This window comes from Aulonocara sp. 'chitande type north' Nkhata Bay, linkage group LG16 (assembly GCF_057382095.1).
Source record: "Aulonocara sp. 'chitande type north' Nkhata Bay isolate Kocher_YH1m ecotype deep benthic linkage group LG16, A_spYH_male_GT1.1, whole genome shotgun sequence".
Lineage (NCBI taxonomy): Eukaryota > Metazoa > Chordata > Actinopteri > Cichliformes > Cichlidae > Aulonocara > Aulonocara sp. 'chitande type north' Nkhata Bay.
In genome coordinates, this window is record NC_141359.1 from 3,299,436 (window position 1) to 3,371,213 (window position 71,778).

Below are 71,778 nucleotides of genomic sequence, written 5' to 3' on the forward strand. Positions count from 1 at the left end.
GACAGTGCTCAAATTAGAGGTGTTAATTGTTAATGTCAGTCAAAGCAAGGTGGAATATCAAAGGATGATGCAACTCTTGCTAAGTTGTCCAATGAAGTTAAGATTATTTAAGTTTTAAGTTTTTTGTTTGTTTGTTTGTTTGTTTGTTTGTTTGTTTGTTTGTTTGTTTGTTTGTTTGTTTGTTTGTTTGTTTGTTTTTGTGTCTGTGACCCAGCATTTGTGTTGGAATTTTTCAAATTTTGTTAATTCTTGACTGTTTTGGTTTTTTGAGAAATGGTTAATTAGTTCCCTTGAGTGTTGCCTTCCTGTTGCCCAGGAAGGCAACACTTGTCTCTGGTTTTCCTAGTGTCTTCTATGTTCTCTAAGTCACATCTTTATGTGTGTTTAGTTTTCTTTATTTGTAAAGTTCATCTGTTTGAGTCCTTTTTTTTAGTGTCCCCTTTGGAATCCTGACCGATTCTCAGGCTGATGGGTGGCCATAACGATATCCTCTGCCCTTGATGTGGATGATGCAACCATGAGTAATAACTCCCCGAAGCGGCATTAAGGAAAAACAGTGGTAATGTCTCGTTTATCCTCCAGGGGAAGCAGTGTGGAGGAGCATTCATTTACACGCTTGCTACACTATATATTTATACCTTTTAAATTTGTTCAGGAATTGTATAATTATGATACAATCAGCATTTCTATTAAATATTGATATAGATATATGTTTGCAGCAAATAAAATATTCTGCATTCTGTGGTTATTGCTGACTTGTGTTCCTGAACATAAAAGCATAAAATGATTATTTCATTGCACTGCTAATGTAAAATGCAAAATCCATATTTAAACACATTCCCATTGCGCATTAACACGAACGTGCATGTATTCCTTCCTTTTTTTGCCTGTCCCGTTTGGCTCTTTTGCCATCAGAATTATTGTCTAAAGGCGAAGAAGGATGCCCAACAGATTTACTTTACCAAATTGACCAGTTAACTGTCAAACGCTTTTTCTGCATCTAAAGAAAATATGGTAGTTTCAAGGTTTTTACTGTATGAGTAGTCTATCAAATTAAGTAATCTACGTGTATTTGTTGATGAGTGCCTACCTTTTATGAAACCAGTTTGGTCAGGATGAATTAAGAGGGGGGTTATTTTCTCCAGTCTCTTTGAGAGAGCTTTGCAGATTATTTTAAGGTCTACATTTATAAGGGATTTTGGACGATAGCTTGAGGGATATACAGGGTCTTTGCCTGGTTTTAGCAGGAGATTAATGTTTGCAGAATTCATATTTGATGGAAGTCTGCCCTTTTCTTTGATTTCCAACAACGTTCTATAGAAAACTGGTGCTAGAATCGTCCAGAATTCTTTGTAGAATTCTGCAGGAAAGCCGTCTGGACCTGGAGCCTTATTACTGGGCATACTTATCAGGGCTTCCTGGAGTTCACCTGGTGTCAGTGGTGAATCCAGTGTCATTGCTTGAGTGTCTAATAATTTTGGAAGAGTTATGTTGTCCAAAAACTGATCAATTTCCTTTTTAGACGGGTTTATTTGTGGTGAATACGTTTTATAGAAATCCCTGAAAATGTTGTTTATTTGTTTCGGGTCATATACTTCCCAGATGAATCTTGAACAGCACCTATAGTTGTTTTTTCTTTATTTATTTTTAGCTGGTTTGCTAGAAATTGACCGGATTTATTACCATGTTCATAATTTTGTAAGCGTAGTCTTTGTGGTAAGAATTTTGGGTTTTTTTTATCAATTATCTCATTTAATTCTAGTTTTGTTTTGCGTATTTTGTTCAATGTTTCCTGATCTTGGTCGCACGCGTAGGCTTCTTCTAGGGATTTGATGGGTTTTTTCTAATTCCTTAATATTTTTGTTTTCTTCTTTCTTTTTGTGTGATGAGAAAGAAATTATTTTACCTCTCAACACAGCTTTCCCTGCTTCCCATCAGTGTTGGTCAAGTTACTTGAAAAAAGTAATCAGTAACTAATTACAGATTACTTCCCCAAAAACGTTCAATTTCAATTCAATTCAATTTTATTTATATAGCGCCAAATCACAACAAAAGGCGCCTCAAGGCGCTTCATAGATACAGAGAAAAACCCAACAATCATATGACCCCCTATGAGCAGCACTTTGGCGACAGTGGGAAGGAAAAACTCCCTTTTAACAGGAAGAAACCTCTGGCAGAACCAGGCTCAGGGAGGGGCGGGGCCATCTGCTGCGACCGGTTGGGGTGAGAGAAGGAAGACAGGATAAAGACATGCTGTGGAAGAGAGACAGAGGTTAATAACAGATATGATTCAATGCAGAGAGGTCTATTAATACGTAGTGAGTGAGAAAGGTGACTGGAAAGGAAAAACTCAATGCATCATGGGAATCCCCCGGCAGCCTACGTCTATTGCAGCATACCTAAGGGAGGATTCAGGGTCACCTGGTCCAGCCCTAACTATATGCTTTAGCAAAAAGGAAAGTTTTAAGCCTAATCTTAAAAGTAGAAATAGTGTCTGTCTCCCGAATCCAACCTGGAAGCTGGTTCCACAGAAGAGGGGCCTGAAAACTGAAGGCTCTGCCTCCCATTCTACTTTTAAATACTCTAGGAACAACAAGTAGGCCTGCAGAGCGAGAGCGAAGTGCTCTAATAGGGTGATATGGTACTACAAGGTCATTAAGATAAGATGGGGCCTGATTATTTAAGACCTTGTATGTGAGGAGCAGGATTTTGAATTCTGGATTTAACAGGAAGCCAATGAAGGGAAGCCAAAACAGGAGAAATCTGTTCTCTCTTTCTAGTCCCTGTCAGGACTCTTGCTGCAGCATTTTGGATTAGCTGAAGGCTTTTCAGGGAGTTTTTAGTAATCCCGTTACTTTACTGATTACTTATTTTCAAAAGTAATTAATTACTTAGTTACTTTTTAAAAACACGATTTACAACCTGAAGAGGTGATAAAGCGATAGATCTTTCAGCCCAATTCTACTTTTTCTGCACAATCCATCATACAAAATGTAATCAAATGGAAAAGTATCTTTTTTTAACTTGTTTTATCAGTTTTAATCTTTTAACTTTATGCATCAAGCAAAAATAAAATTATATGCAACATTCTCTGACTTGAATAAATTAGTTTAACATTTAAACCTATTTTCTGCACATTGCAGCACATAAAATAATTTTTTTTTGGTGTGTTTACACTCAGTCTTTCAAATAGATGCAAGTAAAACACAGCAGAAAATAAATAAAGTCAAAGACTCAGCGGTCCTGTTGCTCTATTTTCACCTGTAAAGCAGGAGTGGGGTAGGCGGAGGTTTACCCTGGTGCAGGTGTGCAGCAGTCAGTTGAAGAATCCGCGAGTTTCTCTGTGAGTTTCCCATTACGTCGTAGCTACTCGGTGCTTGTTGGAAGTTTAGGGGTTTTTTTCGCTGTAAAAATAAGTTTTCTTCCCACGCACAGCGGACACGAATGTTTTTGTCACTTTTTATGGAATCAAACTCAAAGTAAGGTCAGTACTTCCACGCTTTAAACGCTGCACGCTCATACTCTCTCCCCTCGATATATGATCCATTGTTGTCATTAACGGCGCACTCGCTTACGTCACTTTCGTGAGACATTCTCGCAAAAAAAATCACGGTTTTAGTAACGCAGTAACGCAGCGTTCCTACGGGAAAGTAACGGTAATCTAATTACCGTTTTTGCAATAGTAATCCCTTACTTTACTCGTTACTTGAAAAAAGTAATCAGATTACGGTAACGCTTTACCGGTTACTGCCCATCTCTGCTTCCCATAGAACAGAAGCTGATGTTCCGGGAGTGTCATTATAGTCTAAATATGAAGTCCACTCTTTTTTAAAATATTTAATAAAGTCTTCATCTTTAAGTAGTGATATATTAAATCTCCAGTTTTTTCTTGGCGTAGTATTATTCTTGTGCATTAGTGTTAAAGATACAGGAGCATGATCGCTGACAGCTATAGGGTGAATCTCAGTGTCTGAAATGTCGCTCAGCAGTGAGCTGCTGACCAAAAAATAATCCAGACGAGAGTAAGAGTGATGAACATGTGAGAAAAAAGTATATTCCTTACTGGTGGGGTGAAGGGAGCGCCATGCATCGCAAAGACCAAAGTCGCTCATATACTGTTTGATTATATTTGTGGACTGCCAATTACGCTGAGTTCCTGCTGTATTGAGCCTATCCATGTCTTCATTTAGTCCAAGGTTGAGGTCGCCTCCAAGAACAAGTGTGCCATCTAAGTGTTCAGAGAGTGCACTGAAAAAACTGTGAAAGAATGAGGGATCATCAACATTTGGACCATATACACTTGCAATACATAGCTTTTTATCAAGTATACCCATATGGAAAAGATATATATAAATCTTATAAAGTTTGTATCTGTCTTGTGTGAAACTTGTATGAAAAGCATACAAGAGTGAAAACAGATATAAGATCCCTTGAAAAATTATATAATGAAACTTGTATGTTTTGGATACTTACTAAAACAATGTATGAAAGTAATGCGAAAGTGGCCACTTTCATGAGTAAATCATGTAAGCCTTATATGATTTACTCATGAAAGTGGCCACATCTGCTTGCAGTTTTTTGAGTTGGTTAAATATTTTTAACCTCTTTACTCTGGAGCCAGCTCCATTTATATTCCATGTAATGAACCTCAGTGTACCCATAGATGTTTGTGTATAACTAGGGATGTATGCTGTGTGCGTCGCTTAGACAGGTGGAGAGAATACGTCACTTGTTCATAAATAAAGAGAAGGAGAGAGAGAAAAAATGTGTGGCGAGATGCTCCCTGAGTCTGACTATGTGTTTGCATATTTACTAATATGAGTAGGCTTGGCTTAAGTGTGTGTGTATCTTATATGACTGTGTGCGCTGTCTGACTGATGTAAATGTGCTGCCGTTGAGCGCATGATTGTGCGTGATCGTGTTGTGCGTATAATGTCGAAATAAAGGATGTTGTTTGTGGATGAGTCTGGAAGCAGGTGATCGAAGCAGTGAAAGAAAATAAAAAAGAAAGAAACCAAGGACAGGGGTGAGCAGCATAAAAACAAGAGGGGGAAAAGAGAGGAGGAAAAAAAAAAAAAACGAGAAGAAAAAAAACAGAAACAAAACGTAAACATTCCAATTAAATCACTGACGGAGAGTGACGGTGTTAATTCTGCTATGAAATCACACTTTAAGATGCGATTTGATACCGGTAAGTTAAACAGATGTTAATGCAAGTTAGTGTGAGTGGATAGGGAAAGGGTGTAGCTGATTCTTATCTGGTGTGAGGTTAATACAGCCACGGAGTGATGTTGGGGTCGCGGTGGAGCTGTCCGTCCACGTACAGCCGGTCCACAGCGATGACAGCGCGGGAGCCCTTCTGGATGAAGCCGCGTCGGATTGGGAAGAGGACCCTGCGTCGTTCCAAGATCTCTTTGGGGAACTGGTCGTTCACGCTGAAGTCCGTTCCTTCTAATTCCCTTCCGCGGCTTTTCACATGTTGCTTTTGTTTGAAGTGGCCGAATTTGGCCACGATAGGACGTGGTCTCCCGGCCGTAGCCCGAATGGGGCCGAGGCGATGTACCCGATCGAAGACGATGTTCTTCACAGTGTCCTCCGGCAGCTTCAGGTGGGTTTTGATGAAGCTTTTTACCGTGGTCTCCGCGTCCTCTCCATCGGCTTCTGGAATACCAGAAAATACAAGATTATCACGCATGCTACGAGCTTGTAGATCGATAACTGTTTCTTTTATTTTTTTATTTTCTCTATTGAGCTGGGTAACATTATCTGTGAGACATTTCACCGACTCCCTCAGCGTGGCATTTTCAGCAGCAAGCGTTTCCACCTGCTGCTGGCTGAACTCCAGGGATTCTCGCAAGCATTTAAATTCCCGGTGAAGAATCTCCACCAAGGACAGCCTTGCGTCGAAACTGGACAATCGTTGGTCGATTGACTCCAATATGTCGGCAATATCTTTGCCGGCTGGCATCACGAGATCCTGGAAGCACTGATCAATGTAATCTTGGAGAGCCTCTAAACTCTCCCCGTTGTTCTCCAGGGTGTTGGAGATGATTTAGACAAATATTGTTAGTTATAAGACAATTGATAAGTGTATTTGGTAATACTGAAGCTTAAAGGAATTTGTTCATTTCTAAACTACCATTTGTTTTAATTTTCCACCAAAATCTCCAGGGTCTGACGTCAGTTACAACATGAGTCGCTTACCTTGTCCGTCACTTACCTCCATGTCTGACGAACACTACTGCTCCGTCTTGACCAGTAACAACTCCCTTCCACTTGGGGCAGTCCACTCGCTTGTAATACACCTTGTCTGTGGCAAGAATGATGGACCCAACCACATTCTGGCACTTTCAACACTTGATTACAAATCCTCCCCAACATCAGACACTTTCAAAACCTGTTTGAAAACCCATTTTTATTCCTGGGCTTTTAAATCAGAATGAGTTTGTATTACTTTTATTTGTCCTGTTACGAGTTCAAATATTGAGGGTGAGCACAAAAACAACAATGGTCCAGGAGAGTTAAGTCAAACGATGATTTAATGAACACACGCGTGGGGAGATGAACACTGCACACCGACAGCATCGATCGCCGCCCAATGATACACAAGCAGTTGTTTTTATAACATCAGGGTTTACTTTTATGACGCCCCCTCATGCGTCAAAGCAGATACAACACATGCATAAGTTTCAAAAGCACAGATGTTCTGTTGACAACTTTTGACACATTTAAAAGGACATCTTCTCCGTCTCGAGGCCAGGTGCTTCCTATTAATCTTCCAACTCTCGCTTATCTCCTGGAGCAAACTGTCCCTTATGCAGACATCATTTTGCAGCTACAAGCTTTTGCAAACTATTATTTGAACTCTTACCTAAACATGAGTCTAACTACTGTTTGCGTCTCGTGTGTCTCGACCTCAAAATGCACTCGGCCTCACCCCGCCCGTTGACGCTTCTGACCTTTTACCAGACAGAAGCTCTCTGTCTCCTCTATTATCAGAAAACAAGGTCCTGACTCTCTGAAAACAGTATTTCTTATAACTCAGCAGTATAATGCATCATAAACAATATCATTCATTCACAATAAATCAGCAGTCTAATGTAATACAAATCAGTTTAACAAATGTAATAGTTATCACCTTCTTCTAATTCAGGAGAATAATGCAAACTAAAACTACATAATAATTTCACAATCATTAATCAGGGGTATAACATGGCATTAGATAATATCACAATCTCACAATCCTTAGACTACAATGACCTGGATGACTGAGAACCTTCACAGACATTTCATTTGTCTCATTTCTTACTCAAATCTTCTCATTTCATGCTTCTTTTGTTTAATTTTTTATCATGTCTTCCTATGTTTTTCTCTCTTTTGATTATCTTAAATGTACAGCACCTTTGTCAACATTTGTTTTTTTAAATGTGCTATATAAATAAATTTGACTTTGACTTTATTACGGTTGCTGTTCTCACACTCGGCTGCAGCTCTCCAGCTGTCAGCCACACATACGTAACAACAACAGCTCAGGACTGAGTTCATTCTTTTTAAGCAGATGAGGCATGATTGCTGATGTGCTCCAGTGTGTCGGTTTCCCCTGCAGCTGCACCACAAACCACGCCTGCCACATACCCACATTGCCCAACTGAGACCCGCAAGCAGGAGAGGGAATCAGCCACCACCGTCGGCATCCCCAGGTCATGGACCATTAGCAGGGATGAATGGGATCTGGGGGCCGCCCATGGAGCTGGACCGGAGGCCACCGCGTGGCAGAGACAGGGTTCACAGGCTGCAAGGGGTTAGAGGGGTTAGCGCGGGGCAACACAGGACACTGATCTCTGGCAGAACTGTGGGAGGTCCAGATGGCGTGCTGGCCTCTGGTGAGGATGGCACAGCGACCTCCGACTCAGGCAGAGCAGGTCCTCCTCTTCATGTGCTGACCACAGGCCCAGCCTGGACAGGTCCCTCCGGAAAGATGCGGGGGTCTCCTCCCTCCCCCATGTGGTTAAAAGACGCTGGTGGGGCCGGCAGGAGTGTTGGCAAGGAACAGAACCGACCAAGCCAAACTCCCTATCAGCTGCTTGGACCGGTCCTGCAGCTGTTCCGCCTGTCGGCGAGAGACCGCCGCCTACTCCCCCCATGTGGGTGCTAGCTCAGCCACCATTCAGGCTAACACCTCCGCTGGCTGGCCCGGTCGTGGTTCCGCCATGCTGCCTCCTGGGTTTCAGTACCAATGACGGACCCAACCACATTCTAGCTCTTTTGACACTTTATTACAGTTGCTGTTCTCACACATGCTGTATCTCATACCTTAAGGCTCATCAGTCACTGCTGTTAAAAACAAGCAAACAAACAAACAAAAACACTCTGCACTCAGAAAAATAAAGGTGCCAACTGGAACCAAAAGTGGTTCTTTAGACTGATGCCATAGAAGAACCTTTTTTGGTGCCACAAAGAACCTTTCAAACAATGGTTCTTTGAAGAACCTTTAAAGGTGCCCCAAAGAGCCATCAAGAAGTGGTTCTTTGGGGCACCTTTAATGGTTTTTCAAAGAACCTTTTTTAAAATGGTTCTTTACGAGCTGTGCTCGTAAAATAAATACGAGCACAGCATAGACATATATTAATGGTTTATTGCCATTTCGTAGTTACCAAAAGACAAAAAGGCATTTTAACCCTCAGCACAACATCACTACTAATACATGTCACATATTAGTCATTTAAACAGTATTAATTCAATATTTTTACTATATTATAAATAAATATATATAAATACTATATCTATAGATAACGCAACAATTAATACATGTATTGTTTAATTAATAAAACATCAGAAAGTGATAAAACACATTAGAAATAGCAATAGCTTCATAACAGACCATTAAATCAACACATTTTCATCAGCAGATGCTTGTATGTTCAGTAAAAATATTTCAACAAGTTTTTGATTAAAATTATCAATGAACTTCAGCATTATGTAAGGTAAGTTTCATGTCCTTTGTTAGACCAGTTTAGGATAATGTCTCTGACGTATGTATCATATCAAATATATCTCATATCAAAACAAGCCCACACCTGCAGTTGTTTCGGTTTTTCACTGGTGTTTCCTGTCAGCTGGTCAACCTCACTCAGGCGGACATCCATATCAGCCAACCAAACGACAAGTTCCTCCCTTTGTGCTTCAAATCCCTCCCACTCTGAGACAAGGAGCTGAGAGAGAGAGAAAAAGAGTCAATTATAAAGAAGAGAGAAAAGTGAAACCCTCCTCAGAAGGTCTGACTCGCATACCTGCAGTTGACCTGTGATGGACTCCAGTTTGGCGTTCACGTCATCCCTCGTTGTCGCCAGCAGCCAAGTCTGCAGGGTGCCCTGGAAGAGCTGAGTTAATGTTCGACTCCTCCTGGTCAGGCTCTCCAGCTGGATGTGCCGAGGTCTCCCCTCTCGCCGCTGCCTCTGAACACACAAACACAAATTGCATGTGAAGCAGGAGGTGCAGATTTTTTGCTATTCTTTTCTAAATCCAGGCTTGATCACGTGGAGGTATTTGGAAAACTTTTTTGGCCAGCGGACAACTGTTGTCTTGCAGAAAGTCAAATCAAACATATGCGATACACAATCAATTCACAAGAACACATTATAAAAAATAAGTCCAGTTCTTGCCTGATTTCAAGTGAATTCTGCATCAAAACAGGGTAAATCGAGTGTTTGCAGCAAATGTGAGCACAAAGCCTCACTTTGTACAAGCCTGCTATTAAAGTTCTCCTCTGTGCAGACGACTTTCCTGTTTTCAAGGCACAACTTGGATCTGCTGTATAAATCTTATGGATACACAATAAATGAAACAATAGTGTGCACGACTCCAGATTCTGATCCCTCGTCCTAATATGGTCCCAAAAGGCTCACAAAAAAACAACATAGCGATAAAGCAAATGTTGAGGCTTCAAAATACAAAGTCCATAAACCAATGGCTGACATGGGTTTTATCATAAGGGTGATAGATATATATATATATATTAATTTGTGCAAACAAGAAAAATCTACAGCTTTTCGGTCAGAGGTGCTCTTGTGATTTAAGCCGGGTAGATTTATGTGTTGATGCTTCAGCTCTACGACTGGCTGCTGAGTGATATTTACACCCCGGCTGGATTACAAACTTTAACCACGTGCTGAACTTTGGTCCGGCTTTTATACCTCCTGCTAGTATAATGACCTCTTCTTGGCTTAATGCAGTGGTTGCCAGACTTTTTACAGGAAAAATGTTGCCCCCCCACCCCCCGCGTGCACAAACACATCCTCCAACCACACGCCCATATTTTGCTCGTTTGCGGTTTATTTCTCACCTCAAACATTTAGTAAACAATTAAGCAAATACCAGTAATCTGCAAAAAATTACAGGTAGTAATAAAATAAACTACTAACTCTTTTACGCTGCGTCCGCACCTACACGGGTATTTTTGAACGCGCAGCTGTTTCGTCCACGTAAACGGCGTTTCGAATCACCGAAAACAGAGATTTTTTAAAACTCCTTTTTTACGTTTACGTGTGGACGAGGAATACAGAGTTCATCACGCAGCGTCACAGGTATGTGCCTTTTTTCACGTCAGCTGTGCGCCACGTTATTGTTTACATGAGATGAATTGCAGAATGGCAGATAGAGACAAAATACTGTTAATCTGACTGTCTGCAGTTTCTACCTCAGAATTAGGGAGACATTCAAAAGGGCTGTTGGGGGGGGGATAAATATATTTTACAGGGTTTATTTATCGGATAAAATACGTTAAATGTCACCGTTATTATTGGCCAGCCCGGAAACAGCGGGGGTGTCCAAGTTCAGAGGCCGCTTCCACCTGAGGACCGGCCTTCGTGGTCTAAAGAAAGTCGGGTAGTACGTCACGAGCTCCCTCGGTGGAGTGAAACTGCCGTCTGCTCCTTGCTATCTCAAATATAACCGGGCGCTGGCGTAAACTCTCGACCATCTCACACTTTCTTTAATCAGTTTTCTGTTTAACGTTTACTCAGCTGTGTGAAAACCCCAGCGGACCCCTCCCAATGGGTTAATAAAATTAAATTTAATCTAATCTAATAACTTGGGAGAAATTCGGGATTCTCCCGGAAAAATCGGGAGGGTTGGCATGTATGGTTGTGGCAACATTAACCTCGTCAAACACCTCAGAGTAAATCATATCACAGAATATAACGAGCGTATGTTGAGACGAACTGAAGAGGAGGACAGGGACAGGTGCTGCTACGGCGAGACAGACGTCTCTCACGGAGTCCTTTAGTGCTGCAGGCAAGCAACGTGTTCAAATAGCAAATAGTCCAAATAACAACTTCAGTTTTTTATTTCTATATGATGAACTCTGCATCATTAAGTGATAAGAACAAGTAATCTGATGTCCTGTAATCATTATGATGGTATAGTTTGAGATACAATAAATAAAATAAGTTTTTGTACAAAGTATCGGATCAGTATCGTCGATACCACCCTGGATATTACTTGGTATCGGATCGGAAAGGAAATCAGTATCACACATCACTAGTGTTCGCACGATCTGCCTGCGCATCCCAACGACTGACCCCCTCCGTCCCTCCCGGGAGGTTGCCATAGTACGACGTGTTCTGACGTCTCTCTCTCTCCCTGTCATTTGGGTTAAAAACACATATTAACAAATTGCTCAGTGATGAACAAGTGCTCAGATCCTTTACCTAAGCAGTGCGCTTTGTCATAACTCATTGACATTCTGTTGTGCAATTGTTATTTACTTGTATTTTATAATTTGACTTTACATACTGCTGGGTGGTTTGTAAAGTTTACAATAACTAGTATTATCATTATGCTATATTTTCTAAGATATATAATAATCTCAAAAGTAATGCCTTGAAGCAGAAAGTAGTAATACTTTATTAAAACTTAAAACTAAAGTACAGTGTTTGAATGTGTGTATTGTGTCTACTGTTTGTTAACTCACCATATTCATAAACATCTTAATAATAAATTTCATATTCTATTACCACATTATTTGTGATCAATGGGTTTGCTGGGTTAGGTGTGTGTGTGTGTGGGGGGGGGGGGGGGGGGGGGTCTTTAGGCTTTGGCCCCCACACCTGCCACCAGTATATTTTTAAGCAAGTATTTCTAACTTTATTTGAATATTCAGTTTCCTACCATCTGCTCTTAAAGGGTAATCACCAGGTAACCCGCCCTCCCCCCTCGCACACACATGCACACAAACAAAACACACAGTAGAATTCACAGCCTCGTTATAGTGAGTAAATATTTATGCCATTTACACCACCAACTTAGACAGCTAAGGATGAAGAACCTTTTGTTCTTTAAAGAACCATTTGTAATAGCTAAGGAACCATCTACAAAATAAAAAGGTTCTTTGACGAGAGTGGAGTGAATGAAGATGAGACACAAGTCTTCATAGTGACTCTGGAGTATGCATGTGCATTTTTCATGAAGAAGTTAAAGGATCTTGATGAATTCTTGATTAATATTGTTTATTACAGCTGGTAATAATCAATATTGATACATTATTACAAATAATTGATGCAATTTTTCATTAACAGCTGAAGAAGATGTCAGATATCAACTTATTTTTTCACATTTTGACCTTTACAGTGTATTTGACTAACTGAGGAGTGATAGGATTTTAATTCTACAGTATGTTGGCATCACAAGAGTCAGGCTGCAAAATCTGCAATGTAACTATCAGTTTAACAGTCTTCCTAAACCAGGGATAGAAAAACGCATAGATAAGTGGATTTAGACAGGAATTACAATAAAGTAACCAGACCCCAAAAACTGAAAATTCCACACTGGTTGATGTGTCCTGCCCTGCGAGAGAGGGATAAAAGTAAGGACAGAAACACATCAGAAACACAGCCACAACAACACCAATAGTTGTAGCTGCTTTTCTCTCAGACTTCTTAATGGCAACGTGAACTGAACCCTTTGAAGTAACAAAGGCAACATGAGATCTCATAGCCTGAGCCTGAGACACAGCCACCAGAAATACTCTCATGTACAGAAATATGATCACAGCAGTGGGGCCGATTAAGGTAACTACGACATCAAAAGCACCAGTTATGAAATTAATTACAACTATGCATTCCCCGTCACAAGAATTATACCTGTCTGGCTGCTTCAGAAAGTTGTTTAGTATTGTGCCGTTATACAGCAGTGAACAGGCCCAACACAGACAGACACTGATTTGGACTTTTCTCTCAGTAACTGTGGTGGGGTAGGACAAGGGGTCACAAATAGCTACATACCGGTCAAATGAAATAAGCACCATGTTTCCTACTGAGGCAGATGTGAGAACAAAAGAGGCATAGTAAAACAGTCCACACATGAAGGTGCCCAAAAACCAGCAGCCCCCTAAAAGGAGGATTCGAGGCGGCATCAGCAGGAGGCCAACAAGGAGGTCTGAGACAGCGAGAGAGAGGAGGAAGAGGTTGGTTTGGTTGTGAAGCTGCCTGAGAAGAAAAAAACAGAAAGAAAGATGTAACATAATATTAATAAACCTGCAGCAGGTGGAAGGCTACAGTAATGCACCAGTTCTGAAAGTAAAACAACATACAATAAACAATCCAGTGCAACAAAGTAGGGCAAACCTCTCGTTTCCACATCATTCTGAGAGGAGGAGGTCAGAATATAAAATCATTTCAGTTAAATAGTACAAACATTTATCACATCAGCTGTTCCTTTCTAAAAGAGAGCTATTACAGTTTAGTAAAGGCCAAATGTGAAGAGTACTCTGTAGCTAATCCAAGTATGCTCAAGTCAAACACAATATATCACAGTAAAGTTTACTTTAACACCTGAAGTGGGAGATAGAGATGATGACCAGGACGTTGAGAGTCACTGTGAGCAGAGAGATGCAGCAAAGCAGAATGTAGAGAAAAATGGTCTGATTGTGATGTTGCAGCGGCTTCCTACAGGAGGTGTTGAGGAGCTGTGGAAAGCAGAATTGTTGTCCATACACGTTCTCCATGAGCAGAAAGGGAAAAGAAGATGAAAGCTGCTGAACACTGGCACCTTTCTGACTAAAGCTATCCGTGTAATGTGACTTACCTTACTCCTCCTACTCCTTTTCTCCATCCACCACAGAAAATCTCTTGTGTGATATTCTCTAACGCTTTCACTGGAAATGCACGTCCTGAGATTTACTTATGTTTCACAGCTTGACAAAAATAAAAACACACCCATTCCACCGATACATCATTTCATTTCCTGCTGTTTCTCCTGGATTTCAGGCGCACGAGTCTAAGAAGGGATGCCTATGCCTCCTGTCCAGCCACCTATGCTTCTTTTTCTGGGCTCCAAAGACATAATGTCACCAGCATGTCATGATGACATGTTTATCACAACATGACATGTTTATCACAAGACCCTGCAGGGTCTTGTGATAAACATTCCCCAAACACCTCATCCAGGTGTCCAAGAAGCATCATATCCAGATGTCTGACCCATTTCACCGGCTTCCTTTTGATGTGAAGGAGTAACAGTTCTCTTCTCAATCAGAATCAAAATCAGAAAACTTTATTAATCCCGAAGTAAATAATGTTGTTACAGTTGCTCCAAGAGAAAAAGAACAGTAACAGACTGAACTAATTAAATAATACAATATATTACAAAGTTACAAAATAAAAGAAATAGGTCTAATATAGCTCAATTACAAATATAAATACCAAAAGTACTGCACAAAGTTCTTCTTTTTTAGTGTCTTTTCACTAGAAAACTAAAATGTCTTTGATATCAGCAGTAGCTCCCACTCGATCCTTGCAAAACCGCACAAGGACACCCAGAAGGCTGTTGTTGATATGCCTTGCATAAACTATTGTCTCATCCCAGGTCAATTCTTCAGCATTCGACTGAGTGAAGCAAGAGGGTGGCTGGCTTGCTGTCTGTTGTTGGGGAGTCGTGGTCTTGGAGAATGAAAAGGTGGTGGAGCTACCCAACTATTTGTTTCATCCTGGTAGAAATGCTTTTCAGCTATATGGAGTAAAAACCTTTTTCATCTGTTTGTGTCTCCCACTTTATCAAACAACCTATTATATGTTCCAGACTTGGAAGAGTTTGTCACTGAGCAACCTTGAGAGCTGAAGCTTTCCTTTACTGGGATGCTGTTTTGACATGGTAAGAAATAGCTCGATTTGCTGTTTCTTTTGAAAACAAACATACTGGACAACTGGACCCTCTGTGTTGGATTTGTGGGCTCCCATCTGGAACACTTGCCTTGGGGGTGTCAAGGCTCGGTAGCCAGCAGTGAGAAATGAAACCAAAAGCAGAGCTTAGTGATTAGAATATTTTATTTACAGAAACAAAGTACAACACAATGACCAAGAACTAAGGCTATGAAACCGGATTCGAGCAAATGAACTATGAATGTGCAAGTGTGGGGATTATATCATTTTATATCAGGTTGATTCTTTTACATCTTTTTATTTAGCTTTGAGCAGTGTCATTTATTCCATTTATTAAACATAGTTTCAATCAGGTTATTACGCACATTGCATTTGTGCTCATGATAGAGTTGAGCATACAGTCTAAGGAAGGCTCAGCGCCATGTCTGAACTGATATGTTGATGCAATGACCTGCATGCTGTGAATGAAGGCCTAACACGCTTACATACACGTATGAAGTATCATTTCTAGGGTAAAGGTGAAAGACTTTGTCTCTGCTTAGCAACTAGTGATCCGGGGTCCACAGGAAACATCTGGGGGGGCCAGACAACCAAATAAGGAGGAAATGCTGTTGAACACGGAAACTTGTTGAACTGTCGTTAATTATAACCTGTACATGTGATGTTTTTTCTGACGCCAGAAGGGGCGTTAACCCTGACATAATAAAACCACGCTGAAAGTATGTTTTGACGGAAGATCTGCATTGACAATATAGAGCTGTATCTTTCCACACACGTGTTTAATAAAATCATTGTTTTGACGCACTTGGACCAGTAGTTGTTTGTCTCACACCTCAATCACGGATCAGGACACAAGCTAGAGTATTAAACACATCTAACATGGACTATGAAACTCCAGACCAGGCAGACATGAGCTTAAACTGGCCAGCAGGAAAAGTGTGGTTCAAGAATCAGCGGTCTAGGGCACTGAAACACAGGGAAAGGAGAGTCAGGGTGGTTGTGGGAAGTGGTGAGCAAAGTTCAGCTGAAAACGTCTAAGCCTTAGTTGCCTCAGAAAATGGATATGACTCTGGCCCTTCCTGTAAAGTGCAGTGGTGTTTTTAACCAGTCCAGTTTACTATCAGTGTGTACTCCGAGGTATTTATAGCCCTCCACAATGTCCACATCGACCCGCTGGATTGAAACAGGGGTCACAGTTTTCCTGGTCTTCCTGAAGTCCACTATCAATTCTTTGGTCTTTGCCACGTTGAGCTGCAGCTGATTCTGATCGCACCACCTGACAAAGGAGTCGACCACAGCCCGGTACTGTGACTCATCACTCTCAGTGATGCATCCAACCACCGCAGAGTCATCACAAAACCTCTGAAGGTGGCAGGACTCTGTGCAGTGTAGATGGTGAAGAGGAAGGGGTGCCCCTGTGTTATTGGTCACCTTATCAGACACACAATAAAGAAGACGCACATACTGTGACTTTCCTGTCACATACTCAACAATCCAGGACAAGACAAGCATCCACATTCATTGCTGTTAGCTTATCACCCAGGAGAGTTGGCACAGTGCTCGCCTTCTGGTCCAGTCTTCATGAGCCTGGACATGAGTGAAAGTGACAGGTGGGGGGAGGGGTGTCAGGACTCACAGGAGGCTGTGGCCATGTCCACACTAATACGTTTTCGTTTGAAAACACATCTTTTTGTCTCCGTTTTGGCCTTCACTCCACACTGAGACGGGGTTTTCGGTCAAGGAAAACGGAGCTTTTTGAAAAAGCAGAAACAATTGAAAACGCTGTTTTCACGTGGCCGCAGACTTTTGGAAAGATGACGCATTTTAGTTATATGATGCAGTCATGTGACCAATTAAACTGAGACAGCGGAGCAGCAGTTGTTCTGTTTGCTCTCAGGTTTGACAGCCCTGTTAAAGATTAATATCAGTCTGCACATGCTCCAGAGAGCTTTTCTTCAAATGCTTTAATTCTCACTCGCTTTTGCAATTTGTGCTTTTGTGTTCCTCGCAGCAACAACTCCACCTCATTGTTAGTCCATTTAAAAAAACTCGGTGCTTTTCCTCCACATTTGGCCAATTTTCAAAGAGCCGGAAAGAAAATAAACGGCAGACAGAAATGAGGCGGGTCGAATCTTCTTACTTTACATGCATGCGCAGGACTGGAATGTAAGCATTTTAGGTCGTTTCAGTGTGGATGCACAACTCTTTGAAAATGATAGTGTGGACGCGGAGTGTTTCAGATTTATCCGGATTAGTGTAGACGTAGCCTGAGGTGCAAAGTGGAGAGAGAGTGGCATGGACTGAAGGATGACTACAGGTAAATCAGGAGGGAGGTGAGCATTTCAATCTGTTGAAAAACACATTCAACTCATTGCCTCTGTTCTCAGCACAGATGGGACGGCCTGACCATAGTGATGGTTTTCATGCCAGTCAACACCTCTCTCACCTAAATGACTGAGCTCCTTACTATGACCATCTTGGTGTCAGCCGGATGTGATAGCTTGGTGAACCTAAGAAAACCACTTCATCTTCAAAAAGCAGTGATAAGATCCCGAGACCCTCAAACCTGGTACCCTTTGCATGTATTCAATTTCTTCAGCCTCCCTCAGCAACTTAACACGGCAGAAGCTGTAAAAGGCAGCAAGGTAAAGCACCGGCACAAACAGGTCACAGTAGCAATTTATTAACAACAACCCTTGTTACATGTAAATAAGTATCAAGTCACTGACTGACTATAAAATCACGTTACAATGTGCATCAAACACAAAGGACACAAACCTGGCTGATGCCCGTAACCAGGGGAGACTCCTACATTCTGCTACCCAATCACTGGAGAGTCAACATCGGTCCTCCAGCATCAGAGGTATTTACCCTCCACCATTATCCCACTGCACAAACAACAACTGCTGCCACCAACACCAACAGCTATGAAGTGTTTTAAAAAACCGATACTGTGCTATGCAATAAAAAAAATAACAACTTGTGTCTCAAATTAAGTACATTTTACCACCTGACCTGGATCAAACACCAGTTTGCTTTTCGGGCAAACTTCACAGATGACAAAACAACTGCTCTATGTGCAGTAAATGCTCCGTGTAAATGACCTGTATTTGTAACATTTGAGAAATTAGATTACAGCAGATTTGAGATTATCCATACATGTATAAACACACAGAGTACACAATTCTTAAAAGGAAAAGGAATACATGCATATTCATCTACAAGCATATCTAAAGCTACTGTAATCCCCTCTGAAAGGCTACACGGTGTCCACAGCATCTTCTCACTGGACCAGTACTCGGGCCGTTGTCCTCTGTAGATCAAGACCACAGAGAGGCGAGAAGGGAGGGAGGCTTTCATAACCCAGTAGCTGACGGGTGGCGGACTCCCAGCTCAAACCAAACTCTAGCCGACAATAGACACAGGGGTACTGTCGGTCAGCCCAGCAAACCCAGTCCACCGCCTTCTTCACCTGCTCCCATCGTTCAGGCCTGAATGAAAAAGACAGTCACAGTAGTGAACAACCTTGTTAAAACCATCGTGGTGCAAATATTTCCAGACCTGCATTTCTAAAGTCATGCAAGGCATAGTGAAATAAGCTTCATTAATACATCAAATCACATTTTGTACAAAATGTTTTTCAAGCTTAATTTCAGCTGATTTGTAACAACTGCAGAGAAATTTTACTCTAAGCTGTTGTGCATCCTGTGTTGGACAGACCTGGACTGAGAAGCTTCTTCCAGACAGAACAGGGTGCGGAGCAGTTTGCCTTCTTCCAGTTTGTCCGCTTTCATCAGCTGCAGAACCAGAAGAGTCGCCACCAGCCTCAGGATATCTTTGTGGGCTGTCACGCCTTCAAACACACATGCAAAAAAGATCCCAAAGTAAATCACAAAATGGTCCTTTTATAACCGAAGTGTTCCAGACGCAACGTCCAGACGAACAGAATCAACATAATGAATCAATCTCAAACAACAGCTTCCCATTTAAACGTCGCGCTGGGGAATAATCTACAGGTTTAACATGTGCCTGATTTTTTTAAAGAAATAATGAAAAATAAGGTTAATTAACATCTGAGCTCCTAGAAAACAGCATATACCGGGTTATGGATGAAATCCAATAGAATGACGCTTCTGCCATGTATTCCAGCCCTAACCTGATCCCAAACCATAACCAGCACTTCAATGACGTTGGATCGTGTTTTCCAAAGCGAGTAAAACAAACGTGTAGATACATTCCAAATGGTTTCCTCATTTTTCCGATCTCGTAATATAGGGACGTGTTGAGTGATCGGAAGCGTAATATATCGATGATTTGTCACTTAGCGCAGAATGTTGCGCTTTGTGAGTGAGAACGTGTTGGTATAAAATGGTTATTGCAAAATTTTTCTTACAGACATCGAGGTAAAGGGTTAAGTGTGAGCTCATAATAATTATAAAACTAAGTAAATTTATGTTTTTAGTAAACTTACAATAACTTGAAAAACAAGAAGCACTCAGAGCACAAATCTGTGCACCCATCAGTCTCTGGGCTTGTTTTAAAGGACCAGCATCGGCTTTTGTTGGGAACCACTTTGTTTTCTGCTCTTTGTAAACTTTAAGAAGTGCCATGAAAACAAATGCAAAGAATTAGGTTTTATTTATGTGGATATGTGTCATTTCTTTTTACTGTTTAGTACTACTTAGGTCAGACCTCAAATGTAACATGATGCTGTAACTCTTTATATGGCACTTTATGTACTTTAACAAAACACACATGTAAGAACTGCAGTTTCTAAGTTATTCGAGGCTTTTTGTCAATTTTCCACCAATAAATCTTAAGTTGACCTTAAAGACCTTGGTGGATGTGAGTCACATTTTATATGCATTGTTAACATGATCCCAAGTAAGCATACATACTTGTTAACTTTCATAAAACTTGAAAGTACAAAGCTAGTTTTTCCACCTCCAGATCAGAATTGAACGAGCTCTCACCGAGAGAATGGATGCCTTTGTTCTTCAGGAACACGTTGGCAAACAGGTCCACGTTGACATTAAGTAGTTCCCCCAGCTCTGTGGTTAGTTCCCAGTACCCTTCCTACAACACGCATAAAAATAACGCCATTATATCAAAGTGACATTTACATTTTTTCCAGTTGCATGCACTCAGAGTACAAAGGTGTGGGTTACAGTTTTGTCCTTGGTCATTTTAATAATTCTGTCCAGCTTTTTTGAGCCTTGCTAACTCTACCAAAGCACAGGAGCTAACCACATGAAACGTTCACTACGATAAAACACTTTTAACTCTATGACCAACTTTGAGCATCACTGTCATGACATATATTACCAGTTTAATATCTGTGATGTAGATTGACAGAAACGTGGCTGTTTTATCTGTTTTCTGATAATTAACTGGATACCATTTGAAAAACTGCATTCTGGGTAAACGTGATAGCAAGGTCTTGTTTATATCCCCATTATGATCCCACACTCATCATTAGCTGCGATTCTTTCTGCGTCAAAATGATTTTCACCCCTCGGCTGTAAAAGTGTGATGGGGTACCGTCTCCACCCTGCTGGGCAGGTGGGCAGCATGGGCACTTGAGCTTGTGAATGCAGTAACTCAAAAACAGGTGCAGCCACTACAAACCTCAGACCAGTTTGAATACCAGTGGCCTTTAGTATAAGGTAAAGGTTGGAGGTCAAGTTTTCTGGAAATCTTGTGAATGTGACGAGTTGAGAACGAGGTGAGGTAGAATTTTCAAATTGATACGACAGGTGTGTCTACAAGGAGGCTGAGGGGCATCACTGGAAGCTTTCTTTATATATTCCTATCATAAAACTCTGAAATGTAGCTTAAAGTTTCAAAACAGTGGATGTTTGCATGCTCTGTTAATATCACACAGACTAAAACCCTAGTCTGAGCCTAACCTGACAGTTATGTTTAACCTCGTAAGACCTGAACTCTTACACGGCATTTTTAATTTCTCTTCTCGTTATTTGGGCTGATTGAACCTGATGAATGTAAAAACAAATAATTATGTGATTCTTTGTTTTTACCAAAATTTTGGATTTTGGTCTAGACAACCCAGAATATGATGTCCACATGTGGACGCCAGGTCCTAGGAGGTTAAATTCTCTGTGTTAGCCTTGCAATACACTAGCAGTCTCTCCAGGGTCTACTCCGCCTTTCGCCCCATGACAGCTGGAATAGGCTCCACCCACCCATGACCCTAACAATGACAAGTCCCATAGAAATAAAACAGATGTTAACAAGTGATTCAGTAAAATAATTAAGCTTCCTTCGCAGTTTTAACCTGTCAGAGAGCCAAAGGAAGCTGTTGCTTTGTCCGAGTGATAAACAGCTATGTTTGCTTAAGTGAACCCAAGACTATAAAACCACAAAAAGCTCACTGAATGTTGCATCTGGAAGATCTTCATCCATTTGAGCTTCAGCGCTTCAGGAGATTCTGCTGCATTCAGTCTAGTTAACATACAGTCATTTCCATCTGTTAGACAAACACTTCTCATAGTTAACAAACAGAATGTGTGTAGAAATGTTCAGAGACTCACGCAGCTGACTGATGACGCAGGACAGGGTTAGTCGGGAGATCCTGATGGCCAACGACGAACATTTGTCGAACATTGCTCTGAGCTTCAAGTTCATGGTGAGGTTGTGATGCACTCGTAACTTTGCGTGAACGATAAGAGGGAGCCCTTCCTCTGAGATGAAGCCGAGCGGCCTTCTCAGGAGCCCATGCAGGGCCTACAGGAACATCATTGTCGGAACAGGTGGGAGGTAAAGAGGACGCAAGATAAGAGGTTGTTATCCTGCAGGGGCCCCTAATCCGCCTTAATGATTTTAAGCTGTCTCTGGCAGTCTGTGCAACAAACAGAGGAGCCGTTTCATCAGATTCAACAACCATCTGAGACGGTACTGCTGCAGGAGCAGTGTCAGGAAGACTCCCATTTGTGCTGAGGCCGCACAATTCAGGAGGCAAATAGGACATCTCACGAAAGAATTTTCTCTTAAACTCGGGTCTTTTCCCTACCTTCGCTTCCCGACCATATATTTGGAGGTGAGGTTTTGCTTGGTGCTCTAAATCCGCTGGAGCTGACATCTCAGGAAGTTGTTGTCTGAAAGACGGACGCCTGGCTGCTATGTCTTTGTACTCAGATGAACTCTGTTCTTCCTCATCAGACACAGAATCAAGTGCACTCAGTACCCGATTACTCATCGCTGAAGGGTAACCTTGAGTGTGGAGTGATGACCTGCTAATCTGAGTGCTACAGCTCTGAATTGGAATATCGATGTCCTTCACTGCCTGACTGTCTGATGATGATGAAATGGCAAATGAAAATGAATCCATGGATTGACTACGAGGATAGTCACCACAAAATGAAGAAGGGATGGACAGTCCTTGTGGAATAAGTCTTGAAACACCCTCTGAAGCACGCTTCATAAAAGAAGGAGGCGGAGGTCTAGAAAAAGAAAGGAGGGGAACATCGTCTGAAGCACCCCCCTTAAAAGAAGGAGGCGGAGGGGGAGCCGGGTGTCCAAGAAAAGAAAGGTGGGGAACATCGTCTGAAGCACGCTTCATAAAAGAAGGAGGCGGAGGGGGAGCCGGGTGTCCAAGAAAAAGGTGGGGAACATCGTCTGAAGCACGCTTCATAAAAGAAGGAGGCGGAGGGGGAGCCGGGTGTCCAGAAAAAGAATACATTGAAGCAAGCTCCTTAAAAGAAGGAGGCGGAGGGGGAGCCGGATGTCCAAGAAAAGAAAGGTGGGGAACATCGTCTGAAGCAAGCTCCTTAAAAGAAGGAGGCGGAGGGGGAGCCGGGTGTCCAAGAAAAGAAAGGTGGGGAACATCGTCTGAAGCACGCTTCATAAAAGAAGGAGGCGGAGGGGGAGCCGGGTGTCCAGAAAAAGAATACATTGAAGCACCCTCCTTAAAAGAAGGAGGCGGAGGGGGAGCCGGATGTCCAAGAAAAGAAAGGTGGGGAACATCGTCTGAAGCAAGCTCCTTAAAAGAAGAAGGAGGTGGAGCTGGAGGAGAGGAGTCGGGACTCTATGAAAGGAGAGAAATAAGCAGAAATTTAAACTCCGACTCTACAAACCTCTAAATGTGTTGAGATGAATTCTATCAGAAATACTGTTGGTAATGTCTTTTGACAGGTTTCACAATATAAGAAAAGTTCTACATCAACATTAACTCAACAAAAGAATCACATAGTTTGTTTGCCTGCAGGACATCTGCTACATGCCATTTAGATATTTCTGAAATTGAACTGAATTGATTATTGTTCCATATATTTGTTAAATTTCTTGAATTTGTTTTACTGAATGTGCAGCATCAGCGTCTTAGTGTAAGGGGACTAACCGTGAGTGAACCACAAATCTCAAACAAACCATCTTCCTCCTGCAGCAGCAAGACAAAAGCATGAAATCATAAACGTCAGCATTTGTGAAGATTGCAGCAGCAACACAGTCAGTACGATCAATGACATGATGATCACATGTTTAGTAAAGGACAGGAACACAGATGTGTTGCTCCCTCGGCCACTGAAACAAAATCTTTGGCAAAACTACAGCTCCAGTTTATGCGCATGAGGACTAGTCATGTATGAACAACAGTTTAAAAAATTCATACCAAACAGTCTTCCTCTATTAGGTCTTCCTCATCCTCGGGAGAAATCCAGTTAATGTAGGGAAGGAAGTCCACATCTTCCTCTGCAATCAGCTTGGAGATGTCTGTAAAACCAGGCTGTGGTTGCTCTGAATCCTAAAAATAAGATCAGTTAAATAAATATTTGATAAAAAAGCTAAAAGAATGGAAAACAAGCTGTAAATGTGAAAAAGGCTGATTTGACAAACCCGTTCCTCAATGGCCACGAAGCTGGTAAACTGAGACAGGATGGAAAACTCTTTGCTTAACTCGATGATGAAGGACTTCAACTCTGCTTTCTTACCCTGTAAAAGTAAAAAAGTCAGTTTCCAGAGTTTCTATCCCCCTAAGGTGGGAAGTAAGAAAGAAGTAAGTACAAATACTTTTTTACTGTAATGAAGTACGATTTTTAGGTATCAGTACTAGTAGGGCTGGGCCGTATCATACCGTTCACGGTAACACCGGTGTAATGTTGGGCAACGATAGGAAAATGAAATATGGTGATAGAATACGGGTCAAACGCGCATGCGCAGTGCCTTTGTTTTCATACGTACATGGCGGAAAAAGCATGATGGTGACAGAGAACGAGAAGGGCGAAAGCGGATCGTTGAATGAAACTGATGAACCTGAACTGGTTTGTAAACATGCTGCAGCTTCACTGGTGTGGAACTGGTTTAGCTTGTCCTTCTAAAAATTTATTTAGAACTACAAATTAAATTTCTTTTAGCAATTATTGTTTTTTTTAATGTCACAATTCCAACCCTGCTCCTTTACCCGGGCTTGGACCGGCAAAAGTGACCCGAGATAGGCACTCTGGTGTAGTTACAGTGTGTGTGTGTGTGTGTGTGTGTGTGTGTAAGTAGTTTTAAACCTGATCCACAAAACAGCATAACAATAAGAGAACTGACTGCGTTACAGTCAGGGCGGGAGCAGCGGCTTCGCTCATGCGTGATTCATTTGCAGTTTGGACGCACAGGTGTGAACGTCTCCCGCCCTGATAGCAGCGGGGGGAGCACTATCCTCCGCCCGTGAGCGCTTTGGTATGGGTGAGGTGCCCACGGCAGCACCGCTGCTTGTTGAGAAGAGCGACATGCTTTCACGTCAAAAAGTGGTCATTAGTGATGTGCGATACCACTGATTTCCTTTCCGATCCGATACCAAGTAATATTCAGGGTGGTATCGACGATACTGATCCGATACTTTGTACAAAAACTTATTTTATTTATTGTATCTCAAATTATAGCGTCATCATGATTACATCAGATTACTTGTTCTTATCACTTAATGATGCAGAGTTCATCATACAGAAATAAAAAACTGAAGTTGTGCTATTTGAACATGTTGCCTGCCTGCAGCACTGAAGGACTCCGTGAGAGACGTCACCCTCTCCTCCTCTTCAGTTCACCTCAACATGCGCTCATCATATTCTGTGATGTGATTTACTCTGAGGTGTTTGACGAGGTTAATGTTGCCACAACACTTCACTTTCATGCCACATGTATTGCAAACCACGTCTTGGCTGCTTGTGGAGGTAAAATATGTCCACACGACTCCAATTACACTCAGCCATTGTTGTGAGTGCGCACGCCAGAGGCTGCCACACATTTATACAGCCGTGTTTCACACATGACTATGAAAGGCGGAAGGGAAAATAGTTCCTTCCAAACATAGACAATCCAAATGTTATAGTTTCTTTCCAATGTGTTCCTGTTAATGATAAACTACAAATTTACTCTAAAGTACTAAAATACCGATATTTTAATGTGAGAATCGATTCTAGAACATAAACGATTGGTATCGGAGGAATCGATATTTCAGGATCGATCTGCACATCATCTGTCGTCATAAATAAGTCTCCAATAACAACAGAAAAAGTCACCAGATTTGTCGCTAGTCACTTTTTAGAAAAAAAAGTCGCTAAGGGGTCTGAAAACTCGCTAAGTATAGTGACAAAGTCGCTAAGTTGGCAACACTGGTCGGAGCATTACGGCTATCGTAGGCGGAGCCTCGCGGAGTGATGTGTACTGTGCTTCAACATAATGTTACCATATTGTGTGTGTATGACCTCTTTTTAAGTTCAGTGGATGTTATACATGGTTACGCTGAGGATGTGTCGTTCAGTTTCCACTGGAAATGCCTTTTGGTTAAACTGTCAGCGAGGAGTTTGCACTGTTACGTTTTTATATAACTTTAATGCAGATAAAAACAGCTGCTTGTTTAAGTGAAAATACATTGATGGGTTTTTTTTGCACTAATAAAGTTGAGGAGTTTTAAAGTGTTTTGTCTGGTGTCAATTATATCGTCAGTTATATCGTTATCGCAAATTTTCAAACGTATATGGTGATAAATATTTTTGGTCATATCGCCCTGCTCCAAGTACTAGTTTATCAGTAGTTTATTTTCTGACTGCTTTTTACTTTAACTCTCTACATTTCTAAACAAATATATGTACGTTCTACTAGGGACCAATCCAATATACAGTATCGGTCCGATCCTGACCTAAATTACTGAATCGGATATCATTTCCAGTTTCTGGCAGGCTGGAGCTTTGTTGGGTCGTTCCTGAACATCCTTACAAACTTCCTCTCATCTGAGGGGTTGTGTCTTCTTCCAGACCTTGGCAGAGTGGTGACACATCTGAATAATAATGTTCACCTGAACTGATGGTGCTGGAATCTGTAGTTGTTTAGAAAGGTCTCCAAGAGACCTTCCCAATGTGTCCAAATCTACAATTCTTCTTCACTGAGTTCTTTTCTGTTCTTCTACTGGTCAATCTAATCAGTGCTATCAAACACAACTTTATAGGCTGGTAAAGATAAGCATAACATCATTTTACAGCATCACTAAAATATGCTATAAGAAATGATTAACAGTTCACAATGTAGTACGAAATAGTACGAACATAATGTCCATGATGAGTAAACCTTTGACCACAGCTGTATTTATTGTAATAAGGATTTTGAAACTAAACTGAACTGGAAGAAAATTTGAAGAACAATAAAATACATATATCAGTAAAACAACAACAACAACTACTGTAAATTTCAATCTTTGGTCTCACTTATCTGCAAAGTACCTCGTGTTCAGCTTCACTGGTGTCCAGGTTCCCGTCTTCATAATCCCTGATGACGGCCCTCGCGGTGAGCTTGTGAAGAAACTAAACACATGACATAACAATTACCTCACTGTCCTGTGATGGCAGTCAGCCTGCGTGAGGATTGCAGGCTTAACAAGTGAGATGTATGCTCATACAGCAGCTACTGTTGAGTGTCAGTGTGCGTTCTTACTGTGCCCTTTGTTTTCTGCAGCTCGCTGGTTGACACCATTGTTTTGAGCTCCTGACCACTCAGATTTCCCAGGAGAGTCGCCTGTGTTAAAACAACGGCATTATCATTATTGTCTAACGGTGTTGTGCTGTAACTCTTTAATCAGGTCAAAAAGCCAGAGACTGCAAATTAAAATAAAGTTCAAATATTTTGCTCTTCACAGTTTCTAAGTCAGCAGTCACACTGATGCAGATTAGTGTTAACTCATTTGTTCTTCCCCTCAGGCCACTCGCAGTTACTGTTCAGCTGGTAGAAATATAACCACGCCTGAAGTTTCAACCAAAGCATTACTAACCAAAGAATAGTCCATCCATCCATCCATCCATTCGCTTCCGCTTATCCTTTTCAGGGTCGCGGGGGGCGCTGGAGCCTATCCCAGCTGTCATAGGGCGAGAGGCGGGGTACACCCTGGACAGGTCGCCAGTCTGTCGCAGGGCCAACACACAGGGACAGACAACCATTCACACTCACATTCACACCTAGTGGCAATTTGGATTATCCATAGAATAGTGACAGAGTGAAATTAGGTACTGGGAATAAGTTAAAGATCCACTTTCAATGTCTGTGAAGGTTCTCAGTCATCCAGGTCATCGTAGTCTAAGGAGCTTGCAAAGAAAAGTGTCTGGACTTCTTTAAGTTACTTGAAGACGTTTCACCTCTCATCCGAGAAGCTTCTTCAGTTCTAAGGTCAAATGGTGGGAGTGGGAGTGTCCCCCCCACAGAGGGACAAAAGGACCCCTGATGATCCTCTAATCGCTTGAGCCAAGGTGTGAAACTGGGTGTGGGTCCCAATCAGCCAGAGTTTCGGGTGAGCTCATTGTGAAATCTGGCCCCACCTTATCATGCGAATTCCTGAGGTCAGATGGCCCAGGATGTGAGTGGGTGTTAAGGCGTCTGGGAAGGATCTCAAACTGGATTATAGATCAAGCTGAAAGTCAGTGATGCTGCTCGGTTTGCAGTCCTGAACATCACGGCACAAGCAGGATTCACTGCACTGTTAATGTTAGCTGTGTTATATTGCTGCCTCTGTTCGGTGGTGTCGAGCCAAACGGACTTTAACGTGTGTTTGAACGAGCTGACGGTTCACTCGTTAAGCTGAAAGAAAGATGCTTTAATCACAGCAGTCACACATGTGTCCACTGCACCATCTGGAACTCTTCTTGTTTACACTCGTAATAACACAAACACTAAATCCTGCTTCTCTGTGCTGTTGTGTAGCAGTGTGTACACCTGAGACTGTCACCTGTCTGTCTGTCCTGCACTCTCTCTCTGTTTCTTTCTCTCTGATTGTGGAATAAAAGTATGAACATGTGTTTATAAGTTACACTTGTGTTTGAATCCTGCAGCTTATCACACATTTGATTTCTATGTGTGACGACTGCAAGTGTCCAGAGTGAGGACAGACTGAGGGAGCCACTGCTGCACATCATCTGTGAGGCTTTGCAGCCCTGATGATCCACCAGGACAAACTCAGCAGTGTGTGAGGAAGAGGAGGAGGAAGAGCCAGCAGCAGCTGACAGATGGAGAGAATAGACAGACTGTTCCCTGTTTGTGAAGGACTGCTAGGAAAGTTTAACATAACTGTCTGTGCTGAATCAGTCTTATTAGGTAATGTTCACATAATGTGATCATCCCAGTGTTTCCAGTGTGGGAGAAAGTACTCAGAGTACTCAGGGCCTTCAAGCTACACACTATGAAAGGCAGCAACAAGTTTAATGTTCAGAAACCTAAAGTCTGTATCAGCAGCAGAATGGAGCTAAAAATAAATGTTGGTTTCAGTTCTATGAAGCTTTGAGTATTTTGGATCAGTAGCTGCTGTGTTTGTTGCATCATGTTGCTGTAACTGTTTATATGCTTTATATATTCTGAGCTAAGTTGATCTATAGTGTTACATCATATTCTATAAGGATGTTATGTGTTTGTAGACTTTCTGCCCAGTTTGACCCATTTAGCAGACGTCAGCCTGTTTAAGGCTCTGATATCTATTCTGTGTGACTTACAGCAGTTATGACATGGTCTGATTTTCTCACCCAATAAAGGAATATTTCATATATCAGTCGACTCTTCATTCTATCAGACACAGTTATCACAGCTCGTACATTTGCTTTTTACACATATATGTAAGCATTGAGCCAAATTTAGTAATGACAACATATTAAACGAACAATATTTGTCTCTTATAACACATCTATATACACACTGTCACAGATACTTACTTGTCTTTGAGTGAAGATTTAAGGAGACAGGAAATATAAATAACTGCAACTTGAATCTTTACTGAGGCTCAGCGTTTGGCACAGTTCAAGCTCACTGCTGTAATAACTAATAATGGTGAAAATGATAACTTTAATATATTCACCATATTATATTTATATTACCAAGGTGAGATGAGTCTCATGAACAACATTAGCTAGTAAACAGCTAATCTTAGAACTACAGTTGGATACAGAAATGAAGCCCAGCAATCATGTTTTACAGCATCGGGGTCTCAGCCTCAGATACTTATCAAATCAAAACATCTCATAAAAACAAACAAACCAACAAAAAAGTCTCCTTGTTAAGCTTGTGTGTCCTGAGTCTGAGTTTCGCTCTGTGTGTTTCCTGTTTTATTTTGATAGTCCTTGTCCGACGTCAGTGTTTCCACTTTAGCCAAGATAAAGCTGCCTCTTTCAGTTCACCCTGGTGTCTGTGAGTTCTGCGTTTGGGTCCAATCCTGTCTGCCACACAGCAAATCACAACACTGCCGATCATATTCTCACTTGTTACATGGACATTTTTAGCAGCAGCAAAACGTACTTTGTACATTTCTAAATGTAAGATGGCGTCACATGAACAACACGAGGCTCAGTGTCCCTCCAGAATCTGCCTTTTAGCGGGTTGTTTTAATCCATTTTTGACCGGATTCTTCATCCAGAATTGCTGTGCGTTGCTGACCTACAGCAGACAAGACCTTCTGGACATTTGGACTCATAACTCCAACAGTTTTATCGCCGATCTCCGACTCATCCCAGAGATCTCCAGAACACCGGAGGTTGGCTGAACAACAGCTGCCCGGACAATATGCTACTGAGTTAGCAGGACGCTACACACACCGAGCCGACAGGCTAGCAGATGACTCCGGCAAGACCAGAGGTGGAGGTTTGTGCACTTAAGAAAAAAAAGAGCCGTCAGGTGCTAAAAAATAAACCTTGGACTCAAACTTTGAAAGAAAATGGTGTCCGTTACAACTTATGTCTAAAGGCTGGAGCCGAACAAAAACTCCCTGATAACGACTGTTTTGACTGTTCTTCCCACTCTATGCAAGGAACCTGGGTTGGCTGGGTTTACTTAGCCTGATAGGGCGAAGGACACTGTCTCAGCTGAACTATGGACACGCACACACTTACACTGATAAGCACTCACACATCCCCCTCCCCTTCCAACGCCTTCGATGCTTGTTGCCTCCTGGGAACACGAGGCGGGTCTGGGCCCGCGCTGGAGAGTCGGCGCAGTGGCAGGATGGCTGCTGTGTTGCCTGGGAGAACTCCTTATCCCCTACCCAACCCTGTTGCTGGTCACGTGCTCCATAATGTTGTACTGTGGACATTTATGTGCTTTCTGTGCAGAGGAGTTTTTGTTTCCTGTTCTCATGCTGTCCTCCTGTAGCCCAGCATGAGCAGAGGTCTCTTTTTTTCCTCTTGTACTTTCCCATTGTAGTGTACATTTCAGTGTTTTCCTGTAATGCAACCGTTCTCCGACTTGTATCCCCATGTGATGTCTGTGTAGTGTGTGTAAGGTCGGGGGCAGGTTCATTCCACTGCAGGGCAACCTGTATAGTTTCATGCATCGGTTAAAACACTGGAGTCCAAGTAAAGGACGCCCAGCTGGAAAAGCTTCACACAAGTAAAGTTGTTCGAGATTCACAGAATTTACAGAAAATATTAAATTTTTGTGATTTATACCGTTGTCAGGACGATAAATGTCTTATAACGGGATATTCGATTTTTGTCATGTCGCATAGCCCTACTACAGCCTGTATATACTTATAGTTATTGCATATTCATAACATACCTTCATACCGTGTACACTGTAACACACCCATAATAGACCCATTTTTGTAATATATCTTTATTATTGCTGATATATATTTTGTAATATACCTATATCATGGCTAAAGCACTTCTGCATGGATGCAAACTGCATTTCATGATATGTGCAATGACAATAAAGTTGAATTCTATTCTTTTCTATTCTAAAAGACAGAAAAGAAGGAAAAGGCAGGGCTGTGTTCAGAGAGTAGAGAAGCAGCTTACCTGAGTACAGTGTGGCACAAAGCCATAAACCAGAGTGTGACAGTCATTGAACAGAGCATGCAGCTGCTTGGGAGCCTGCAGAGGTGGACTTGTTGGGCTGAACTGCTGCCACTTGACAGACACTGAACTGCAGCCAGGAGATGCCATACGCTTCAGCTGACAGGCCACCTGTAAACAAAACAGACAGAGAAAATTTTGGATGTTATTTATGATCTTCTTATAACGAGTCAACAACTGAATAACAACAATTAACAGCTGCTTATGTATGACATGAGCGCTCACCTTCTCTGCCCAGTTGTGTTTGGTTTTTGTGTCGAAGAACTCATAGGCTCCGCCCCCTGCTTGAGCCAGGGCTCTCAGCATGTGTTGGTTGGCCATTGTGCTAAAATCATCAGACACATAGATATACTTTATACATATTTAAAAGATCAAATGGATCAAATCAAGAAGAAGCTCAGTGTGCAGAGCATCACAGCGTCCATTACAATGATCCGTGTTGTTAATGTTGTTATTCAGGCCTTGTGCTTTGTAAATTCACGTCTCTTACTGGTGACTGTACCGTTTAAACAGCAGGACACACTTTAATGCGACAGTATACAGCTGTGGGCAAACGTTTACAAACTGTGTACCCACGTCTTGTTTTTTAAGCTCATTAAAGATGTAAACTGTATAATAATCTTGGAAAACGAGCGGTTCAGAGAAATCATGAAAGCCTACTGTTACCATGACGATCATGTTCATGATAAATGGATGTAAACTTGTGACCACAGCTGTAGGACGACACAGCTGTGTAACACTTAAAAAAACAACAACTCTCAAATGACATCCTGTACTTGTGTACAACTTAGCTTAGAGAATAACTTCACAGGGCAACTATTTAAACACAAGGCTGCTACACAGTGTATAGATGTGTATAGATGATGCCCTGGGGGCATCTGTGGCTACAACCGTAGCTTGCCTCCACCAGTGTGTGAATGTGAGAGTGAATGAATAGTGGCATTGTAAAGCGCTTTGGGTGCCTTGAAAAGCGCTATATAAATCCACTCCATTATTATTATTATTATTATTATTATTTTCCCACTCAGAACCCTTTTCAGACCTGAGGCCACAGGTGAAGAGGCGACTGTGCTGAGCATCGTCTCTGAGCAGCTTCAAGGTGAGCTCGGTGTTCTGGATGTGGCCGTCCGACAGCAGCAGCAGGTTCCTGATGCCGCGCGATGGAGGCAGCAGGCTGAGCGCTCGCAGGGGACGCCACAGCTCAGTGCCTCCCCCTAATGGAGCGGAGTGCTAATAGGAAAGAGAAGAATCGAGCTTGTTCAAAACTCTCTGTTGAGTTTGGCTTTAAACAACATTACCAGTGCCATTAACATCAAAATATATTCACTAATACAACACAGTCACATTATAATAGAAGCTATACATAGAAAATCTGTGGAGGGAGCCGAAGGTTTTAGTTCATCAGCCACAAAACATTTCTGACTTGGAGAGGATCTGCAAACATGAGCGGGACAAACTGAGATGTGTGCAAAACCTGCAACTGCACGACACGCCTGACCTCTGTGATCACCAGAGGATCAAATACTTTTCCCTTCATGAAAATGAATGTGTAACGTTTTTCAAATGCATTTTTCTAGATGCTTTTCCTCATTGCTGTCTTTCACTGTTCACATGAACCCACCATAGAAACTGATCATTTCTTTGTCTGTGGGCAAGTTGCAAAATCTTTTGACGTGTTACTGGAGTCATAAAAGCAAAAACATGTAACAAACTGTAATAAAGGCCAATGTCCACCATTAGTTTCAGAGCTCATCACAGCACAGAAACAGCTTTAGTGGAGGTTACTGTCATGGCCTGGGTCTAAGTAAGCTAATGCATTTTTTGTATGTTTATTTTATATGTTGTGTTTTTGGTGGTTTTCCTCCTCCTCCCTGTGTGTGTGGTCATACGCGCTCCGGGGTACTTTGGGCCACTGAAGGGACTGCGACACCTGCCGCTCGTTAGCAGCTGTAGCTGATGGCCTCATCAAGAGAGTCCTTTTTAAGAAGGGGGCGGAGCTCCAGTCTATTCCAAACCTGTAGAGTACCTCCATTGATGAGCGTTTATGTGAACGACATCACTACTGTGGGTTTCCTGCTGAGCTGTGTGTGTTTTGTGCCACCAGGAGTCGGTAGTGTCGTCTCGAGGGGAAACCACGGAGCGCAATCGGGTTTTGGAGTTGTCACCTCTTCACTGTTTATGGACACGTGTGTCGGACTCGCAGAGGAATCGCCACGGGAGCCACAGTGCTGCATTTGTACATGTTGTTTTTTCCACTCACTATAAATAAATCCCGTCCTTCACGTCACACACGGGTAGTGTGTAGTGAGCTTTTTGGACATTAAGAAAATAATTCGAATTGTAACCGTGCTGAGGGCAAGTTCCAGCTTTGAGCCGTTTGGTTTGGGCGGTCCGGGCGAGGAGGATGCGGCTGCCTCCCTGGGAGCTCTTGTTGCCTGGTTTTTCTTCATAGGCGGACAGTTTCCCCACCGTCGTTTGCTGCTCACTTGTTGGACCCTCCACTTCAGGGAAGAAGGCTTCCTCGCCATCGGCACCCTACCCCATCTTTTCTAACTCCTTCAACGTCTGCTGAGTCAGCAGACAAAGTAACTCAGACTCCACCATAGTTGTAACACCACTTGCTATTAACAAGATGAAGGCCGTTTCTTCCCCACTCACTAGCAATGCTAAGCCAGCTGAAAGTAGAGAGAAAGGTTTTGTCTAACCCGTCCACTGTGGGTTTCTCTGGGCCAGTGGGCCTGGAGACTGTTAGTTCACTGTCAGCCGTCCCTGTAGTTACTAATTGTGAAGCTGTTGTGAGTAACCGAGGCATTTTGTCACTACCTGCTGAAACAGTGACTGTTCATTCTGGGCAGGAGTGTTCAGGGAGTGATGGAAACTATTTTTCTTGTGCTCATTCTGACTGGAGTGTTTAAACTAGAGCCCATTAACAGGCTGTGCATTCTCAGACTGTTTGTGTGGCTGTTAACCTGCTGCCTTAAAGTTAGTAACTGAGGCAGAACATGGTTCTGGAACAACCGCCTTCGACCTTGGCGAGGGGATCAAGTGAGCTAATTCAGCGGACTGTGTAGCTTTTTTAGTGGACTTTGAAATCGCACGTGCTGAATTAGAGCACTCTGATTTAGGGAACGCTGAGTTGTGGCCAGAGCACTCAGAGCTGCCAGCTCAGCATGAAACTCAGCAATTAGCTCAACTTCACCCATAAACGTCACTACAGTCAGTAGCTCAGTTTCCAAGAGCTCAGTCCCTAGTGCGGTCTTTTGCTCCTTACATCAAGATTCAAGGCTCTTTATTTGTTATATGCAGAGTCATACGAGTGCAACACAGTGAAATGTGTCCTGAACTCTCCTTTGACTGTGCAAAAAGACAATATATACAATAAATAAATTAAATAGCAAAAATGTGGAAATTTTAAATTCAAAATCTGAAAATGTACATTGTGTGAATACAATGTTAAAGTGTCTTGTGCCATATTAGCACCCCAATGTATTGTCACAGCAGTGCAAGTAAACAACTGACCAGAGTAGTGTAAATGTACAAAGTAATATGTGCAGTAGTGCTACTCACAAATGGCACCATTACAAACTCCAGCTGCTGCAGCATCTCAGCGAGGATGACCCAGATCGGTGCACAGAATTTGCAGAATAATAACAAACAAAACCACCGCTATTGGTCTGACACTAACCCACACTGGATGGATCCCTCCAAGACTGTTGGAACAACAAAAGTGATGGTTTGGTGTGGTATATGGGGAACAACGATAGTGGGTCCATTCTTCATCAATGGAAACCTCAAGGCCACTGGATATTTGAAATTGCTACATGATGACGTGTTTCCCTCTTTATGCACTGAAGCTGGCACGTTCCCTGAGTTTTTCCAGCAAGATGGTGCACCACCACATTATGGGTGCAGGTCCGAGCATTCCTAGATGAACAGTTTCCTGGAAAGTGGATTGGTCGTCGTGGGCCAGTTGAATGGCCCCCAAGGTCTCCCGATCTGACCCCCTTAGACTTTTATCTTTGGGGTCATCTGAAGGCAATTGCCTATGATGTGAAGATACGAGATGTGCAGCATCTGGAACTACGGATACTGGATGCCTGTGCTGGCTGCTGCGGTGTTGCTATCAGTGTGTGAAGAGTGGGAGAAGAGGGTTGCATTGACAATCCAACACAATGGGCAGCACATTGAAGACATTTTATAAGTGGTCAGAAACTTGTAAATAACTCATGACAGAATAAAGTTACGTTGAAACCAAGCACACCATTGTTTTTCTTGTGACGTTACCAATAAGTCTGATGTGTCACAAGTTAAGTTTCCAGTCACCTTTCTCACTCACTGTGTGTTAACAGACCTCTCTGCATTGAATCATATCTGTTACAGGGCTCTAGCCTAACTTTTTGACATCGGTGCACCGGTACGCCTAACTTTAAAAATTTTGGCGTACCGGCACAAAAGTTAGGCGCACTCAAATTTTTCAACCGCATCGCTTAACACCGCAGTTTTACATGTGCACTTTCTTTGGGGGGGAAGTCCATACAGACAATATTAATTTCTAAATTATTAACTAACAAACTTGTGCTTAAAGTGCTTTGTCAATATTGTAGAAAATGTTAAAAACTTAATCATCATCTTGGCCTCCTCTGACGACCTGTTTGCTGCTGTCTGCTGCTGAAAGGCCGTGGGGAGAGGGGACACTTGGGCAGTGCATTTACTGCAGCATATAATGTGTTTTCTGGATACACTGTGCTTTTTCAGCATTCAAATATTGATGGCACCGTGTCAGAGCACTGGCTATGAATTTCAGACAGATCAGGCCTTAACTTAACAAAAAAGTTATCAATAGTTCTTTTCATCTTTTCTTATTACCCACAGCTACAGTACATCCACTTCTCTCAGGCCTAGGCTGCTCACTAGGGCTGAGTATCATCACTGATTTCTATAATCCATTCAATTCCGGTTCTCAAAGTCCTGATTTGATTCAATTTAGCCTCAGACAGTCAGAAATATTATAATTCTGATCATTTATCAGTACTGATACATGTATGACTTCATCAGAATTGTGAAAATCACAGCAGATGCCTTTGTGTGAAAGTAACTGAGAATAAAACACAGGAAAACATGAAGGAGATTTTCCTGGTCTGGCTTTTTATAGCAGATAACCTTAAAAATATTCTGCAATTTTGCATAATTTTAAGAAATTTAAATTTCTTCAGTATTGAACAGCAGAAATTAGGCTTTCTTGTCCGAGGTCATTTAAGTGAAAAAAGAAAAAGCGCTGTAAACAACGCTAGACTGGTGGGTAATAAGCGAATGAATAATGCAGAAAACAGATTTGAGACGGGAAACTGTTCCTGAAGTACAGAGAGAGAGAGAGCTGTGCAGGAAGTGTGATTTTTATCGTGGTGGAAGCAAAACAGCAAAAGTCAGAGGGAATTCATGACGACATTGATCAAATGTGAAGCGCAGTTTGCTGCTTCTTTTGCTGCAGGCTCGGTGAATTTTGGTTGGAGAGAGGCAAAACCTGCAGCTCAGAATCAGCGCAAAAAGACGTAAACACAGCGCGGACCCGAAGAATCGCTAAGCTCCGACAGCGTGTCCGTGTTCAGGCCGTCGGGTGAGAAAGCCGAGAAAGACGAAGCTGATTCTGATGTGTTGGGTCCGCTCCGTGTTTAGGTCTTTGTGTGGAATCCGTTAATGAATTGATATCGCTTTATTCAAGCTACTCACCTCTCTCTTCCACCTGCACTTTCAACTGGACCACGGCCAATCAGAGAGGTCCCGCCCCTGACTATCTCTGATTGGTTTAGTCCACGATAGGGGCATAATGTGTGTCTGTTGTTGACCACACGGAGAGTTACAGAGATTTTTTTTTTGTTACCGGAACAGTTGGTCGCACCTGTGCGACCAAATATTTATTTTTAGTCGCACCACTGAAAAATTTGGTCGCATTTGCGACCAAATTGGTCGCACTCTAGAGCCCTGTGTTATTAACCTCTGTCTCTCTTCCACAGCATGTCTTTATCCTGTCTTCCTTCTCTCACCCCAACCAATCACAGCAGATGGCCCCGCCCCTCCCTGAGCCTGGTTCTGCTGGAGGTTTCTTCCTGTTAAAAGGGAGTTTTTCCTTCCCACTGTCGCCAAAGTGCTGCTCATAGGGGGTCATATGATTGTTGGGTTTTTCTCTGTATCTACTCTACAATATGAAGCGCCTTGAGGGACTTTTGTTGTGATTTGGTGCTGTATAAATAAAACTGAATTGAAGCTTTTCAGAACAGTTGACCTCTGACCTTGAGATCATGGTCACTAAGATTCAAACATGTCTGACACTGTTGGTAGATACACCTATAGTAAGAATTTGAAAATCCTACATGGCTTCGTTCTCAAGTTATCACATTCACAAACTTGGGTGGTGACAAAACCCCATCAGCCTTTTAGGGCTGAGGTGAAAGAAGGGCTTTTTCTGGATCATGTTAGCTAGTGTTAGCGTACCTGCTAAGATAAGAATAGAACAAATAGAGCAGCATGCAGCCATGCTACTCAGTACCCGGAGCTATAAGAGCACAGCAGATTTATAACTGACCTTGATGAATCTCTGGGCTTCTTCATAAACTTCACCAAGTGGCGTCACTGTTAGAAAAGCTTCTGTGTGATCTGAAAGGCAAACACAGTAAAAGTTAAGAAAGCTACCACTGGCTACAGCAAGCATTTGCAGGGTTTCCTCAGTAATATGTGATTAACAGCTTCATCCAAGTATTGTGTGGGAAAAATGCAAATATGACAAACTGTAAATGAAACTCTTGTGAGTGACACAGGTTTGCTCACAGAAAGACGTGCTGCTCTTGTTATTCACATCCTTCAGGTTGACTTGAGCTAACACTTTTTAAATGTTAGCCTAAAAGCTGCCTCAGGCTGCAAGTACAAACCGACCTGTTCCAAACAAAACCACATTGAGTCTCAGGCTGCGATCCAGGCTTTTGAGAATCTGCAGGGCGATTCTGCGGGCCGAGTGGAGAGACTCTCCCTTCATGGACTCGGACGTGTCCAACAGCAGGATGACTTCATCTGCGTCTGAACTGGAGCTGACCTCAAAGTCTGGATAGAAAACCAACATGCAGGCCTAAAGGGACGGAAACGAGATGGCTGAACAAAAAAGCAGCATTTTTAGAGTGACAGGAGGAGAAGACAAAGAGAGCGACAGACAAACCTGGCTGTCCTTGTCAGGGTGTTTCTCCACCCACATCCTGGGCAGGTGGACGTCAGACAGCATGATGGACAGCTGGAATCCATCTGGACCCATGATCTGTCCTGGCAGCACGCTCACCACTGCCTTACAGTCGGTTTTCTACATGACCACAAACATTAAAGAGCAAAAAATGATTGGTTTGCATGCAATAAATCCATATTTGTAAACAGCAGTTTGGTTTAAACTTTGAGGTAAAACAATTAGTGGTATGGTCCACCCAGCCTTCCTCTGACTGGACACAGACAACAGGTCAAATAGAAATGATTTCCAACTAAAATAGAGTCACATTAAACAAATATTAACAATCGAAATCTTTAAATAGAATGAATGACGGTGTTTTGGAAAGCTGTAAATGAAGAACAAACGGCAACAAGTATAATAATGATTGTAATTATTATTGTTATTACTAGTAGCAGAATTCATTTTAACGACTTCTGATTCAATTCCAAATGCAGCCAGGTTGTCATTTGTTCACATGCTCGATCAGAGGGACTTAAATCCCAAAAGTTTTGGATGATACGTAACTAATAATAATCTGCATGAACAGTTGCAGTCTGGTCTTCGCCGCCCCACAGCACTGAAACTGTGCTGATAAAAGTAACCAATGATCTTCTCATGGCAGCCGACTCTGGTTTACTCTCCATTCTTATTCTTCTCGATCTGACTGCTGCTTTTGATACCATTTCTCACTCAATTCTCCTCAGTAGGCTCGCCTCCTTCGGTCTCTCCCATATCCCACTAGCCAGGTTTAAATCACTCAGTTTATTCGACTTAAATCCTTCACTTCTCAGCCCTTTCCTCTGGTTGCAGGCGTGCAGGGATCTGTCCTGGGGCCTCTTCTTTTCATTATCTACCATCTTCCACTTGGACACATTTTTTGTAAATAAAATATTCAGTTTCACTGCTTAAATGTAAAATAAAAAGCCAAATGACCTTCATCTTGACTTGGTGAGTGATACATTGCAGGCTGGAGATCTCATAGGGCATTTCAGCTGACAGGTCCAAGGTGAACTCTCTGAGAGCAAAGGAACAGTGATTGAACAACCCCAAACCAAAAACATGAGGATACACGAAATAATGAAGCTGTAAATACTGCAAAGCTGTTGTTCAGTTCTTAACAGTTTGGAGGTGGATATGAGCAGACGAGGTTCAGACTGGTTAACAGAAATGCTTCATTTCGCTCACCTCACACTCGCAGCTTCATCAGTTACACACACCTTCTCCACACTGACCTGTGGAGTGACGTTTAAAGTCATATTTGTCATCAAAGCAAACTCTGATTCAATCATGAGCCGGACAGGATCTCTGTTACCTGTGTGGTCTGGTTGAGGGATGCACTCTCCTGCCACGGAGCCACGCTGCCGGGCAGGGAGAAGAGAATTGTGCCGTCCCTGACGATCAGCTCGGAGACAAAGGTCACTTTGATGAGGACAGTTGCACCAGGGGGCAGGTTACCCACACTGATGGTGAACACATCCTGCAGTGAGGATACAGACCATGTCACAACCAGTGGCGGCTAAAAGGGCCTACATAACACCAGGAGACGCTAAACAGCTCTAAGCTTGGACCCGCATGATGAGTGTGTGTGTGTGTGTGTGTGTGTGTGTGTGTGTGTGTGTGTGCGTGCTTAGACGTACAGGTGCATCCTGGTCCATGAGATAAGCTCCATGTCCTTTCTCAATAGCCTGTTTGTACTCCTTGCGAGCTTTTTCTTTCTCCTTCACCTGAGAAACAAACATCCATTGGTTTGCTCACGTTGTGTTGAACAGCACAGGCTTTATATACACGATAGACGTAGTGCCTCAAACTGAGCAGCTTTACTATTCATCGTTCATCTTTTGAATCCAAATGTCACGAGCACAGGGCTGTGACTGTGAAATGAGAGAACCCACGTGCTTATTGGTCAACAAATTGTGACTCACAAATCATTAGCCAATGAGCTCATGAGAACTTCAATGTCCAAAATAAACCTAAATGTTGCATTTGATAGATCAAACTAGCAAAAGAGCGAGTGAGCTGAAGGGTGATGTAGTCACAGCCTGAAGTCTTTTACAAACCCGGCTGCTTCAAGGCTCGTTGATGTTGGCAGAACTTTGTGGAAAACACTAAAGAATGCTTTTCTACTCCCTCCAGCGTCAGAGTACTGGGTATTATCAACAGACTGCTGGGCTTTGACAACAACAACAGGAATAATAAAAGATCCTGTTATGCTTTGGTCACATTTTCATGAATAAAAAAAAAAAAAAAAAAAAAAAAAAAAAAAAAAAAAAAAAAAATTATATATATATATATATATATATATATATATATATATATATATATATATATATATATATATATATATATATATATATATATTAGGGGTGCAACGATACTTGTATAGATATTGAACCACTCGATACAGTGCTTTCGGTTCGGTACGCATATGTATCGAACAATACAACATTTTTAATTTATTTTATCAACTTTCCTTCTGACGATGCTGTCTGTGTGGAGCGCTCAGTGGATCTGCGCTCGACTACTCCGCCTAGGCTGCACTGTCGAGCGCAGATCCACTGAGCGCTCCACACAGACAGCATCGTCAGAAGGAAGAGCGCAGGGCACCTCCCCCACCCTCATTCAGATCTGGCGTTTGGAATTATTTTGGTTTTCATGTGACGTATGACCCTGAAGGTAAGCGCGTCATGGACTAAAGTAAAACCCGACGTCCCGGGGCTAGCGATTTTTCCAGTCGGGCTACCAAAATCTATCTCTGCCCTGCCTGTCGGGCTATTGTAGGAAAAATATATGTCAATGCTTTTGCATTCTTTCAGAAATGTAGCTGGGTAATTATGTCATTGGCATCGGTGAGCCACTGTCAATATGTGACATATTGAAGTCGCGTTTGAATTTGCGCTTGTTTTTTGCTTTCACTTTGCAATCGTGCGAACTGTGTATAGAGAGCGACAGCACTGATCTGTGAGTGATGATAATTTGTGCACCAATTCCTCTGACATCGTCTTATTAATCGTTAGCTCACTATGCAAACATGACAAGTGAAATCTCCCGCAGCTTAAACATGTGAGAGGTTGATCGTGCAGAGAATCGCTGAGCTTATGTGAGTGCGTGTGTAAAAGCAGCAGGATATATATTTTAGTTCTGCTGAGCCAAATAAGACAGGTCAGGGTGAAGAAGTGACAGCCAAAGAAAAGCTTACCACAAAACTGAGAAGTTATGACAAATCAGACTATAAGGCAAAAAGAAAGTGCAGCTTTATGGTTTCATGGACAAAAGAATTTCTGTGGCTGCAATATGACGAGCTAAATAACCAGGGCTGCACATAAGTGGTCCGCAGGTGCGCATTCGCTGTCAAAATAAAAAACACGCACAAGATAAGAAGTTGCAACGCGTGTTTGCGTACATAAGATTTTCTGGAGGAGGACAGACATTTGTTTAGAACTCTTAAAGATGTCGAAGAAGCTCCTTTAAGCAATTACTGTGATGTTCCTCCACCTCCAAACAAATGTCAGAAGGAGTCCGAACCACAAAAGAAGCGCGTATTCTTGGAAAAGTGTTTGCAGGAGGTGAGCTGGCTTCAAACAAATGATGAACGCACAGAGATGTGGTGTGGAATGTGCCGTGAAAATGTAATAAATGACAAATTAAAAAGGCATGAACATTTTTTTTGTATCGAAAAAATATTGAACCGTGACACCAAAGTATCGAACCGAACCGTGAATTTTGTGTATCGTTGCACCCCTAATATATATATAAATAGAGAGAGTTTGACAGGTGTTTATATTGTAATTCACAGAAACAGGAAATGAAAACTTTCAGACGGTGAACTAGTATTTGAATAACGCTCCGTTACCTGTCCCACGACATGCTTCCCGTTGATGAAAGCTTCAAACCCACACACTGCAGCTGAATCATCTAGAGGGAAAACATACTTTGCCTCAATGGGCACTGAGCTCAGATTTGTGTATTTCTGGAAGATGATGACCTAAGAAGGACACAGACGATCACATCAAATGTCAAATCGTATGTCAGCAAGCTAACAATGAAAAACACTGAAACGACTCGATGTGCCACCGTTACCTGCGAAAGCAGATCCATCAGTTTACACTTCACATGAACGGCCTGCAGAGGGAGCTGCTGACCAGCGCTGTCCAACAGTCCGGCGGTCACCTCTTCCAAGGGGTTTTTACTGCTTTCAAACATATCATCGCCTAAACTGAGCTCTACACACAGAAACAAGAGACGAAACAGTGCAGAATGACGTGGTTAGCTTCATTTCTATCTTTCAGCTTCATAATTATAATTCGCACATAGCAGACCGTGCTGACAAAGGATTTCCACTAATCTCATAGCTGTTCAGAGACTGTCAGTCCCATCCTGACCAATAAACACAGTCCTCTCACATAGACGAAGCCACCGGAGCAGGATCTCGACACTTCTTTAGACTCGGCCTGCATGGCAACAAACCTGTAGCTGAGGGCCCAACCAACATCCTGCACGTGCAAACAAACACTTTGAAGAGCTTGACAAAAAACTGTTGTTGTGTAGTTTCACCAACTCTACATGCAAAGGTTTTGTGTCTTTCTACGATAAACTAAAAAGTGCTTTGAGTAAAGAAGTCCATCTGTAAATTATAAGCTGCATCTAATGAATGACGTCACTGTTTACCTTTAAAGACAGCTGTGCAGCAGTGACATGTTATATCTGGTGGTGTTACTGGTTAACCCCACTGGGATCAGTCTGGGCTTAATGTGAGTAAGTGTCATAATCCTGGGTGGCTTCCTTTTGGAGTTTTCAGACCTATGAACTTGATCTTGAGGTCAAGGGTCACTGATGATTTTTAGCACTTGAGGTTCAAATTTAATTCTCAGCTTACTGGAATTATAAACGTGGTGACGATGCTACCACATGAGCCTTTTACAGCTGAGGGGTAAAAACGTATGAAAGCTCAAGTTCAACCACTAAGCTGAGCGCACTGTACTCTCACGTTCATCGCCATAAATAAGAGCCGATCAAAGGCGCAGCTGTCCAGTGCTCACCTTCAGCAGAACAAGGAAGACAGAGCTCAGGTGACATGTCCACGGCAGGAGTGAAGGCCTTTAGCTGGTCTCCTTGGATGCTGAACTGAACCACATACTTGAGTTTCACCTGATCAGGACTGTATACCACATACTCATCATCCTGGAGGACACAAGAGTGGATGCATGTTTGTGTGCATTAGTGAAGTGAACCTAGTGTGACAACAGTTAAATATTCAGCAAAGAACAATAATTCAGCTTATGGGCAGGAAGTGTTTTCTTCTGTCTGTTTATCCGTGTGCATGTAAACGCTCACACAGTCCTACTGTACCTCAAACTCAGAGGGAGTGTTTGGAGCGCGGCGGACTCCGCGCACGCTGTCGTATCCGTCGGGAGCCTGCTTCAGCAGGACGTCCGTCCTGTAGACCTGCCTGCAACGTCCCAACGCAACGTCACACACCAACAACAACCGGGAGCCATCCGTCACGCCGGGCTTGGAGTATTTCAGACTGGTGCTGTGGATGGAAAACGTGACTGTGTTGCTGCCATCTTGGTTCAGAGATATCAAAACTCCAATAATAACAAGTGAAAGCTTGTATTACTGCAGGTCAGTGTTTGCTTTACATTCAGAGGAAACTCTACAACCAGAGGACTGAAAACACTCCACAGCGTATGAACCTCACAGCCCTTCTTAGGGAACCAAGGAGAAGATGCTGAGGCGTGCAGATTACACAAGATCACGTTAAAACAAGTGGCAACAAGTCTCATGATCTTATTCAAAGCGTTATTGGTTCAAAGCGTTGCCGATGCGCACGTAGTCGGGGGAGAGGTGCAAGACTGAGTTCAGCCAGTGGTGTTGGGAATCAAAATCAATGGAACCATCAGATTTGTGTCCAGATTGTAACACGTCTCTCGTCCTTGAACTAGTTCTTCATACTTGCCTTATGTGTCGTATTACACTTTTCACTCAATGGCAAACTGTCAATGAATGAGGGGCGGCTCAAGACTTTTGCACAGCAGCGTATGTGTCAGACACACAAAGAAACTGGTCAAATTGGGATTTTCGACTAACCTCAGGGAATCACTAAAGTAGATCCCACCGCCCAGTTTGCCGACGTCGGTTCTTTCTATGCCGTGGTGCTCGACTCCCACACGGGGCAGCAGCAGGCCACTGAAGAGGAGGACACAAACACAGCTGCTGTTTCACTACACACATTAAAGACACACAATTCATATGAAAGTAAAGATATCGTTATGTAAAGGAGGTCTGCTCAAATCGAGCTAAATGATTGGACGGCGTTTCCTAATACAGATGGACACAAGACGTACAGCCGGAGCCAAGGCCAAGTCAGTCAGCTGATCTTAACCCAGCTGAGCGTTTCATTGGCTGAAGACTTTGGCTCACAAACAAACAGCGATTGAAAGCTGCTGCAGTGAAGGCACAGCATGACAAAGGAGGAGGCTCGCGTCTGGTGATGTCCATGAATTCAACACTTCAGGCTGTCAGTGCCAGAAAAGGCGTTTCAACAATTACTTTCACTTGTTTCGTTTGTCCAATGACGTCTGAGCCCCTGAAATGATGAGATTGTGTTCCTCACATCTTTTTGTTCCACCCTCTGAATGAAAGCTGAAAGTCTGAACTTCATTACAAATTCATTGTGATAAAAAACCAAACCTGTCTCTGTCCAAATATTTATGGACATAATGTTTATCTAAAGTGAAAGAATAAGAGAGAGGACAGTGAAAAGACGACATGTTTCAAAGTGATGTGATAAACACATCGTGCGTGTCTGTATACACGATAAATGTGAAACCACTAACAACATTTTCAGGTGACTGTTGTTGTGATTTGGGGCTGTAGAAATAAAGCACTAAACATCCAGAGACACGGTGTCCGGCTGAAATCCACCTGGCCAGTCAGTGTCCTTAACCCTTTAGGACCTACCACAGAACCAAGTCCGCCAGAGCTTATATTATATTTTTACATGCTGTGGAGCCATTTTTGGGAGCATTTCAAGTTGCTATACATCAATACAACCATTATAGCCCAGATTTTAATAATATGTCTGCATTAAGTGCATAGTAATTACATAAATTGCAAAAAAGTGCAATAAACTACAAAAAAACTGAAAATCGCTTTTGTTTTTTTAACATATATTTCTAGTTAGAGAAATTTAAGAGGCTTATCCCTCAAAACTGTAAATACAAAAAAGTTGCACAAAATAGTTTCCCACCACAGGAAATTTATTTTGAGTGTCTTCATAGTTTTATTTTTGAAATACACCAATTTTTATATACTGCAGAAAAAACGAAAATAAATATTATACTGCAAATTTGCAAAAAGCAGCATATGCATCAAAATAAACTATTTCCAGCAGAGCAATATGAGTCCTCAGCATCCCAGAAACGACACAGAAAGTCATAAAGTCAAAGATAACTTTTAAAGACACCAGTATAGGCTCATGAGGCCCTGATGGTAAAAACTACATTTCCGCGAAAAATGACGTCACTTCCGGTTTCGGGCAGGACATGGCGGCCATGTGATAGTTCACGCTGATGGACGTAGGAAGTGTTACAAACAGCTGATCGGATCGGCAAAGCGTGTTTCTGGAATATTATGTTTTTGTTGCTGCAAGTGCTTTTTATGCAGTTTTTGCAAAGCTATATGTGGAAGGAAACCGTGACCGAGGACAAGCTGATGGCATCAGATGTAAGTACAACTCCTCCGGTTTCATATGCAAAAAAAATTATTGCGCTAGCTTACGTGGTTGCAGAGCTACCGGGATTTAAAAATAGTTACGCAAAACAGAGCGTGCCCGCTCCGACCGGCTTTAAAGGGTTAAAGACGAATCACAGTTTCCTCTAACTGGTTAAAAAGCGAGACATGTCTCACAACAGACAACAAACCTTTGGTGTGACCCAAAGTGTCACAGTCCTGGGTCGTGTGTTTTGATTTTGGTATAATTATTGAGCTTTCATCGTGGTTTATCATTACCAGTCTTTTGGTTTAAGGTTCTGTATTTCGAGCTCTAGTAGTTCTTTGTTCTGTAATTTCTAGTCCTTAAGTTTTGTTTCTGTGTTTCCTGTTTTATTTTGATAGTCCCTGTCCTGTGTGCAGCGTGTTGGTTTTGCTTCTGTTGTCTAGTTAGGTCTGATTTGTCCCAGCTGTGTTTCCCTCTCCCATTCCCCGATTGCTCCGGTGTTTATTCGAGCCCTGTGTTTTTGTTGCTCTGTGTCGTGTTGTATCCTCATGCGAGTTCTGTCTGCCTGTTTATCTTCCCCAGTCTAGTTAGTTTTCTCTTCGTTTCCTGTCCAGCAAATAAAGTTGAGTTTTGGCACCTTGAGTCCTGCTGCACGCACACCATGACAGCAAGCTGTTGTTGCTCTTCTTAGAATCCAAGCACACGGGATTCTGTCCCATTAAGTTTCCATTCATTATTCCCACACAGCATCACAGATCTGAACTCGCAGCAGAACACAGGCAGAGATGTCCTGGTAGCTTATCAGTTAGATTACATGTAAATACAATAAACACAATAAATACAGAAAACCTTTGTTTTTTCCTTCAGTCTTTGATCTGATTGGTCGACATATTAAATCAAACGTGTTCATGCAAACGGACTAAGACGTCCACACGGTTGTGTTTTATCCCCAAAAGTTGAATAAAATTAAATACTGACGGCCACAAGTCGCCCCCTCCCCAAAGACGCATCTATGGCATAAATGTTCCTCATTAACTCTCAGTTGACCTCTGACCTTCAGGTCAAGGTCACTACTACATGCAGCTATGGTATCAATTAAAGTTATCATGAAGTTTCCAGACAACTTTGACCTCGAGGTCAACGTCACTGAGATCCAGACTCATCGAGATATTTGGTAGCTGCAGCTAAAGTGTTTAAATTCCCCACAGCGCCACGTTCTTGACTTGTTGTTCACGCCACCCGCCTGCCTGCCCACGGCGGGTGACTACAACACCCTGACGACATTCAGACTTTGTTTCAGTGTATATGAGAGTGTCAACCACAGCTCGATGCGACGAGCTAAGTCTCTGAATGGACGGCTTTACAGAAGAGTTTTGTCGATGTGGGTTCAGCTTGAAATCGGTTTTCTTACAGTAAATCAGGTATGAGACAAACGACAGGATCAGTTGTTCTCACCGAGACAGGATTCCCACAAAGTTGTTGGGACTGGAGGAATGGAGGAGTGGCTTAACATTCCCCAGCTCGCTCTTAAAGGTCTGAAGCTCCACCCCTCGGCCGACACGCACAATCTGCTGGATCTGCACCCTGCTGCGAAACACAGATTAAAGCGAGGGAACATCTGTGAAAGAGATCTTTGTGTCGTTGCATACAGAAGACATGCGCCAGAAAACTGAAGACAGATCATTGTGAACACGTTGGCTCGTTTACCTCTGCAACGACCGGCTTCTTACAGCAGGGATAATAATACATTTGATTTAAAAGCGCCTGTCAAAACACCCAAGGACGCTGTACAGCAAATAAACAGGCATAAAAACATGAAATATACACAATAATAAGAGCAGCAGACAGAAAGTTTAAGTTCATGGATGAGTTATATGGAGTAGGCAATTTTCAACAGGTGGGTTTTAAGGTTGGACTTAAAAAGAGGGAATAAAGTGTTTCTGAGGTCGGGGGAACTCCAAAGTGAAGGGGCAGAGCACCTAAAAGCACTCCTCTCCCTTATCTTCCCTGCTTTGCTTCTTATGTCCTTGTCTTGTGTCGTGCTTTTTTCACTTCCCTGGAACACTCTCTCACAGTCTGTGTCTAAAACCTAAAAGAGAATTATGGCTTTGATCAACTGGTCTCTGGATGCTATTGACACCCTTTAACGAGAAGTCTGGGCTCGGGAGAACCCGAGTGCCCTGGAGGGACTTTCCCTGCCGGATACACGATGGACGGGTGGCAGAGGATCGTGTGCTTGGCGGGACTGTCGATCGAGGACGCTAAAGATATCTACCTATTCGGAACCATGATAACAGGGTTCTTGCTGATCAGAGCTGGCTTGGCCCTGGCTTATCGGAGAATTAAGAGAGCGGAACCGGCTGTTCAAACCCCCCCAAGGCTGCCCGCTGGGATTGGAACGACAGGTGCGACTTCTCAGAAAGGGCTCATTGAAGGCAGCATGGAGCTTGGAGGCGCTTACGGCTGCAGTGAATGCTCAGAATAACACCTCTGAGCGTATGTTGGAGTACATCAGGGAAGAATCCACTCGGAACAACACCTCTGGGTGGAAGCTGGATTACACCTCGGATCAGTTGGCTGCGGTTGTGAGGTCTCAGAATCTGCTATGTGAGCAAAAGACTGAAAAGATCACGGAACTGAAGGTAAATAACATCATGGAGAAACTCGCAGCTATCCAACGGGAGATTGAGACCAGTGTCGGTGTCGGAGTGTTAAAAACGGCTTGAAATTCTCATGAGTTGTTTGTAAAAGAAAAACCACCATTATAATGCGGAGACCCCTTCAGCGCCAGCTGTGGGCTCAAGGGCGGAGCCGAACAACACCCTGATAACGACTCTGTTGAGTCTGTTCCTTCCCATTCCCTACAAGGCCACCTGGGTTGGCTGGAAGACTGTTTACTTAGCCTGGCAGGGCGAAGGACACTGTCTCCGCTGAACTCTGGACACGCACACACATACACTTACACTGATAAGCACACACTCATCCCCCTCCTTTTCCAAACGCCTTCGATGCTTGTTTCCTGCGGGGGAACACGGCGGGTCGGTGTGCCGCGCTGGAATGGTAGCACTGTGCAGGGCGGCTGCTGTGTTCGCTTCGGATTACTCCTCACCCCCCACCCAATCCTGTGGCTTGTCATGTCTTTCACAAAGTTGTGCTGTGGACATTTATGTGCTCTCTGTGCAGAGGAGTTTTTTTTGTTTCCTGTTCTCGTGCTGTCCTGCCATGGAAGCACAGCATGAGTAGAGCTCTCTTTTTTTCCTCTTGTACTTTCCCATTGTAGTGTACATTTCAGTGTTTTTCTGTAACGCTACCGATCTCTGACTTGTCTCCCCATGTGATGTCTGTGTTGTGTGTGTAAGGTCGGGGAGGGGGGGGGGGGGGGGGGGGGGGGTCCCATTTCACTGCAGGGCAACCTGCATGTGGCGAATAAAGCTTTGATTGATTGGTGTATATATAGTGACAGCGGAGATGGAGGAGGGTGTGTGGAATGCAGCAGCTATTCCTGAGTGACCACAAAACATCAAAACAACATGAAATCCTGTGTGTTGGGTCCTTATCACAATATGTCACCATGAATTTGAATGTGTCGCTGTTACTTAATCCTCGTTTGGAAAGTAGACGTGAAACTACCTGTCCTGCAGGAGATCGGTCACAGCCTGAAACTCGGAGCTACTGGGGGGAACCGTCTCAACGCTGCACCTCAGAGCTCGATACTTCCCCACAGTGGAAGGGGCGGGGCTCCTCAGAGTCATCTCACTTGCATTCAGAACATCTCGGATTAACTGGAGGAAATCAAATCGTTGTTTTGTGTTAGTCTAAAGATACAAAGAGAACACAGAGGCTGAGCTGATCGATATCATGGACTTGTGCACTGGAGTGGGGGGATTTGTGATGTTGTCCAATCATCATCCTCCTCTGGCCCTTCAAACAGACTTTTAACCTTTGAAGTCGTCGTGTATTTTTTTTCTTTAATGTTTTCTACAAATGTGTGATGATATCTGAGACACAGGACAGAGCCAGGAAGCACTCAGCTTACACCAGTGCTGCGGCGCTAGCTTGGTTCGCATTTTACTGTGTTAATATGTTTTAGTAGCAAAACCTGAAAAGTTCTTAAGAGGAACAGTGAACCGGAATAGCTGAAGCCCAAACATCTCTGGATAAATGAAGAAATGCATGCTGGGATTGTTTTGGTCGTCTGTAGTGTATGTCGCAGTGCACAGGACGGTCAGGTTGACTCTAACATTTATCCACCTGTTTGACATTTTCTAAACCAATTTTTTATATTTCAGCGTAAAAGCGATCAAAAAATTGTGAAAGGTTTTTGTGAAAAAGCTCCATCTCCTGGTGGAGTTAAAGGGTCGTAGTTCATAGTGCAACGTTCCTCCTTCAGAAACACTCCCAGCAGCTGGGAGAGGCCTTATGTGTACTTTACATCACGTGCCTCACATTGACCTTTAAGATTTTATGGAACTGTTTCTTACATGGTGCCAAAGCGGTGGAACCAGTCGGTGCTCTCGTGTTTTTGCAAGTTGTATTGTGATAGTTTTGTTGGCTTTTCTGTCCTGGCTCAGTCACACTGCATCTCTGACAGAAATCATTCTGCAGGATATTTTTCTCAGTACGTGTGACGTCAGTGGGCGTGTCTCAGAGCCGTGTGCGTGGTACCTGACAGAGGTCCAGTTTCTGAGAGATGAGCTTGGTGCTGGGAAATATGGAGAGTTGTCTGTGTGGCAGCAGAGTGTAGACGTCCTCCAGGAGACTCATCAGCTCAGTGTGGTTTCCCTCTGTCAGCTTCTTCTGAGCCTGAAGCAACAAGCCCTCTGCCCTGCTCACCTGCACACACACACACACACACACACACACACACACACACACACACACACACACACACACACACACACACACACACACACACACACACACACACACGGTCCTATCAGGTCAGGCTGATGGGAAAGCTGCAGTTTCTCTCAGTGGTCACCGTCATCAGCTCCACGTTTTACAAACAGAGAAACTCTTACATCATTCAGGCTGAGCTTGTCCACTGAAACTCTGAGGATGTTGTCGAGGCAGCCCAGCGCCTCGGTCCACAGCAGCTCCACAAACACACCCACTTCCTGTGATAAGCTTCCTGTGTTGAGCTTCTCTTCCAGGAGCAGCTGTCAATCAAACAGAGCATGTATCATCCAACTGCTGAGCAGCACAGATGGAGGTCTCAGATGTCAAACGTGCTACTAAGAAACAGGATTTCCCACATGTTCTCTCGTCCAGAAACATGAATTCAGTCCTTTTAGTTTAAAGCAGATTTGGACACACGTCCAAAACGCTCGTGTTTTCCTTCTATGTTACTTTTAGGAAACTTTAATCTGAGCACAAATATAAAATGTGACACGAACACATAAAGCAGAGCATCTGATGTGACGGTGACATTCTTAATTAATCTGTACTGAACTGTTATTATTCATGGTGTGAGACCCGATCCACCCACAGCTTTGTACTGTAAACTGCTGCAATACAGTTTAACAGAGAGAAAGATCGCTGTAGTAAAGGTTGATGATTTAGGCCACAGTGGTTGGTGGGAGTGTACTTTGTAATATTGTGTCCTCTTAATATGTCAAAAATTATAACCAGTGTTTTGGTCAGTGTTGATATTCAACAATATTCCTCATTGGAAAAACTGAAGATTCATTAAACTTCAGAAAGAAAGTGGAAAACATTTTGTATTGAAGAAAATTTCTTTAAACTTTAATTCTTCAAATAAAAAACGAGTGAAGTAAATAAAGGTGAGTCTAAAAGCTGAGAGCAAAGAGCAAAGATGTGATGCAATATTCATCAGTGAGTGTGTCAGACCTGCTGCAGGGGCGCAGAGCCCATCTCACAGGCAGAAGGAGGAAACCTGCTCTGCCTCCGCAGACCTGAAGCCTCCAGGCTGTCTCTCAGGGCCTGGAACACCTCCAGAGCTTCCTCTGAGGTGGACAAAAACACCAGCTTGTCCCTCACGGCCTTCTTCTGTGAAACACAAGTATGTGTGCAAAAAAAGACCAAAAAAATCAAAGGTCTATGCAAGCAGTGACATGTGATTGTGCTGACAGTGCACTGTGGAACACGTCTTCCTGTTTTGCAGACAGTCCCTGCTTACTTGTCTCAGACCCGGCTGCACAGAGAACAGCAACACTGCCGTTAGTGCAGCTCGGAGGACGTCTCAAAGCTGCTCTCCATCTGAAGGACCCAGACTACGATAGTCGTCCTGACCCTCCTGCTGAGCTTATCAGTCTGTCAGCTGTTTGAGGTCACACTGAATAAAAAGTCTATTTTGAAAATATTTGAAACATCTTTTATACTGTCTATGCACACAATCCTTCAGGTATGAGCAGTGACAGATGGGCTGCTATTGTACGGAGAAACAGGAAGTCACCAGGAGTTGGTCGTAACCCTTCTAGGTTTGGCACAGGACTCGTTTAAGCACTGCTGATGATTTCGAGCTCACCGAGCTCACCTGGGGCGCACTGACAGAGTGTGCACATGACACACAGTATTTCACCAGCACTGCGTGACACTGACACTACATTTGTGACTGATTGGTTTTTTCTGTCAGGAGATTTCATCGCACTAATATTTGTTGGACCTGAAGACGAGCAGCTAAAGAAGCAACACTACGCTCTCTGCAGGGATCCAGCTCAGCTCTCATTTCAAAAGACAAATGTACATTTATAGAGTTTCACATCAGGACACAGAAAACATGAACCAGAGTGGAGTCGCGTCAGTCTCACACATGTATACACACATGTAAAAACACTTCTTACCTCACAGAGTATATCATCCTTCCAGTATCTGACCACACGGTACTGCCGCCCCTCCTCCCCTTTGAAGCTCTGCAGCTCCAGCACACACCAACTGTTGCTGTTTACCTACAGTGCATATGTTTCATACCAGTAAGAGTCATTACAGTAATTATTGCTGTGGGAATGTCATTAGTGGTAAGCTACAAAAATGTTCTTTTACCTTTTCAAAGATCGAATACTTTGCCACTTGAAAGTCACTTTGGTCTGATGGAAGATCCGAATCAGTGTCTCTATAAATTCTGTCAAGATGAACATTTCAAACATCAGCTTTCTTCTGAGGCGCCATGACTGGAGGAAGCTTATCAGAGCAGTTATCTGCACTATTAAACCAATCTAATAACTATAGCAGCTTAGAGAACAAACAGTTCAGGTTTTTAACCAGGCCAATGTTTCCAGATCTGAAGCCAACGTGGGCGGGGCTTACAGAGAAAGCTGTCTGTGCTGCAGTTCAATGCAGTACCAACAGATGGAGACACCTGATTTCAAGCCAACATGACAATAATCACAGTCACAATCTTTGTATTACTGTAGGCTCTACCTCACAATATAAAGACACCACTGTTGTTGTCATGTGGTGCTGTATAAACATGTAATTACATATTAGCAGCCCAGCTTTATCCTTTCTGGCACAGAAGGACGCTGGGATGTACTTCGTGCCTTTACTAGTGATTCTTGACTTTAAATATATTGTCTCCTCCTGCTGGTAAAGCAACTTCTGCTTGTGTGTCCACTTCACACTCGGCAGAGGCAAAGTGTGAAACGCACACGGTGCACCTATTACACGCCTATTACACGCCTATTACATGCCTATTACATGCCTATTACACGCCTATTACACGCCTATTACACGCCTATTACATGCCTATTACATGCCTATTACATGCCTATTACATGCCTATTACACGCCTATTACACGCCTATTACACGCCTATTACATGCCTATTACATGCCTATTACACGCCTATTACACGCGTAATCGCTCACATGAACCCAGTTTGTGTGTAAATCAGAGCAGAATGAACTTGGCTGTTAACCATGTACCACATCCAGGTTCTTGAACCAGAATCAGACACATCTGATCCAAAATATTAGATCAGTGCATCCCTGGTACTTTGTCCTGTACCGTGACAGGTCAGAGGTGTCTTCATAACTCAGGGCGTCGACATTAACAGACAGATGGTCCTAATGTAACTCACTAATAGACAGATGGCGTCTCTCACCTGAACCTGTCCAGCACATTCCCACTCCTCTCAGGACTCTCTGCCCTCTGAGTCCCACTGACACACTCCACAGGTTGGGCCCGGCCTTTTGACCCTGCAGTATGGACACACACACAGTTTAATAATTAACTCCATATCATATCACCTTGTGCACAGATCTTTGCACACACCGAGTAGCAAACAGGTTCTTATCAATTTGCACAACAGTGCTGCATCAGCTTTAAACACAATGTGAATGTGTAACACTGCACACAGCTGCACACAGCTGCACACACCCATGTTCATCTGACCTAATAAAACTAGTTCAACCTGCTGGCTGAGTCTGCTGAACATTTTTAATGTGAATGTATTTCAATCAGCGTGGGGGGACGATGTTACTGAACAGTAAAGGAAATATCAGTCATTGTGCTGCATGTGGGTAGAATTAGCAGCTTGTCTGTGTCTGTAACGCAAATTAATGGAAAAAAAATACAGAAATAAATGAAACTGTAAAGATCTGCTTAGTGGTGCTTTCTATACAGACCTATCTGCTGAGGTGCGAGCGAAGCCAGTGGAGCCGCCTTGAAGGAGGAGCGATGAAGAGGAGCTGATAAGGCAGAGGACGTGTCCAGCTTGTATTCATCCACCTGCAGGAGAACTCCTCTCTCCACACACCTGTACACGTAATCCACCCCGACCACAGGTGTGTGGTGTTTCTGAATGCTACGCAGCCTGTTGGAGCTTAGGTTGGATACATCGGTTGTCACTACCAAAGAGCACTGTGGGAAATGTAGGAAGAAATGAGAGAGAAGTCTAAGATTTTTAAATGTATTTATTGGTTTTTGGTCTCTGAACATAAAGCTGCAGAATGCACACACTGCAGCTTTGTAGCTGAAAGCACAACACAATCCAAAAGGCGTTTTGCACTGCTGGCCTGTGTTGGTCAGTCAGTGTGCAAATATATACTTTTACAAAAATAATGAATTGCTGAAGCTTCCCATCAGAAGAGAACCTAGCTCTATTAGGTCAGACTTCAGCATCTGCACCATCGTCACTAACACAGGGACGTCCTTCTGCAGAGCGAGCGCTTTTGCTCACTTGTGCGCTTCTGTTGGTACCAGACAGTCGTGTGAGGCTGCAGGCTCCATGGAAGTGCAGCCGATTCATAACCAACTATTAACTACATGTTTCTATAGATGTGGGAGAATGACTTCGATCATTCGTGGTGCAGCTCTGGCATGTTGTGAACATTATACTGAAATAGTCACGTGCTGCAGCTCGATATGGACGCAGCAGGTACCAAAGAAAAAAGCTCTTTTTAAGTAAAGTTGTTTAGTAAAGTTTCATTTGAGCACTCAGCCGTGAGGAGTGCCCCCTCCCCCCGCGCTGACAGCTCACTGACCTGTTTGTTGACCACAAACGAAAGGTTGCCTCCGTGACCTGTGACTGCTGATTTCACCGTCTTCTTCTCCTTGAACGACAAACCTCTGAGCTCGAACAGCACCGAGCAGTTGTCGAACACCGCCATGTCTGGAGACGTGTGTCACACAGCTGCGCTGAGAAAACCCTGCTGGCGCTCCCACCAACTCCTGTTAAAATGCGGAAGTAACTCTCAGCAAAAAGTATCCAACGTAACAGATCAGTTAGAGAACAGCCACGCGGGACTCGTGCTCGTTAGTAAACGACGAATACAACAAAGCATCGACACGATCAGAAACAGCAAAGTAAAGGTACTGACGAAACACCCGAAGCACGCACTCGTCCAGTGACTAACTTAAAGCGAGCAGCAACATTTAACTTCCTGTCTGGTTCGGTTTTCAAAATAAAGGTCGTGACGTTAACAGAGGCGTTTCCGTTTCCGTCCTCGAACACCTCCACGACAAATCAGTGTCGAATCAGACTGAAATGTCACATATTCAGACCTTAACACAGTGGTTCCCAAAGTTTTTTGCTGGGCCCCCTTTGTTTTACAAGAAAAATGTTCGCCCCCCGCGTGCACGCGCGCACACACACGCACAAACACATCCTCCAACCACACACGCCCATATTTTGCTCCACTGCGGTTTATTTCACACCTCAAACATTTAGTAAACAATTAAGCAAATACCAGTAATCTGCAATAAATTACAGGTAGTAATGAAATAAACTACTAACTCTTTTACGCTGCGTCCGCACCTACACGGGTATTTTTGAAAACGCAGCTGTTTTTCTAGTCTTTGGCTTGAAATGAAGTTGGTTTGGAAACATATTCAGCGATGCTTCATCTCCTGCTTTGCCTTTCTGTAGGCGCCCAGTGCTAGCAGTGTCCAAGCATTTTGTTTTTCCCCCCCCCTTTTCATACCGCGCCCCCCCTAGGGCACGGGCCCCACACTTTGGGAAGGTCTGCATTAACACATGTCACCAGATATGACAGAAACAACCTGTTTTCAACTTGATCATGTGGAGCCATCCATGTGCTAATAATGAATGTGTCAAATATCCGTATTCTGCACTAATCTGTTGCACTGTGATAACCTGTTTCTATGTCACATCTCTGTCCTTCAGTTTTAAGCATGTACAGAGTTTCTGACTGTTGTCTACAGTTGCTTTATTATACAATGAACTGGCTTATACTGAGCTTGCTTCCTCTCATATTGCTGTTTAAAAAAATGTAAACAGATTTTTGTAAATTTTAACAGGAACAGGCAAGGCCCCATATAAACATGAAAACTCTTTTTGATGGCTTTCTACAATAGACATCAAATATTCTCCCACATCTGTAGCAGAAGTTCCCACGAATGTGGACCTTGTAGGCTGCTTTGCTTTCCCTCTTCTGTCCAGTTCAAACCAGCTCGATGGGGTTTCAGTCTGGAGGCTGTACTGGACACTCCGTGTTTCAAGCTCACCATCTTGTTCTTCTTCCTGAGGTAGTTGTGGCACAGCTTGGACCTCTTTTTGGTGTCATTATCCTGCTGTAGGATGAAGCCCTGACAGACTAGGTGCATACCAGAGGGTGCTGCATGGCGCTGCAGAATGCGGCCATTTTGGCTCAGGGAGCCTCTCACTCTGTACAAGTCACCGAAAACAGCCCCAGACCATCACACTCCCTCCTCCACTTACTACGGCCACCATTAATCTGTGCTTGAAGCTGTTGTCCTGTGAGCCACTTATCACGCAAGCTGCTAACTACAGTGTGTCCATCACTGCAGAGGGGGTTGGAACAGCTGTAGGAGTTAGTAGCAGCAGCTTTCAAGGCCTCATCCGCCCCCATTACTGCAGAACAGCTTTAAACTGTTAACCAACATTGTGTTCCCTGAAAAGGCATTTTTGTATAATTCTGAAATGTACATTATTTTACAGTTTTGGGTAACCTTACCCTTTTTTAACCTAGTTCACCACATTTGTACCATTTCAAACTATTCATTGGAAAATATAACTTGGAGAATTGGGCAGTTCTGAAAGTTTTGACCGGTTGTGTATATTCTTTAAAGTTTTCATACAAAAAATCAGGATGGATGACTTTTGCTCCTAAAGTATTTCTTGATGATAATAATAATGATGATTTTTATAAGTATTGTAACGATTGTTGAGGTTATTTTACTTTGACAGGTTCACTGTCTGTGCACTGTTACTGTTTCTTTAAGAGAAGTGTTTGGGTTGCAGGAAAAGACGAGTGTGTGCGGGAAGGGGAGGGGGCTCTTGTTGTTGTTGGGTAGCGGGGGAGTGAGTTGATTGGTGGTGGTCAGAGGGCCCGGTGGGCCAGTGTCCGGCAGCCTCGCCTCTGTAAGTGCGCCCCAGGGTGGCTGTGGCTACAATGTAGCTGCCATCACCAGTGTGTGAATGTGTGTGTGAATGGGTGGATGACTGGATGTGTAAAGCGCTTTGGGGTCCTTAGGGACTAGTGAAGCGCTGTACAAATACAGGCCATTTGACTCTCCTCGGGATTTTCCTGTGCCCTCTTTCCTGTACCTCCCCAATAAACCGTGTTGCGAACAAAACTCTGGTGCTTGAGAGCAAATGTTACAAAAGATTAAGAAAAAAGAAATCTTTTTAATCCTATTGGGCCAACAAAATCGTTTTTAAATGGCAAATGAGGGATTATCACTGTTGACATTGGAAATACAGGTACTGGGGTCCGTTCTTCGTACCTCGCTAAGTAAGTTAGCTGGATTTGATTGTTGACGATTTCGCGTGATCTTGGATCGTTCGGTTCTCCGAAGCTCATCCGGGACTTACTGTCATAGCAACAGATCCGTAAGCGTAAACCTGCTCGGGAGCAGGTTTACTTTATGTAAACAGGATTAGATCGCGGCCACTCAGGTATGTCCGCGTCATTCATACGAAAGCAACAGCGATATTCCACCACTGTTTCACCATAAATAAATAACATCAATGTAACTAAAGATAATGCAGCACTTGATCCTTTTATTGATTCCATACAGATACATACAGGTCATTTCCTAAAAAAGGGAAATGCACTATTAACATTCTATTACATGTATGTGATTATTACAGATGTAATTCATATTTCAGAGTAGTAATTGTAAATTACTTCGTGTAATCAAGATGAGAGACCACGGCTATAAAAGCGAAGGTGGATTTGGGAAGCCTGTCGCAGCCATGTCCTGTCCGTATACGCGAGCCACCCATTGCGGAAGGTGCAAGATTGATAAGGAGAGTTTTCAGAATTCAGCGTATATTGCGGGACAGACAGGATCCTTTAGCTCAGCGCGACAGTGTGCTCATAGAGAGATATCGATTTTCCCGTGAGGCTATTATTTACTTAACCAACTTGTTGATGAGGGGGTGCAGGACCACCACCTGTCTTTTGTTGCTCTGCCCTTTTCTTGGTTGCTGTTATGAACAAACAAACAGATTATTTCAGGGTCTCTTTTCAAGAGACTAAAAGCAACATAAGTGATAAATATTACCATTCTGTAGAATATTCTTATATTTCACTTTTACTTGTTCCCATGTTCTAGTGGGTCCTGTTGTGGCTCTAATGTGAAAGAGGATATAATGTAATATAATATAATATGATATAATATAATATAATATAATATAGTGTAATATAATAAATTTACCCTACCGCCTACTGGTGTTGGCCAGAGGGGCCGATGGCGCGATATGGCAGCCTGGCTTCTGTCAGTCTGCCCCAGGGCAGCTGTGGCTACAACCGTAGCTGCCTCCACCAGTGTGTGAATGTGAGAGTGAATGAATAGTGGCATTGTAAAGCGCTTTGGGTGCCTTGAAAAGCGCTATATAAATCCACTCCATTATTATTGTTATTATTGAATTACTTATGAGTTTAATTTGTCAGCAACTTCCTGCCAGCCCTCTCTCCTTGCTTTTGCAGCCTTTGCAGTGTTCCCTTGCGTTTTAATTAAACTCTGAAACTCCTGAAATCCCTCACTCAAGAGTTCTTGCTCTGCTGCCGAAAAAAAGTACGAAGAATGGACCCCTGGACTGAGTCTGTGAGCCTGATCCACAGCTGTCAGCTGGCTTTCTGCTTGTAAATGAAAACAGTCTCTGGACTGCTTCGTTACACAGAGTCATGCTGCCCTCCTCTGGATGAAGAGATGTAGTACAAAAAATGTTCACTTTGCATTGTTGTGTTTGCTCAATAGGCCCCAGTTTGACACATCTCCAATTAAATCAAAGACATCTTTTTCTACACTCAAAAAAGGAAATTGGGTGGTTGTTACATTTACAAAAGTCTAACTTGTAATTTGAACAAAATAATTTCATGTTTCTATGGTGAACATAATTAAATCACGTAGGCTCTGCATGAAATTCAGCAACTTAATTCGTTTTTGTTGAGATGACGTGATACAGTCTAGTTCAGGGGTCACAACCTTTAAGACCCAAAGAGCCATTTGGACACAGTTTCCACGCAAAAGAAAACTCTGGGAGCCACAAATACTTGTTGACATCTAAAATGAAGATAACACTGTACATATTGTTTTTTACCTTTATGCTTTGTGTGAACAACTAAGGTGTGTTGCTTATGAAATCCATGACAGAGAAAATTACATTTTATTTATGTAATTAACACATTTTGAACTCTTAAAGAAATATAACAAAAGGAAAGACGCTGAACTAAAATGATCCAGCAAAGAAAAACTGTTGTGAGCCACCCTTATATCTCCTTTGGGCTTTTGGAGCCTTGACCTGACTTTTAAAAAAATAATTGGAAAAAAGCTCGATGCTGCTAAAAAAAAAGTAGATATTTGCAAAATTCTGCCTAAATATGTATTTAACCTGGTTAATGTGTGCGGCGGGGTGTGGTCTGCAGCGCCGCTGCAGGGGGGGCGGACTCATCTGAGCGGCACCCGCAATCACGCATCGCCGCCTTAACGTCTGTGCTCTCTCTACTGTTGTGTTGGTGTGTTGGTGTGTGTCGGGCTGTGAGCTGCAAAGCTACAGCTGGCTGTGTGCGTACAGCAACCGTGTGTGAAAAGCGTGTTCATGCAAACATCGTCGGGTCTGCCGTGATATGTTTACAACGGGACTTCTGCTCCTGAACCTCTGCGCACAGCGTCTGCAGGTCAGGGATGTACGAAGTCAGAGGCGGAGCCAAACATTTGAAACACCCGGGGCTTAGCCCAAAAGGGTAGTATGCATGTGGGATTTGTTTTTTGTTTTTTTTGGGGGGGGGTAGAAATAACTGAAAGATTGTTAGGAGGTGGTGGGTAGGTGTATTGTTGTTGTTTGGGTTTTGTTTTCCTTTTTGTTATAGGTAGGCGAGGCGGGGCTTGATGGCATTCCAACACACCTGCGACGCATCGGACGTCATCAGTGAGCGCTTTTAGGGAGCAGAGTCACGGACGTCTGGTGTCGGAGTATTGTCGCTGTCACAAGTGCCTGTTCCATTGCCTGTCCGTCTACCTAGGATTTTGTGTTGGCTATTGTGGATCTGCGACGGAGTGCTACGTTCCATCAGGCTGCGGTCACTGCAGCAGCTGTGGTTTGTGTGTCAAGTAAGCTCTCCAACTCTCTCCGTCCACTTGTGTTTAACGTTCGGCTATCAATGGTATGCCGTAAACTCTGTTTTGTTCCTTGTTGTCAGGTAGCTCCGGTGCGTCATCTGCCTACCTGCATACCTCGGCTCCGTCTCATCTCCTCGGTGTTAATCTCCTGGCACATTTTTATCTGTCACTGTATATAGCCCCTTCCCTTGTAAATATCCCCTACTCGTGTATATAAACTTGCATCACAAACTATTTTGTGTCCGTGTGTGTTTCTGCCACGTAATCCATCCGTGTCAGTCTACCTAACAGAATACTCCGACCACTTTGATGGATTCGGCAGAACACACAGGTCCCGCTTCCGGCGATTTACTCCAGAAACACGAGGAGTCTTTGTCAAGCTTGTCTCGGCAGTTGGCGGCGTCCGAGCAATGGGCGGGCCGGGTTAATGAGACCCTGTCAGCCATTCAAAAGACTTTGGCTCGGTTAGTTCCTCCTACTGTTCCTGCTGTTTCTGCCCCCCCGCCTGTACCGTCTGCCTCACGGGGTTCGGGCTCTGTTCGTGACCCCGCTCCCTCGGCTCTGGTGCCTTTTACGGGAGAGTTGGGCCGTTGCGGGGGTTTTTTGATTCAGGTTTCCCTGCTTTTTCAGCGGTTTCCCCAAGCGTTTTCCGATGATGCTTCTAAGATTTCTCATGTTATCGGTGCCCTTCGTGATCGTGCTTTGGACTGGGCCGAGTCTTATCTCGCTCTGCATCCCTTGGAGACTGTCACGTATGAGCAGTTTGTTCGGGATTTTAAGGCTGTTTTTCATCACCCCCTGCGCTCGGATGAGGCCGCGCGGCAACTGCACGGGCTCCGCCAAGGGGGCCAGTCGGTGGCGGAGTTTTCTATTGATTTCCGGGTTAAGGCCGCGGAGACGGGGTGGGGTGATGACGCGTTGCGCGGGGCTTTCGTCATCGGGTTGAACGATCGCATGAAAGATGAGCTCTAGTTAATCTGGCTATTCGTATCGATAATCGCCTTCGCGAGCGTGAGAGGGAGAGAGGTGGCCGGTTCCGTGCTGGGAGTGGAGAGCGCACTGCTGTGCGCACAGTATCCCGTCCCCCTCCTCCCGGTCCGGCCCACGCACGGTCTCCTCCGGCGGCCGCCGCTGAAGAGCCTATGCAGTTGGGTCGTACGCGGCTGACGCTGGAGGAGCATCGGAGGCGGTTTGAGGGACGGTTGTGTTTGTATTGTGGCCAGTCGGGCCATTTTGTGTCCACCTGCCCGTTGCGGTCAAAAGGCGGTGCCCACCAGTAACTGTGGGAGTACTGGTGGGTGGCACTTCCTCTCTTTCCCAAGTTCCCCGCATGCAGCTTCCTGCTATCGTGAACGCCGCTTCTGGCACTTTCTCCACTAACGCACTTTTGGATTCTGGCGCTGAGCAGAATTTTATTGACAGCGGTCTCACGCGGCGTCTCGGTATTGAGACGAAACCCCTGCAGGTTCCCGTCTCCGTTGTGGCTCTCACCGGTCAGTTACTGCCCTCCGTCACTCACGAGACTGAACCGGTTTCGTTGATTCTTTCTGGTAGTCATCGTGTATGGAACGCCAGGACTGCCATAATGAATTAATTAAATACACCATTAAATAATTAATTAAATGTGGCAATAATTAATTAAAATTGGAATTAATTAATTAAATAAATAGTTATGATATATGTAATTAATTAATTATTGACACATTTAATTAATTATTTATGTATTTCACGTTTTAATTAATTATTGACACATTTAATTAATTAATTATTGACATATTTAATTAATTATTGACACATTTAATTAATTATTTAATGATATATTTATTTATTTCATTTTGGCAGTCCTGACGCCTGGCTCTCATCATGAAATAATTTTATCTGTCAGCCTCACCCATCAAACTCAGGGGGCGGGGTTAACGCTGATCGAGTCAAAACCATTGCTTTGGCCTGGTGGCCATTGTTTCTAGCACACAACAACCGGCATGTGGAAGCTAACAGAACTGAGCTTTGAAAAACCCTGTTTGTGTGTTACCAAATACCGTTTTAATATTTTTTTAGCCGAGAATGTAGTGGTTTAATCTTCATGTGTCTGGTCGGTTTGTCAAGATACAGCCTCTTTGCAAAAGTGTTTCGATGATTTCGGAGACGTCTGCCCAGTCTCACGGCAAAGCGTGGGATAGACCCGCTCGCCTCGCAAGCAATCCCACCGACAAAGCGCAGGCCCCGGTACACAGCTGTAGTAACCCCCGCTGACTTCTTTTACTGAGGTTATATTTATCGATGTTTTATTTCCTGATGTTCTTATGTGTCCTACGTGTTTCAGTCGCCAATTCTGAATTATAACTAACATTAAAAACATGTTTAAGGAGGAGAGAGAGCAAATAAATCTGTTTAACATCTGATCTTTGGGTTTTTGTTCAGTAATCAGCGTGACCTGTGTATAAACGCATAAAAGAGATAACGTTGGTGTTTCCGTCATGTAGTAACTGCTGGCTTTAACTGTACAAAGGTTGTTCGACACTATGAAACACATACAGACTTCATGATGTTCGGCTAATATTTTTATTGTGAATATTAATCATGCTGACCTCGCTCTGTACACCACGCAGCGAGGTCAGCATATCCACGATATCCTCAGCTCCATGAGTTAACACAAAGTTTCCCAGCTGACTATCTAACTGCCAACTATTCCAGAGACGTGAAAATATACAGCATAAAGAAAAGTGTAAGAGACTCAGCAGCAGATTAGAATAACAGTTATACATTTAATAAATCACCAAATGAATCCAAGAAACAAGCAAACCTGAGTTTGTGTTCCCTCAGCTGCAGACTCGCTGCTGTTTAAATGTTTGAAAAGGAAGATTAGATATAAAAAACGTCAAACATAGACTCAGTCTGCCTTCACATTTGATATGAGGCCAGCACGTATAGTGGCCTCAGCAGGCTATTACTGAAATACACGTGCTATATCATAAACTATGATATAAACAGGGAGGTCCTATTAACATGTTTAGTTTTAAAGGACACCTTCCTGCCTTTAGTCTCATTCATGAGCAGTATTAGTTTTCTTCTAACATCCAGAAGTCTGCACAATGTGTTTCATAGTTTGTAACAAGCCTTTGACAGGTAAACATAACATGACCGAAAAAGCAAAAAAAAAGCAAAAAAAAAGAGAGAGAGTGTTGACATAAGAAGAGAAAATGCTCTCAATTATGGAGACAGACAAATGGTTCATTTATGTTTGATGTGTGTTTATTCCTCCCTAAATATCGTCGGTGAAGTTCGCCATGCACGTCAGATTTTCCTGCGCATTTTTATACCTCTGCCAACAGAGAGAGAAAAAAAATCACATTCTAACAGACAGCTGGTGCTTAGAATACAGTTGAATAACTATTAAAAAACAGATGATATTTAGATGATAGTTCAGTCTAACACATGTGAACCATTAAACGTCTGTGAAACTATGCAGTTATGAAACGTAACTTTAACCTCAGCCAAACCAATTTGCTCAGTTGTAAATAAAACAGCGAAGTAAACGTGACCCGACAGACAGAACCTGAGTGAATGAAGTCCAGCGTTTAACCACTGAGAGCTAAAACTCAGCTGAGGTTTCAAAGCTGTGTGCCGGTGATTGGACATCAGCCGCTGATAAAGCTGTTCGCCTATAAAGTGCTCTGTAAGGAAACAAGCTCCAGCAGCTCTGCGCTCGGGGAAAACACTATATTTACTTATCTTGTGCAGAAAAATGCGCTGACATTGTGTTATATCGAGCACCGGCTGCCCAGTTAAACTGTGACTATCACCAGGTAACTAGGCGTGTTTCTTGAATTAGCAGCAGGTGTTAAACAGCTGACAGATGAGGAGGAGGATGCATGCAGGTAAACTGAGGGTCTGCTGAGCTGATCGCTGGTTTCGTGAGAAAAATGTCAGCTCGTTCTTTATGTTACAGAAGCACAGAGACACAAGACCAGGCGGAAAGAGACGATCGTTCGGTGAAAATGAGAATCTGCGAATGCAACATGTGGAACACGGAGAGTGGAATATGTAAACAAACCGGTTAACGTAACCCCCTCGGTGCGCTCTGCATGCTAACTGTTAGCAGAGCTAGTGAAATCTCTGAAAACATCTGAGCACTTTTGCAAGCATGTTCTATGTTGACAACCTGACCAGACGTACGTCGCGACATTCGCAGCTAAAACACTGTTAAAAGTGTAGCTGGTGACAGAAAAACGGGGTATTTTAAAACTACACCACCACCATTGCTGCCTGTGATTTGATCTGCATTCTGGGATAACTGGCTGCCCCAAGTCTACACAAGCAATCGATTATCTAGGATCGACCTGTTTTGACTTACTTTGCACGGCAACCAATCAAATGTTAGAGAAGCTGCATGGGCAGCGTTAACCCCGCCCCCTGAGTTTGATGGGTGAGGCTGACAGATAAAATTATTTCATGACGAGAGCCAGGCGTCAGGACTGCCAAAATGAAATAAATAAATATATCATTAAATAATTAATTAAATGTGTCAATAATTAATTAAATGTGTCAATAATTAATTAAAATGTGAAATACATAAATAATTAATTAAATGTGTCAATAATTAATTAATTAAATGTGTCAATAATTAATTAAAATGTGAAATACATAAATAATTAATTAAATATGTCAATAATTAATTAAAACGTGAAATACATAAATAATTAATTAAATATGTCAATAATTAATTAATTAAATGTGTCAATAATTAATTAAAACGTGAAATACATAATTAATTAATTAAATGTGTCAATAATTAATTAATTACATATATCATAACTATTTATTTAATTAATTAATTCCAATTTTAATTAATTATTGCCACATTTAATTAATTATTTAATGGTGTATTTAATTAATTCATTATGGCAGTCCTGGCGTTCCATAATCGTGAGCTTCTTCGTTTCTTTGTTTTTTCCTCCCCGGAGTCTCCCATCGTTTTAGGTTACCCGTGGTTCGAGCGTCATAATCTTCATATCAATTGGTCCTCCCGTTGCATTGAGAGTTGGAGTAGCCACTGCTTGTCTCACTGTTTACAGTCTGCTCTTCCGCCTTCGCCTGTCTGCTCGTCTAAGCTGGCGCCCGAGGAGGTGGATCTTTCGTCTGTACCTGAACAATATCATGATCTAGGGGCGGTTTTCAGTAAACGCTGTGCGCTCTCGCTTCCCCCCCATCGTCCTTATGATTGTGGCATTGAACTGTTACCTGGAGCTCCGTTGCCCACCAGCCGGCTGTATAACCTCTCTGGTCCGGAGAAGGCGGCCATGGAGAGGTATATCACGGAGTCACTGGAGGCGGGCTTGATTCGTCCGTCGTCTTCGCCGTTGGCGGCGGGTTTTTTCTTTGTGGATAAGAAAGATGGATCTCTCCGACCCTGCATTGATTTTCGGGGTCTTAATGACATTACTGTGAAGAACAAATACCCTCTTCCCCTGATCTCTTCTGCTTTTGAACCTTTACGAAGCTGGACCTTCGCAATGCGTACCATCTGGTGTGCATGCGCCAGGGAGATGAGTGGAAAACGGCCTTTAACACTCACCGTGGACATTACGAATATCTGGTAATGCCTTTTGGGCTGACGAATGCGCCGGCGGTGTTTCAAGCATTGATTAATGATGTGCTTCGGGACTTTTTGAATCGGTGTGTGTTCGTTTATTTGGATGACATCCTTGTTTTTTCGCGGTCTTTTGAGGACCATGTTCAGCAGGTGCGCAGCGTTTTGCAGCAGCTTCTGGAAAACAAACTTTTCGTGAAAGCGGAGAAGTGTGAGTTTCATGCTCGTTCTGTGTCGTTCCTGGGCTATGTCCTTGCTGAGGGGCGGGTGGGGCCCGATCCTGGTAAAATCAGAGCGATCGCTGATTGGCCGACTCCTTCCTCGCGCAAACACCTGCAGAGGTTTTTGGGGTTTGCTAATTTTTATCGCAGATTTATTAAGAACTTCAGTCAGATCACCCTTCCGCTCACCCGGCTTACGTCCCCGGCTCGAGTTTTCAGTTGGTCTCCTGAGGCCGAGCAGGCGTTTGCTCGGTTGAAGGAGTTGTTTTGTTCCGCGCCCGTTCTCGCCCACCCAGATGGTGCCAGACAGTTTGTTGTGGAGGTGGATGCTTCTGATGTGGGTGCGGGGGCGGTGTTGTCGCAGCGCTCGCCCGATGATGGCCGTCTCCATCCGTGCGCGTTTTTTTCGCGGCGGTTTTCTCCGGCTGAGCGGAACTATGACGTGGGTAATCGTGAGCTGCTGGCGGTTAAGCTGGCTTTGGAAGAGTGGCGTCACTGGTTGGAGGGGGCGGAACAGCCGTTTGTGGTTTGGACGGACCATAAGAATCTCTCTTACATTCGGAGTGCGAAGCGGCTTAACTCCAGGCAGGCCAGGTGGCAGCTGTTTTTTAGCCGGTTCCATTTTACTATCTCGTTTCGCCCGGATTCTCGCAATGTTAAGCCGGACGCCTTGTCCCGTCAATTTTCCCCCGCGTCTGAGTCTACGGGGGTGGTTCCGATCATTCCCTCGTCTTGCGTGGTGGGGGCCGTGACATGGGAGATCGAGAGCCTGGTGCGTCAGGCGCAGCGGCAGGATCCGGACCCGGGTTCGGGCCCGCTGGGTAAACTGTCTGTTCTGGCGGCCGTGCGTGCGCGTGTCTTGCACTGGGTGCACGCGTCTCGTTTTGCTTGTCATCCTGGCGTGCGTCGTACGGTTTCCCTGTTACGGCGCTTCTTTTGGTGGCCCGCTTTGGCGAGTGATGCCCGCGAGTATGTGCTGGCCTGTGACACCTGTGCGCGCAATAAGAGCCGTCATCTGGCCCCTCCCGGGCTGCTGCATCCCCTGCCTGTCCCTGGTCGACCTTGGTCGCATATTGCAGTTGACTTTGTTACCGGGTTGCCGCGTTCCGCTGGTCACTCGGTGATCCTCACCATTGTGGACAGGTTCTCCAAGGCGGCGCATTTTGTTCCTTTGTCTAAGCTCCCTTCTGCCCTGGAAACTGCTCACTTGCTTGTGGATCACGTTTTTCGGTTACATGGGATTCCTTTGGACATTGTGTCTGACAGGGGGCCTCAGTTTGTTTCTCGGGTGTGGAAGGCTTTTTGTACTGCATTGGGGGTGGGGGTGAGCCTTTCCTCGGGCTATCACCCACAGTCTAATGGACAGACTGAAAGGGCCAATCAGCAGCTGGAGTCCGCCTTGCACTGTGTGGCCTCCTCTGACCCCCGCTTCCTGGAGTGGTCATCTTGCTTGGATTGAGTATGCTTATAACTCTCTCACCTCGGCAGCTACTGGTTTTTCTCCGTTTGAGGTCTGTCTGGGATATCAGCCGCCGTTGTTTCCTTCTCAGGAGGCGGAGATTGCGGTTCCGGCCGTGCAGGATCATTTACGTCGCAGTCGGAGGATTTGGCGCCGGACTAAGGCAGCGCTGCTCCGGACCGTGTCTCAGACTCGCCGGGCTGCTGATCGGAGGAGAACGCCTGCGCCTCAATACGCCGTGGGCCAACAGGTTTGGCTGTCCTCTGCAAATGTTCCTTTGAAGTGCGTGTCCAGGAAGCTTGCCCCTCGCTTCCTGGGTCCTTTCACCATCCAACGCATCATCAATCCTGTTTCCGTGAGGCTGCAACTGCCGGCCTCCATGAGGGTTCATCCTACGTTCCACGTTTCTCAACTGCAGCCAGTCTCTCGCAGTCCGCTGTGCCCACCCGTGGAACCTCCTCCGCCTGCCCGGGTGGTGGACGGCGGTCCTGTCTATTCGGTCCGGCGGCTGCTGGATGTGCGCCGTCGTGGCTCCCAGTTTCTGGTGGACTGGGAGGGGTATGGCCCGGAGGAGCACTCCTGGGTCTCTAGGGCCTTTATTGTGGACCCGGCGCTTATTGTGGATTTTTACAGGAGGCATCCTGACAAGCCTGGAGGACCGCCGGGTGGCGTTCCTTGAGGGGGGGATACTGTTAGGAGGTGGTGGGTAGGTGTATTGTTGTTGTTTGGGTTTTGTTTTCCTTTTTGTTATAGGTAGGCGAGGCGGGGCTTGATGGCATTCCAACACACCTGCGACGCATCGGACGTCATCAGTGAGCGCTTTTAGGGAGCAGAGTCACGGACGTCTGGTGTCGGAGTATTGTCGCTGTCACAAGTGCCTGTTCCATTGCCTGTCCGTCTACCTAGGATTTTGTGTTGGCTATTGTGGATCCGCGACGGAGTGCTACGTTCCATCAGGCTGCGGTCACTGCAGCAGCTGTGGTTTGTGTGTCAAGTAAGCTCTCCAACTCTCTCCGTCCACTTGTGTTTAACGTTCGGCTATCAACGGTATGCCGTAAACTCTGTTTTGTTCCTTGTTGTCAGGTAGCTCCGGTGCGTCATCTGCCTACCTGCATACCTCGGCTCCGTCTCATCTCCTCGGTGTTAATCTCCTGGCACATTTTTATCTGTCACTGTATATAGCCCCTTCCCTTGTAAATATCCCCTACTCGTGTATATAAACTTGCATCACAAACTATTTTGTGTCCGTGTGTGTTTCTGCCACGTAATCCATCCGTGTCAGTCTACCTAACAAAGATTAATTGGCTCTGTTTTGAGTTTTGTTCAAAAAAGAATGACTTCATATAGGGAAAAATATATATCACATGTGCAGGACACCTTAAACTAGTATTTTAATTAAGCAGCAAGGCAGAACAAAGTCAGGGCTGTATCAAGACACGAGGACTAAACCCCAATTCAACCAGACCCAGAACTGATCCAGAATTAAAACAGGACTACAACAGTTCAAAATCAGGACTACTTGGGACTTAACCAAGACAGAACCACAATCAGAACTAGATGATAGTAGCACTAAAAATCATCATATACCTGCACTACACTTATTTTTTAATTCTACCAAAGTACAATATTTAGATTGAGAAAAGTTTATATAATTATTTAGCCTTGTTATGCAAACAAGCCTGCAGAACTTAATAAATATAGAATTTGAAAAATAACAAACCTAAAAAGAAACACTAGGTACGAGATATGTCTGTGAAGGTTCTCAGTCATCCAGGTCATCGTAGTCAAAGGAGCTTGCAAAGAAAAGCGTCTGGACTTCTTTAAGTTACTTGAAGATGTTTCACTTCTCATCCGAGAAGCTTCTTCAGTTCTAAGGTCAAATGGTGGAGAGTCCCAGATATAAACCTAGTAGGAGTAACCCCCCACAGAGGGACAAAAGGACCCCCTGATGATCCTCTAATCGCCTGAGCCAAGGTGTGATACTGGGTGTGGGTCAGCCAGAGTTTCGGGTTCACTCTACTAACCTATCAGAAGCTTCTTCAGCTCAGAATGGAATCGTCTGGAGTTTCTTATTAATTAACAATAAACTTAGTGTACATGTACTCCTAAATTTGATGAAAGTGATAAAAAACAGACAGCTCTGTCTCTCTTTATTCTGACATTTAACTAATTCAAAATATATTTCAATATTTATCTAAAACAAAAGTTTACTCTAAATTGATGTTGTAAAGTAAAAATGTTTTATGTTTTCTACCTAAAGTGTATGTAAATATCTGGTTACAAATGTGAATATCCTGCTGTGTACTGAAATCCCTCTTGGGCTACGTCCACACGTACACGGGTATTTTTGAAAACAGAGATTTTCCATTTTCGTTTTAAAAAACAATCCCGTCCACACGTAAAGGCAGAAATGAAGGAAAACGCTGCTATGAACATGCCAAAGCAGCAGGTGGCGCTAGATTCCTAACCGTGTAGAAATGTTGGCCAATCAGAAGTCTAGAAGCCTCGGCGGGAAAAAGTAAACAAAGCTGGGCCATAGAAGCAGAACCAAGTCGTATGTGTGGAGGGACAGTAACTGTGTGTATATGTAAGCATTTAAACACTGCAGAGAGTAAAATTAACAGTAACAGTATTGTAGAAATTCATTTCACCGAAACAATAACGTGGCGCACACTGTGACGTCAAAAAAGGCGCACATCTTTGACGCTGCGTTTTCTCAGTTTTTTTCGTCCACACGTAAATGCAAAAACTGAGTTTTAGAAAATATCCACCCTGCCCGGAGTTTTTAAAAATCTCCATTTTCAGTGACTAAAAACGCCGTTTACGTGTGGACGAAAGGCGCAAGCGTGTAGAAAAATCTGCGTTTTCAAAAATACCCGGGTACTTGTGGACATAGCCTTGTTTTGCATAGAAATATACTGAACAACATACAAAGCATAATATATAAAATAACATTTACCTGAGTTTTTTCTTTGAAAGAAGCCTCTAATGTCCATTCTTATATTTCAGTACATAACTGAAACCGATTTAGTCGGGGAGGGTAAGAACTGAAAATGTGAAATAAACAC

General features: G+C 43.4%; 2 protein-coding genes across 7 annotated transcripts; both read right to left on the reverse strand.

Moving 5' to 3' along the window:
- Nucleotides 1-12,664: 12,664 nt before the first annotated feature.
- LOC147310824 (trace amine-associated receptor 13c-like) lies at nt 12,665-14,011 on the reverse strand. 5 transcript variants are annotated; one of them, XM_086266227.1, is made up of 3 exons: nt 13,938-13,969; nt 13,609-13,624; nt 12,665-13,480 (listed from the first exon to the last, which is right to left on the reverse strand). In XM_086266227.1, exon 3 carries the CDS (start codon nt 13,409-13,411, stop codon nt 12,665-12,667), a length of 747 nt encoding a protein of 248 aa, XP_086122353.1. In that variant the 5' UTR covers nt 13,412-13,480; nt 13,609-13,624; nt 13,938-13,969. The 5 variants fall into 5 exon arrangements, with proteins under 5 accessions (XP_086122353.1, XP_086122350.1, XP_086122349.1 ...); XM_086266224.1 differs by lacking the exon at nt 13,609-13,624 and having other exon boundaries at nt 12,665-13,484; nt 13,830-14,011; XM_086266223.1 differs by lacking the exon at nt 13,609-13,624 and having other exon boundaries at nt 12,665-13,484; nt 13,800-14,002.
- A 1,299-nt stretch (nt 14,012-15,310) lies between these two features.
- Nucleotides 15,311-56,278, reverse strand: parp4 (poly (ADP-ribose) polymerase family, member 4). Of its 2 annotated transcripts, none has more exons than XM_086267987.1 (35): nt 55,875-56,278; nt 55,017-55,251; nt 54,494-54,587; nt 53,434-53,512; nt 53,235-53,339; nt 52,282-52,440; nt 51,453-51,590; nt 51,097-51,264; nt 50,062-50,213; nt 47,887-48,015; nt 44,802-44,900; nt 44,061-44,244; nt 43,751-43,892; nt 42,792-42,934; nt 42,565-42,696; nt 40,352-40,438; nt 40,027-40,191; nt 39,900-39,946; nt 39,648-39,729; nt 38,676-38,813; nt 38,399-38,588; nt 38,052-38,122; nt 32,514-32,701; nt 31,697-31,796; nt 31,415-31,582; nt 27,084-27,164; nt 26,873-26,953; nt 24,006-24,101; nt 23,782-23,913; nt 23,512-23,550; nt 21,707-23,199; nt 21,548-21,617; nt 20,129-20,231; nt 18,876-19,008; nt 15,311-18,646 (listed from the first exon to the last, which is right to left on the reverse strand). In XM_086267987.1, the coding sequence occupies exons 1-35, from the start codon at nt 55,998-56,000 to the stop codon at nt 18,439-18,441; spliced, it is 5,757 nt and encodes a 1,918-aa protein (XP_086124113.1). In that variant the 5' UTR covers nt 56,001-56,278; the 3' UTR covers nt 15,311-18,438. The 2 variants fall into 2 exon arrangements, with proteins under 2 accessions (XP_086124113.1, XP_086124112.1); XM_086267986.1 differs by having other exon boundaries at nt 47,887-48,018; nt 55,875-56,277.
- Nucleotides 56,279-71,778: the final 15,500 nt, after the last annotated feature.

Bases quoted from the DNA above. Each gene is read 5' to 3' on its own strand.
- LOC147310824 (XM_086266224.1), bottom strand. From the start codon at position 14,002: ATGGAGAACGTGTATGGACAACAATTCTGCTTTCCACAGCTCCTCAAC. The intron at 13,485-13,829 runs GTGTTAAAGTAA...TTTTCTTCTCAG, and splicing joins ATCTCTATCTCCCACTTCAG to GCAGCTTCACAACCAAACCA.
- parp4 (XM_086267986.1), bottom strand. From the start codon at position 56,000: ATGGCGGTGTTCGACAACTGCTCGGTGCTGTTCGAGCTCAGAGGTTTG. The intron at 50,214-51,096 runs GTACCACGCACA...GATTTCCTCCAG, and splicing joins AGAAACTGGACCTCTGTCAG to TTAATCCGAGATGTTCTGAA. The intron at 48,019-50,061 runs GTAGTTTCACGT...TGTGTTTCGCAG, and splicing joins ACCGATCTCCTGCAGGACAG to CAGGGTGCAGATCCAGCAGA.